A 68,467-nucleotide genomic window follows, 5' to 3' on the forward strand; every position below is an offset into this window, starting at 1 on the left:
TATTTCTTTGCATTGATCACTGAAGAAGGCTTTCCTATCTCTCCTTGCTATTCTTTGGAACTCTGCATTCAGATGCTTATATCTTTCCTTTTCTCCTTTGCTTTTCGCCTCTCTTCTCATAGCTATTTGTAAGGCCTCCCCAGACAGCGATTTTGCTTTTTTGCATTTCTTTTCCAAGGGGATGGTCTTGATCCCTGTCTCCTGTACAAAGTCACGAATCTCAGTCCATAGTTCATCAGGCACTCTATCTATCAGATCCAGGCCCTTAAATCTATTTCTCACTTCCACTGTATAATCATAAGGGATTTGATTTAGGTCATACCTGAATGGTCTAGCGGTTTTCCCTACTTTCTTCAACAGCTGGGTATTGTTTTTGCTTTGGCTCCATCCCTTCATTCTTTGTGGAGTTATTTCTCCACTGATCTCCAGTAGCATATTGGGCACCTAATGACCTGGGGAGTTCCTCTTTTGGTATCCTATCATTTTGTCTTTGCATATTTCTCCACTGATCTCCAGAAGCATATCGGGCACCTACTGACCTGGGGAGTTCCTCTCTTGGTATCCTATCATTTTGTCTTTGCATATTTCTCCACTGATCTCCAGTAGCATATCGGGCACCTACTGACCTGGGGAGTTCCTCTCTTGGTATCCTATCATTTTGTCTGTTTATTGTTATGTGTAGTGTAGTCGCTCAGTCGTGTCCGACTCTTTGTGACCCCACAGACTGTAGCCTACCAGGCTTCTCTGTCCATGGATTTTCCAGGCAATAGTACCAGAGTGGATTGCCATTTCCTGAACAATCATGTGCGTAGTGTGGCAGGAGTGTGGATAATCCTGTCACACAAGCTAGTCTGCCAGCAAAGAGGTTTGACCTGAGACACCCTTGTCACACCCAGGAATTTTTATTGACTGGAGCTGCAAGTTTACTCCTTCTCCGAGAGAACCGGTGGGGAACAGCCCCCCATAAAGTCAGAGGTGTAGGTGAGAGCATGAAACAGTAAAGAAGGTAGACTCTGGTTTTGAGGGTAGATGCTTGGGAACAGGGGGTTTCCTGAGGCTCGATCCCGCCTTTGCATATGCTGAAGCCTCCTTCCGCATGACCTTTGCCATGGGCAGAGTTCCTCACGCTGGCTCCCGGCAGAATACAATTTCATAGTCCCAAGTTCTGCTCTAAAACTCAGCTGGTTAGGCTAACTGGGTACACATCCAAACCCACATCCCATTCTTCCAATCCCAAATAACAAGTGGTTCTTGCAACACACAAAGGATTGGGCTATGCACTTCAACAAAGCTGACTTAAGATTTAGAAGTAACAGCAACCTCTAGATGTTTAGGGATCCTGTTTAAATTAAAAGATTTCTGACAATGCAAACATCTTAGGAGACCAGATGGCTTGAAGACCAGACCCACTAGTAGATGAAGAGAATTGTGCTTTAGACAACAAGTACACCTTGATTCTTCAAAGAGAGGCTGGAGAGATAAAGATTATTTTGGAGGTTATTACATGGAAAAAGTTGAGGAATGAGTAATAAAGTTAATTCAGGGTACACTCGGCAGAAGTGAGGTATAAACACCCAGAAGTCACTTATATTCTCTGGAGGCAGGTTTCCAGTAGGCTCTTTATTAAAGAGAGCAGTGTGATGGAAAGAGAGGATTTTCTATGTTCAAATCCCAGTCCTCCAACTTTTTAGTCTCATACCCCTGGTTGATTCATATGACATTTCAAGACTACAGTTTCCTATTCTGCTAAGTCAATATAATAAATCTACCTGCTAAGGCTCTTATGAAGGAGAACTAAATGGCATAATATATATTAAGCACTTGGTAAATGGTACCCATTCAATGTTTCTTTCTAGATACAAATGAAGTTGGCATATGCCCTTCTCCTGCATGGGGCAGAGGAGAAGAAGAAGAAACATTTTTCTCCATATGTTACAATGGTAAACTTTATAGTGGTGTTCTGAGAACACTGCAAAATCTGAAAGTGCTTTTCAACTGTCAGAAAAAGATTACATTTTCACTGCGCTGAATAACAAGGAACAACTTTTGCCAGGACAGTCTTCCTCTCAAGAGAGCTGGGCATCCGTGAACAAGTCCGTTCTCTCTCTGGTTTCAGCCCCTCGTCTATGAAGTAGCGGTGGTCCTCTTTGCTCACTTTGCAGAAGTGCATGTGGGATTCAGGGTTGTGAAAATTCTTACAAAGCAGGGTACCTGGGAGAGGTTGCTAAGCTCACCGTTAGCCGTTTGCGGAACACTTCCTTGTTTCCGGCTCTGACTTCTCCCACCCGAAGTGAGCCTCTCAGAGCATACTCAGTCTGATTCTGTGTCCGGGACTTAGCACAGAGAATTTGCTGGCTCAGTGATTGCCTCTCGGACTCAAATGTTGATCACTCTCGTGTAATGATGTTGAGTTACAGTGTTAGTCGCTCAGTCGTGTCTGACTCTTCGCGACCCTATGGACTGGAACCCGCCAGACTCATCTGTCCATGGGGTTTTCCAAGCAAGAATATTGGAGTAGGTTGCCATTTCCCTCTCCAGGGGATCTTCCCGATCCAGGGATCGAACCCGGGTCTCCTACATAGCAGGCATATTCTTTAACGTCTGAGCCGCAGGAAAGTCCTTGAATTACAGAATTCGTTTCTTTGTAAATTAGTGATCAACGCCAGGGTTACGTAGAGAACGAACGGAATTTATCGCCTTTAAAAGCTATTACTACACGGTTCGTGTTGCTAGCCCCACATTTTAACGTATTATCGTTTCCTACTTAACACTGTGTATTTGTAGGAAGTTCTTTTTTTTTTTTTTTTTTCTTACTTTCATTGATTTAAACATTTTCTTCCTCTCCTTTTCCCCGGCGTCTTCACTTTTCTTTGTGATTGGCTGCAAATCATCTTAAGGTGATTGGCTAGGGCATCTGCCCGTTATCTTTTCTTTGATCCGATGGGAGAAATAAGGGGAAAAAGATGTCTTAAACTCAGCTATTTTATTGGCTCCGGTAAGGACGTACGGCGAGGGGAATTGGGCAGCTCAAATTTGTGATTGGTTCTTATACCCATCAGTCACACTGCCGGAAACCAAGTCTATTGCGGCTGGAAGGGTTTTCATTGGTCCGGAACGGCCCCGCTCTCTCGCCCGCCCCTCCCCGAGCCCGCCCCCCCCACCCGGTTGCCGTGGTTGCAGGCCCGGCCCGCCAGCTCGTCCGCTGACAGCGAGCCTTTAGGGTGGAGGGAAGCGGGTCCGTTGGTCCGCCGGGCACGAGGCTCCTCCGGCGGCCAAGCCCGCGCGGAGCCGTTGCCATGGCAGCCGCCGCCGGGGGCCCGGACGAAGAGTCGCGCTCGGGCCGCTCGAGCTCCGACGGCGAGTGCGCGGTGGCGCCCGAGCCCCTGACGGGTCCCGAGGGCCTCTTCTCCTTCGCCGACTTTGGGTCTGCGCTGGGCGGCGGCGCGGGCCTCCCGGGCCGGGCGTCCGGCGGGGCCCAGTCCCCGCTGCGCTACCTGCACGTCCTGTGGCAGCAGGACACGGAGCCCCGCGATGAGCTGCGCTGTAAGATCCCCGCGAGCAGGCTGAGGCGCGCCGCCAGGCCCCACCGCCGGCTCGGGCCCACTGGCAAGGAGGTGCACGGTGAGGAGCGCGGCGGGAGGCGGGGCTGGCCCTCGGCTGATCTCCCCAGCCCGCTCAGGATGGAGTCCTCCTCCGACATCTGTGCTACGGACCTGGAGTGACCCCTGAGTCCCCTTCCAGTAGGAATAGTAGTCGTATGACTGCTAAGGATCATGAGTGTAAAAAAAAGAAACAAATAGTCTTCCTGCTCAGAAACAGTCCCGGAGGCTTTTCACATTGGTTAGTTCCTGAGTAGAAACGGATTCCTAGCCCCAGGTGTAGATAATACATGGGGTAGTGGAGAATATTTTGGTATCAGAGCCAAGTCGTACCAGCTTCTTTAAATGCACAGACCTGGGTTGGACTTTTCTAGCTCATGGTGGCCTTAGGCAAACTAAAGACCCTTTCAGTTGTAGTTTTCTTATCTGTAAAATGGGAATGGTATGCTTTAAGGAATGTTGACAAGAGTTAGGTAAAGTAGGGAATGTATAGTCAATATTTGGCCTTCAACGTATGCCAGACACTTTTGGGTGACAATGTGGTCATTTCCTTTTCAAGATTTATTTATTTATTTTTGGCTCTGCTGGGCCGTCTTTGCTGAGCGCAGGCTTTCTCTAGTTATGGTGAGTGGGGGCTGTTGCGCTGCCGGTGCGCAGGCTTCTCGTCGCGGTGGCCTCTCTTGTTGCAGAGCACGGGCTCTAGGTACACAGGCTTCAGTAGCTGCAGCTTCTGGGCTCTAGAACTCAGGTTCAATAGTTGTGGCGCATGAGCTTAGTTGCTCAGAGGCATGTGGGATCTTCCTGGACCAGGGATCAAACCCGTGTCCCTTGTATCGGCAGGCAGATTCTTAACCATTAGACCACCAGGGAAGCCTTGTGACGGTTTTTGATCCTCATAATAACTCATCAAGATCAGATACCCGTTCCCACTTTACTGAAGATAAAACTGAGGCTTGGAGAAATTGTCTTGCTCTAAGTCACATCAGTAGAAATTGGTTGTGCTGGTATTAGAACTCCTGCTCTGATACTTCTTCCATATTGTCTTTTACATTTTATGGATGCCATGGAAACCAACACCCTGAAAGACTTAAGAATGGGGACTTTTAGATTCCCTCTAGGACCTACTCATATCTTAGTGGTGTTATGAGAATTGAGAATTTGAAAGTGCTATATGAATGTAAGGAATCATTATATATCTGAATTGTAGTTTTTGTCCATTTCTCTAATGATAAAAGTATTGCTTTCTATTAGCCTCTAATATAGAGGTAGTGTCATTGTGGAGAAAAAAGTTTCTGTGTGGGAATTATCAAATTTAAATATGCCATTTAGGAGTGGCCTGTTTTGAAGAAGAATATAAGATTATATGTGTAATCAGCTCACAAAGAGCTTTGTGTAAATAATCTCATTTGATTTTTGCAGCAACTCAGGACTATCAGGACAGAGCTCAACCTTGTTTGTACTTAATAGATCTGAAGCCCAGGGCCTTAACTAACTTGTTCAAGGTCACCAAGTGGCAGAGCCAAGATCTGGCTGCAAAGGCCTTGGAGGATTTGCTACAAAATGTGACTTTTGCATGAGCTGTGTCACATTTCAGGTTTCTCCTACTTGTATTCTGGCACCTCTCTTTCCTTTTAGATGCTTTTTTTTTTTTTTTTTTTTCCATTTGGCAGTGCTGTGCAACACGCGGGATCTTAGTTCCCCAATCAGGGATCAAACTCGTGACCCCAGCAGTGGAAGTGCCTGGGTCCTTAACCACTGGACTGCCAAGAAGTTCCCAGGAAGCCATTACTTTCTGCTTCACCATGGCCATTGCTGGGGGGTTTTTTGTTTGTTTTTTTAACTGGCACTCTTATTCTCTTCACAGTTCTGAAAAGGCTGAGGGACTCAGCCAATGCCAACGATGTGGAAACAGGTGAGTGTGCAGAGTGAGTCCGCTCCATGGTTTGGTTAGGGAAGGAAAAGTCCACGTAACCAGTACCTGGGAAGACAGGTAGCCAGCTCAGCCCTGGGACCACTGTATCTATTGTATAACTGCTGTCGTCTTACAGATGACAAGTCTGGTTCAGATGCTTACTCTTCCCACGCTTGCCTGCCACCCTGTCCTTCCTGATGTCAGAGTGTTTATTCCCCCGTGAGCCCCCTCATGGCGGGAGCTTTTGTATCCCTGACACCCAGCTGCAGAGTAGGAGTTTTTGGGAACTTCTGGCTAAAAGGAATGAATCGTCAACTTGAACCGCCAGGAGAGCCGCCATCTGCATAGAGCCCTTCAGCTGCTCCCCTGAGGCTTGGTGGTAGTGGGGTTCGTGGTTCTCAAACTTAAGTTGACAGAACATCTGAAAGGCAGGGGTGGGGCTCCTAGCAGGACACAGCTCTGTTTTTTTGTTGTTGTTGTTGCTCTTCATCCTTTACTAGCTGACAGGGCAGTAGCAGCATCAAAGGTACAAGACAAGTTATAGGAAAAAAAAAGATTTAATTTTATCCACTGACTTAATTCATTCTGTGAATCAGGGAAAAGTGGTATATTGGTTTTCTGTAACTGCTGTAACAAATTACCACAGATATACTTGTGTGAAACAGCACCAGTTTGTCATCATACAACTGTAAAGGTCAGAAGTCCAGCTTAGGTCTCATCAGGCTGAAATCAGAGTGTCAGTGGGACTGTATTTCTTGCCGGAAGCTCCAGGAAGAATCTGTTTCCCTGCCTTTCCCAGCTCCTGAGGCTGCCCACGTTCCTTGGCTCATAGTCCTCTCCCTTCATCTTCAGAGTCAGCGATAGTAGACTGAGTCTGCACACTGGTTCTACCAATGGGAAAAGGTTCTCTGATGTTAAAGACTCATGTGTTAGATTGGGCCTGCAAACTCCAGGATAATCTAGCTGCTGCTGAGTCGCTTCAGTCGTGTCCGACTCTGTGCGACCCCATAGACGGCAGCCCACCAGGCTCCTCCATCCATGGGATTTTCCAGGCAAGAGTACTAGAGTAGGGTGCCGTTGACTTCTCCAATAATTTAGCTAGAGGTCGCTAACCTTAATCCTGTCTGCGAGGTCCCTTTTGCCATGTAAGGTAGCCTATCCATAAATTCTGGCTATTTAGCCATAGGCATCTCTGGGTGTTGTGATTCTGCCTATCTCACATGGCCATTATTCTATTTGGAGAGTGCGATGCTGTGGTCAACAGATAAAATGTAAGTGTGGATAAAGGGCCATGGAGAGGAGGTTGTTCCCCTCAGGGAGCTGGGCCTTGAGTGGGTCCCTTATCCCTGGCAGATGATAGTGAGCAGGCCTAGAAACTGGAGGGCTTTTCAGCTTTCTCCAATTTCATCTCTTCCATGAACTTTAATATTGTGGAATATTTGGGTAGTAACCTATATGGCTTTTCAAGGAAAAATGGTATATTCTCTTTTTAATACCTCTAGTGTGTGGCCTTGGCACCCCACTCCAGTACTCCTGCCTGGAAAATCCCATGGATGGAGGAGCCTGGTGGGCTTCGGTCCATGGGGTCGCTAAGAGTCGGATACGACTGAGCGTCTTCACTTTCCCTTTTCACTTTCCTGCATTAGAGAACGAAATGGCGACCCACTCCAGTGTTCTTGCCTGGAGAATCCCAGGGACGGGGGAGCCTGATGGGCTGCCGTCTATGGGGTCGCACAGAGTCGGACACGACTGAAGCGACTTAGCAGCAGCAGCAGCAGTGTGTGGCCAGAGAATATTTTAATTATATTTCCCTTCCACAGAAAGTCTAGTTTACCTTTTTTTAATAGGTTTACTTTCTCTCTCTTTTAAATCGAAGTATGGTTGATGTACAATATAAGTTACAAGTTTACAGTATAGTGATTCACAAGTTTTATAGGTTATACTTCATTTATAGTTGTTACAAAATATTGGCTATATTCCCCCTGTTGTATAATATATCCTTGTAGCTTGTTTTATACCTAATAGTTTGCCCCTAATACTTACTTCCCCACCACTATGTTGCCTCCCCTCTTCCCAGTGGTAACCACTGGTTGGTTCTCTATGCCTGTGAGTTTATGTCTAGCTTATCTTTTCTTTTTCACAACACTAAAAGATGTTTATCAGCTTTCACAATCATTAGCCAGTGTCTAGCTTATGTTGAATCAACTGTCCACATGGTGGTTTCATTATTTTGGTGGAAATGCTGTAATTTTCCATTCAGAGTCTGTGACACACCCATCTTCAAATCTAAGTAGCTCGTGGCTGTTAGATTTACCAGGCTCTTGCAGGACTCTGATAGCGAAACTGGCTGTAGTTTAGCTTTTTCACTCCTTTTTACTGTATGGTTAGCATTCTGTTTTCTTGCCTCATGTTTGTTAGGTCTTTTGGTGTAGGTTAGCAATTATAGTGGATGTAACATTTCTACCCTCCTATGGTTAAATTGTAAGTACCTTTCTATGAATTCACAATCATTTGAAAGATTATTATTATTTTTTTGGCTGCACCAGGTCTTAGTTGCAGGATGGGGATCTTTAGCTGCAGGATCTCTTAGTTGTGGCGTGTTAACTCTTGGTTGCAGCATGTGAAATCTAGTTCCCTGACCAGGGAGCGAACCTGGGCACCCTCTGTCGGGAGCTCAGAGTCTTAGCCACTGAACTGCCAGGGAAGTCCCACTGAAAAGATTTTAAATGTGAAAATGATATATGCATTTAAAATGTTTTAAAAATTAGAAAAATATACAAGAAAAACATTTTTAATGTCAGCAAAGGAGCTAATCTTTGTTAATATTTTAGTGAATATCCTTCCTGTCCTTTTTCCTGTGCAGAGGAATTTTCTTGAGTTTGTAGACTGTGCTGTATACACAGTTTTATAGCCTGCTTAATGCTTTATGTATCATAAACATTTCCCATAGTCTTCATAACCATTTGTTTTTTTTTCAAAACAGAAGTGTCATTTTTCCTATTTATAGAATAAATACATAGCTGTACAATTTTTGTAAAGGTTGTAAAAAGCAGAAATTACCTTGTAATTCCATTCCCCAGCTAAAACCACAGTTTGTAATGGATGCACACGATGCCTTCAAAGGGACAAAGCAAGAGTTATTCAGTTAGTTACATATTTGCACACTGGTTTTTCACTATTAAGATAATTTCCTAGGAATGAGGTTTCTACATCAAAGGATACGTGTATCTTGATGGCTTCTGATAGTTATTGCTAAAGTGCTTTCCAAAAAGACTGTTAGCTGTACAGATCACAAAAATAGAACCATTTACTTTATCTCGGGGATGCTGGCTCTCTTTTGGTGACTGCGCTGATGAACACCGAGGTGACCTGAAGCTCTTCCTTCTTCTCCACTCTTATAAACCTTTCCCATTCATTCATTCCCAAACCATTCATTCATTTATGCAGTCAGTTGGCAACATTTGTGGAACAGGTCAAGTCATATCTCCGTCCAGTATATTAAAAAACAAAATAAAAACCTACAGTATAGCTGGAGAAGAAGAGTATAAAGTGACACCATTTCTAAAAACAAACAAAAAACCCAAAGAAAGGGAAGTCATGTGTTTAGTGGGAGAGAGAAAAGTCCTTGAGCAGGAGAAACCTGGGTTCCTATCCCAGCCCTCCTGTCGGCTTGAGTTGGAGTCTGTCTCCTAGTCTGTAGCATGGACATGGTACCATGCTGAGTGTTTGATGGCAGTCAGGCACCTGGTGCCTGGCTGGCGCTTGGTGTACAGGCAGTTGCTCTGAAAGAGCTCAGCATGTTATTGTGAGAGTAGCAGGATGACAAAAGCACTACAGAGATGTGGGGGTCAGAGGGGCTCATTCACCTTAAGGAGACGGGAGAGATTCATGGAGCAGGAGATTATCTGGGCTTCGCCTGGAAGGACTCAGGTTCTTGAGAGGTTCGCTGGGGGATTGCTAGGGTATTTTACTGCTTGCTCTAAAATGATGTTTGGCAGCAATTTCTACATTTCAGTTTGGACATGGGCACGCAATACATAATGCCTCACATTTTTTAATGGCTCCAGACTTTTCAGAAAAGGACTGTCATATCCATTATTCTCATCATGGCAGCTCTAGAAGTTGACTGGGCAGAAATTACTCCCATTTGCTGGTGAATGGGGGCCCAAATCTCAGCCTTCCTGCTCCCAGCCCAGCTTTCCCCACTGCTGCACGCTGTTGGCAATGAACTCCTTTCCTTTTTGCTCAGCTCAGTCTGGGACTTGGACTGCATGGCAGAGCCCAGGCTCTGTCCACTCTAAAGGGCTGCCTCCTGGGAGCTAAGTCAGCGTCAGCCCACAGATGTGTCCCAGTTGGATGGATGTGTAGCCAGACTCAGGTAGAGGGGCAGGACCAAAATCAGTACTGGGGATTTCCATGACTCCAGAATTCCTGACCCTGAGGGCCGAGATCCTTCTGTGATGCACTGTCCCAACACACGTACTTGAGCACCCAGCACCCGTGGTGCTCAGTTGTGCCCTCAGGAGAACAAGTCCTCGAGGGGGCTGCATCCTGGAGGGACTAGCTCTCCCACACAATATGGATGCCTTGCTGGAAGGGGCCCTACGCACCCTTGCCCACCCCGAGGGCTGCAGCTTGGCTAAGCCGCCACTCTCCCTGCTTGCTCCCTCTGTCTTGGCGGTGCCAGTGCAGCAGCTCCTGGAGGATGGTGCGGACCCCTGTGCAGCTGACGACAAGGGCCGCACCGCCCTGCACTTTGCCTCCTGCAATGGCAACGACCAGATTGGTGAGTCCTGGGGAGGTAGGGGAGGGGGGCTGGGCGAGTATTCTCCCCCCAGAGGCACTGGGGAACAGCACACGGAGGGTCGGGGGCTGCTGGAGCTGAGGAAGGCTGGACCCTCCCATGCCTCTGGCCTGTGGAACTGGCACTGCCAGGCTAAGGTGGGGCTCACCTGGGGAAAGAACGAGATTGACCCCAAGGTTGGACCGGACCTTCCAGACATTCAGGCAACATTTACTCAGTGCTAAGGGCAGCAGTGGGACAGCCCGCCCCCAAACCCAATTTTTTTTTTTCCCCAGAAAGTCTTTTTAGGATGTGGTATAACTGGCAAACAGTGAAGTCTCTATGTACATACACTGCTGTGTCCACCTCCTGGATCAAAATATAGAATCTTTTCAGTGCCTGGCATTCTATCTCATGCCCCTTAAGAACCTTCACTAGCAGCCACAGCTGTTGGAAGAACTTTCTTTAACCCTAAAATCTCAGTCCCATAATACCTGCACGGGCTCAGGGACCCTTCCAGAAGCCTTAGTTCACAGTGCCCAGCGTCCTGCACACAGGCCTCTCGAGTGGGCAAGGGAGTGAAGCTGCACAGGGCAGTGTACTGGCTTTCAGTGTTCCGTAGAGGGGTGGAGGCCAGGATGCTGTCAGTAGACGCCCCCAGCGGCTCCTCTGGGGCTTTCCTGTTTCCAGTGCAGCTGCTTCTGGACCACGGAGCCGACCCCAACCAGCGAGATGGGCTGGGGAACACGCCACTGCACCTGGGTGAGTGCCTGGCAAGCTGCCAAGACAGGCTCCTTTGATGGAGAGCCCAGGGTCCTGCAGGCCCCCAGCAGGCTCTCCTGTCCCCTGGGGAGAGCCTGAGTCCCCAGGGCCACACTCCCCCCTTGGGCTGTGTCCATGGCTGACCCCATCCACTATTGGTCAGCTGTGCCCCAAGCAGGGCTGATTTCACAACCTGAACTGGCTCAGCAGCTCTGCCAGGGGAGGTTCCCGCCCTGTGGCCAGCTCTCACCATGGCTTGTGGCGAGGCAGGTCCCACCTCCCAGCCTCAGTTTCCCCAGCTGTGTAGGGAGGGAGTTGGGTTTGATCGCTGAATCTCCCCAGTTGCTGCCTCAGTGAGGCCTCTTGGGCATGATCTGGCACCGGAACCCTGAGAGACACAGTCCTGCTCCCTCCCGTGGGCACCCAGGGCCAAGCCCCCTGCGGTCCTGAGCTCTCAGTCCCTGTTCTCCTTCCTCAGCGGCCTGCACCAACCACGCCCCTGTCATCACCACGCTGCTGCGAGGAGGTAAGTGCTCCCCTCCCCATCCTTCCTCCTCCTCCCCCTGCTCAGCATGCTCACCGCTGCCTGTCCCCCCAGGGGCCCGGGTAGACGCCCTGGACCGAGCAGGCCGCACACCCCTGCACCTGGCTAAGTCCAAGCTCAACATCCTGCAGGAAGGCCACTCCCAGTGCCTGGATGCTGTGCGGCTGGAGGTGAAGCAGGTGAGTGCCCCACTCAGCTAAGCCTGCAGCACTGAGCAGATGAATTCATTCATGGTTTATGTGGACCCCAGCTGACACCTGGTCCAGCGCACCCCTGGGCAGCAGCCTCAGGCTGCTCTGTGCCTGCGGGCACAGCCTCAGCCTGCCCTCTGGTTTCAGATCATCCAGATGCTGAGGGAGTACCTGGAGCGCCTAGGGCGGCACGAGCAGCGGGAGCGGCTAGATGACCTCTGCACCCGCCTCCAGATGACGAGCACCCGCGAGCAGGTGAGCGCGGCTGCGGTCCAAACCCCAGCCTGGCAGGAGCCTCAGGGCGAGCCGGTCCCCGCTCTGAGGCTGGAGAGAGAGGCATGGCTGCTGGTTGCCGTCCTCTGTGGGCCTCAAAGCCTCTGTCCACCTCCTTGGAAGCAACCTGAGTCCTCTCTGGGGCAGCGAGGATTCACCCTTGGACAGCTGCTCCATAGTCCAGGGTGAAGCCCTCACAGGCCCTGGGAGAAGAGACAGTGCCTGTCTCTGCACCTGTGGTGCTGTGGGGGGAGACCTGGGGCACCCCATCACAGAGGCTTGGTTTCCTCCCACAGGTGGACGAAGTGACCGACCTGCTGGCCAGCTTCACCTCCCTCAGCTTGCAGATGCAGAACATGGAGAAGAGGTAGCGAGAGCCGCTCCCCGCCGTCCCGCCTGCTGCCCGCCCCGCCCTGCCCGCTGCCCTCTCGCTACAAAGAAAAGGCCTGGCACCTGGGACCCCGTCTGCAGAGGCCTCATCCCAGCTGCTGGGAGGCAGAGGCGTTCTCTCACTGACCTCAGCGCCACTCCCAGCCGCAGTCTCTGTCGTGTCCATGGGCCGAGACCACAGCCCCCAGCTTCTTCTTTTGGCTCCCGCAGCAGCACAGCCGCACCTCTGCCCTGGCTGACTTGACACGCGCTCTCCTCACAGGCCTCGCTCATCCCACAGCCTCCATGGTGCCCTCAGCAGGCCCCAGACCCTCCTCTGAGTCCCCTCCTGGCCGTGGGCTTGTTGCAGGCACCCTCTGGCCTAGGGGGCTTCTTGGCTGGCCCTGCACCTCTCACCAGCACTTAGATCAGGCTTGTCACCAGATTTGCAGGGGGACATGGCAGCTACTTTCTTTGGTTTGGAAGGGGCCAGGGGGTTGGTGAAGCCTAGACCTTAGAAATACAAGGTTAGGGAGGACCTAGCTGAACCCAAAGCAGAAAATCCCTGGCCCTTTTTTCCCCAATCACTGAAACACCAGGAGGGTGTAACCTTTCTGCAGCCTAGTTGTAGTAGGTGAGGAGAGGCCCTCAAGATGGCCACGTTCTAGTCCCAGGAACCAGTGAACACCATCTTATATGATGAAAGGGACTTTCAGATGTCATTAAGCTAAGGTCTTTAGACAGGGCAATTATCCTGGATTATCCAGGCAAGCCTGATATAATCACATGGATCCTTATTAGAAGGAAGCAGGAGCTCAGAGAGGAAGTAGGGGACAGGGTGACCAAATCAAGAAATGAGTAACGCGAGGCAGGGGTCACAAGGCAAGGAATGAAGCGGCCTCCAGTAGCTGGAAAAGACAAGGAGGGCTTCCCTGGTCTGCCAGTGGTTAAGAATCCACCTGCCAAAGCAAGGGACACAGGTTTGATCCCTGGTCTGGGAAAATCCCACATGCCTCCAGGCAACTAAGCCTCTGTGCCGCCACTACTGAAGCCCGAGCACAGCAGTGAAGACCCAGTGCAGCCAAAAAATAAATTAAAAAATAATAATAATAATAAGGCAAGGAAATGGATTCTTCCTTCATAACTTCCAGAAAGAACCAACCTGCTGACACCTTGATTTTAGCTCAGAGACAGGTTTCAAATTCTGACTGCCAGAACTGTAAGAGAATAAATTTGTGTTTTAAGCTACTAGATTTGTGGTAATTTGTTGCAGTAGTGAAGGGAAACTAATACTCTAGTGAAGGCTCAAAAACACACAACCTGGCAACTTCTACCCTGGCAGAAGCCTACATTCCCCTTGGGGCTCAGAGATGCAAAAGGCAGCGCCCCCTCCTGGCAGGGATCTGCCACAGCGAGGAAGCCTGAAGGGAAGGCTTGCGAGACCCAGCTGTCTCCCAGAAACATGTGACTACGGAGTTAAGATAGGCTTTTCCCAAATTATCAGTCCTGGTTCTGCTCTGGCTCTGCCCCACTTCCCCTCTCGCCAGACTTGAGTCCTGGCTGCTTTTCAGGAGGAGGGGAGTTTGTCTCCCAAATCCCAGCTTGATCAGATCTGAATTGAACTCATGGGACCTAGCTGTTCCCAGACCCTAAAGAAGAAAGGACGTCTGGGGAGGCAGGGGGTGAGATTCAGGCCGGGGGCTGCCTCCTGGGCCCTGGGAGAAGGGAAGCTGCAAGCCCCATCGGGTTGCCAGGGTTGGGGAGAGAGGAGGGCAGAGGATGCAGTGTTATCCTGCATGCCACAGCCGAATGAATAAACATTTAAAAAAAGAGCAAACACGCACGTGGGCCCTGAGTGGGCTGGGCTGGGCAGGGCGAGATGGAGAACCCGACAGGTTGCCCACACAGGAGTCAGCTCTCTCACTAGCTGCTCCAGGAATTAACCACGTTTGTGGGGGAAGCAGTGGGGAGCGCGGTGGTGGCAGGAAGGAAAAAATCCACGTCTGTTGATTTCACCTTCTGGGTAGGGTCCTTTTCTCTACACCTCCCATTTCATTCACGTTGGAAATACCTGTCGGGCACTTGCTTTACAACTCACCAGGGTTCCAGGTGGGAGCACAGCAAGGGAAGAAAACACAAAATCCCTGCCACGCAGATGGTGGTGATGCTTGGAAAAGGGTATTCACGGGTTCTCACAGCCATCCTGTGAGATAGCTGGCCTTCCTGCTGCTTTGGATGGGTAAGAAAAGGCAGGTTTGCCAGAGTGACCCAATGGGGCAGCTGGGCTGGAACCTGGACTCATCCCCAAAGCTCATGCTTCCACCACGCCTGAAGTCCGAGTCTTCTCAGAAGCAGTTTACAACATTTGTTGAGCTCCTGCTACATGCCAGCAGGCCCGTTATACAAGCCCTTTGATTTAGTGTTTGCAGTCAAAGGGTAGCCAGCGCCCTTGCTCACCATATTATAGATGCACAAGATTGAGGCTCAGAGAGAGAGTAACTTGCTTGAGGTCAGATAGCAGCACATGATCCAGCCCAGCCCAGGAATCTCTGCCAAGATTCCCAAAGTGCCAATCCCCCCAGTGTTCGTAAGACACAGTAGACACCCATGGACCTTATTGAGTAAGTCTCTCTCCCCATGTGGGGAGGGGCGGGCCCTTTCCTCGCTGAGCACGTGGTGCAGTGTGCCTGGTGTGTGAGGCCTGCACCTAGCCACCAAGGGAAAGAGAGGACAGGGTGGACTCATGGGACTGAGCTGGGTCTGGAGTGGTCTTTGCCCATCTTTGGTGGCTGCCCATACTATTATAGGCCTTCTGAAGTGGTCAGAGAGCTGGGAGCAGCATGAGCCAGGCCTGGCAGACGGACAGACACAAGCTGACTGTGGGACCAGGAGATGGCATGGGAAATGTGGGGCCCAGGAGTGCGAGGGGCTGGCCAGAGAGGGAGGTGAGACCAGGCCGCAGAGATCCTGCACAGAGGTCAGAAGATTTGCCCTGGCAACAGAAAGCAGGTGAGGCAGACTCACCGCCACCCTCAAGGTCATATGCGTCCTTACCCAGAGCAATCACCATGAGCTCCGGGAAAAAGACCCCCTCCCACCAGATCCCCAAACTGCTTCAGAGGCTGAGCCCAAGCCAGGGTCAGGAGGACAGGACGCTGGACTGATACATACCTGGGTAATCCAACAAAGTCCCCATCTCCCCCCAGCTATGGGGAATGAGAGCCCAAAGCCCCTGATGCTGACTCTCCAGCGAACACTGAGGCCTCAGTACCTGCAGGGAGATATGATCAGTTCACTTGACAGTTGAGGAAACAAACTCAGGGAAGCAAAGGAGTCTTGCCCAAAGCCCCAGACCAGGGCCCAGAGTGGTCCCTTGTCTCTGTGACTGGCCCATGCCAGCCTGGTGACATTCTCCCACTTTGGAAGCTGGGGAGGATGGCACGTTTATTAAATGCCCTAGGCCATCAGAATGCCCAGAGGGGGCATAGGCAGGTGAACTGAACCTCCTCCACAATTGAGTTGGATTGTGAGGGTTCTTGGGGTTTTGTTTTCTTTTTTTTTGGCCACACCACGCAGCTTGTGGGATCATAGTTCCCCAACCAGGGATTGAACCTTGGCCCCTGCAGTGGAAAATCGGAATCCTAACCTCTGGACAGCCAGGGAAGTCTCAGATTGTGAGGGTTTTTAGGGTTCTGATGGAGGCAAGGATCTTTCTGGGAGAGCCCTGGAAACCTCTCATATAGGTAGTAGCAGCCAGGAAGCAGCCTGTGGCAGTGTGCCTACCTTGCAGCCTGGCTCAGACAGCTCAGTTCCACAGTCCTAAGAGGTCAGCTGCAAAGTGCAGGAACCAGGATTCAAACCCGGTGATGTGGCTCGCAGTCCGTGCCTTGACCCCTGCACTGTGCCACCTCTCTGAGTTGACCTGGCAGGCCCACCAGATGCCCAGTCCAGCACCCTCCCCAGAACCACAGCCATCCAGAGCACCCCCAGGAACTCCCAGCTGGCACCCCTTTGCCCCTCAACCCCTCCTCACAACCCTTCCCCCTGCTTGAGTCTCACCCCTATGCAGAGCCCAAGCTGCTAAAGCAAAGTGGCACCAAGCAGATTCCTCAATAAATCAGTCTTGTCCTCTTAAGCCAGAAACAATTCCACCCCCACACCCAGTCCTTCTGGCCTCATGCCATCTTGGATCCAGCCAGCAACTTGCAAATGAGCCCTGCATCCAGGCTGAGGACTAATGTTCATTCATAGGGAAACTCAGGTTAATTGGTATTTATGTCCCCAGGTACACACCTTGAAGTTGATAGATGGTGCTGTTCCTGTCAGCCAGAGGCAGGGAGAGAGACTGGTTAACACAGTGTGCCAAGGTCCTCACCTCACCCACCCTCCCCGAGGCTGAGTTTCACCTTGGCTACATTTGCTACCCGGGGTGGGCTGGCAGTGGGGGTCACCATTGCACATTCGAATTCCTCCCTCCCCTTAAAAAAAAAAAAAAAACTATCTGCCTCTTCTCTTCCCTTAAAACCATGAAACTGAAATCAGACCAACTTGAATTAGACCCCAGCTCTGTCTGGGACTACCTCTGTGATCTTGGGCCAGTGACTTAATCTCTCTGAGCCTCAGTTTCTCCAAATTCAAACTCTAAAGCAGATGAGACACACCTTCCAGGGCCAAGTACAAGGTCTGAAATACAGCAGGTGCCCATTTCACCACTGCCCCACGGACACCCTCACCATGTCCCCCAGGCCCCTCGTCTCAATGGGTTCCCACCGAGCTCAACATCCCCCCACTGCCACCCCCAGTAGCCTAAGCCAGAAGACTGGGCATTATCTGGGACATCGCTCTCCCCCACCCCATAACATTTAATCACTATTTAGCCCCAACAATTGTACCTCGTATGTGGTTGTCCCATCTGTCCATGTCTCTCTACCCACTGCCATGTCTTGGACACCTTCATCTCTCTGGGTTCTCACACCAGCCTCTTAACTAGTCTGCCTACCCTCAGCCTCATTCTGCTCTCCCTCCCCAGGTATAGTCTGCCTTGCAGCCAGAAAGAGTTCCCTCAAGAGTATATCTGATCCGGTCACTCTTTTGTTCAAAATCTTTCCATGGCTCCCCGTGCCCTCGGGACAGAGTATATAGTCTTGGTTACAGATAGGATTTAGAGAATCCTTTGCAGCTGCCTCCCCCAACCTCTCTCACCTCACCTCCTGCTGGGGCTCCGTTGTTCCCCGTCCCAGGCCCTGGGCTCGTCGTGCTGGGCCTGAGTCCAGGTGGAGGACTCCAGGGGATCTGTGCACATGTTCTCCTGTCTCTCCCTTCCACATCTGCCCTGACTTGCTCTTCAGGGCTTGGCTTGGGCATCAGCTCCTCCCGGAAATCTTCTCTGCCTCTCCAAGCTGAGTAGGACCCTCCTCTGGGCTCCCACAGTCCCCCATGCTTCTGTCTTGCTTTCTTGCAGGAGAACTCTGTACTGAGTAGGTGTTCAGACTTGAATGCTGCAGGATCATCCCTAACAGGTTGGTACAAACGGGAGGGTGAGAAGGTTACATAATTCAAATCTCCTTCCAAATAAGAGGAGCTCCCTCCTGACCCCCAGGCTGGCCCGAGACCTCGTAGGAGGCTCAGGTCAGGTGGATTCTCCTGGGCCCTAGGGGCAGTGGCTGGGGCTCATTCAGCCTCTGGACAGCCCGATTGCCTGCCTGTGGTCCTCCAGGACTCAACTCTCTCCACCAAAGTATTACAATCATCTGCTCTTCCACACATTTCATTAGCCTCCTGAAGCAGACCTAGGAGCCTCAGGGGCTGAGCCTAAGCCCAGCATCAGGCCATCAGTCTTCCTGCCAAATCCATGGCAAAAATAATCTCCCAGCTCCAGGCCAGGCCCTTGGTGGTAGCTTTCCTGGCCCAGGGCTCACAGAGCAGCCTCTGGGTTGGATCCTGGCTGCCAGCTTGGCACCTCCAACCCAGCCTCTACACAGCAACCGTGGGCCCCTCCCTTCCTGAAAACCTTCAGGGGCATCACTGCCTGCCTGAGAGGATGGAGTTCCTGCCCCCCCCCAGCTGACCTAGGAGGCACACATGACCTCCCTGCCTCCCCAGACCCTACCCCACCCTATCCAACCCTGCTTCAGCTACACAAATCCACATACTGCTCCCACCTGTACCTGCCCTGGCCTTTGCTTTGCCTGGCAAGCCCATCCCACCTTTTCCCAGGAAAAATGCCTATTAAATGTCATCACCTCTGAGTATCCTGCTTGGACTGGCCGAGGAAGGGAGGCATTTCCTCCTCTGGGCCCTGTGTACTCTTGTTATGGCCCTATGACACAGTGCTATCCTTTCTTCTTTTTGTTTTTGGCTCTCCAGCTAGACTAAGCACTCCCGCAAGGCACGGGCCAGGCCAGATTCACGTCATGTCTGACTTCCTCTCGAGGGCTAGATTAAGGCAGGCACTCAAATGTTTGAGGTATAAAGAAGGAAGAAAGGGTCATGCCTTGCCTTCCCTGGCACCTCTGTCCTCAGGTATCATATGTCAGCTGTGTGCCTACTCTGGGCCAGGCTGTATGGCCCTCCATTAGTCGGGGTGTCTTGGCTTCTTTATCTTGCTCCAGTGGGCCAGGGAGACCCATTCAGAACCAGGAGTCAGAAGCAGGCAGCCTCGGGGTCCAGCCAGGGCCCCTCTGCCAGGCCATTCTGCAGGGCTTTTGCTGACGGACCCCTCCCCCAGGCCTGGCTCTGTCACTCCCTGGCTGGGTGCTTGTCTCCTGCCCATTCTCTTTGCAGTCGGTCACCTGTCCGTGCCCACACAGGTGACTGTGGAGGAGCACCAGCCCACCTGGGTGGCTGGACCAACCATGGCAGAGGCCACCCTGCAAGATTTTATTCTGCGCTTTGACTTTGCAGGCTCTCACCATTGTCGTGAGTAGCAACCTTGTCAGATGCTCTTAGATGTTTTTCCAACACTTCCCCGGCTGCCCCGAGAGCCACTCCTCTCGCCCAGCTAGGATCCTGGCTCTTCCTCAATTTTGCCACTTGGCTATGATCAAGTACCTCATCTCGAGCCTCAGTTTTCACTTCTGCAGATGGAGGTCATATCCCTTGCCTGTTGGTGCGAGGCACGGATGAGGCAGGGGAGGTGTGAGTGATGGCCGTGGGAGACAGAGGCCACTCTGGGGGCTGCAGAAGTGGCAGCATCACAGCCCCTGCCCTCCAGGAAACTTTCCCACTGCTGCAGCCTGAGTCAGTTGGGGACATCTTGGCAGAGACTGGGGAGAAAGAGCCTGGGATCAAGTGTCAGCCCTGGTGCTGGGCCCTGGCAGCACTGGCTCCCCAGCTGGCTCTCAGCCTCCCCCTGAGAAGGCTGACTGCCACTCTGATCTCTGGGTCTGTGGCAGTTGGCAGGCAGTGAGGAGGTCTCAGCAGCTGCCCAGTGTCAAGGAGGGCCTTTCCAGGGTGCCCCAGCAGCTGGGGTATGCGTGCCGGGGAAACAGAGAATTGGAAGGTCTCAGCCAGAAGCTAATAAACAATATTGGCTACGGCGAAGGAGGAAGTGGGCAGCTCCACAACCATCGAGACTGATCTATCGGTTAATTAGGAGGTTTCCACAGCCACAGACTATGCCTGCTGTGTGTAGGGCCAGGTAGGGAGGGGCCCACAGGGTAATCAGGGCTGCTGGAAGGCCAGCTGGGGTCTGAGTGCAGCTCAATGTCTCCCCTGAGCCAGGAGCCTTAAATGGCTGAGGAATAATGTGAGAGGTTGGGATCAAGCAATGGACCTAGGACTTGACGCCTGGGGCCCGCCCATTAGGACCCGCTGTCCTGAGTACCTAAACAGAATTCTGCTATAGCAGGGGCTGGGGGCCCTCTGTGGTTTCCAGGGCAACCAGTTGAGTATGGGGAGCTATAGGTTTGGGGAAGAGAGCTGATGCAGAATCAGGAAGAACCAAGAAAAACACTGGAAACCATGGGATCTGAGGACAGAGGTCCCAGAGGTGGAGAAGTCGGTTCTTCTAAGTAGAAAAAGGTAAACAGCAGTAGGTTTGAATCCAGACTCTCCCAAACACTAGTTGTGTGGCAAATCGCTAAACCCCTCTGATTCCTGATGTCTACATTTTTAAAGAGGAACGAATGATATCTACCTTGCAAAACTGTAATTAGATTGAAGAATGTAATACCACAGTAGCTGTTCCCTTCTCCAGGGAATCTTCCCAACCAAGGAAATGAACCCAGGTCTCCCACATTGCAGGATTCTTTACCAGCTGAGCCATCAGGGAAGCCCCATGGGATACATATGAAGTGCTTAATAAATATTTGCTATATTTATTTTGTATCTGTTAGTATTAAGTTACTCTGACTTCCCTGAGGCTCAGATGGTAACGAAATTGCCTGCAATGTAGGAGACCCAGCTTCCATCCCTGGGTTGGGAAGATCCCCTGGAGAAGGGAAAGGCAATCCACTTCAGTATTCTTGTCTGGGAAATCCCAAAGGCAGAGAGGCCTGACGGACTACAGTCCTTGGGGTCGCAAAGAACGGACAGGACTGAGCGACCAAGACTACCACTACACTATTAAGTTACTCAGGACAGCGCTTCGAAGGGAGAAGGAGCTTGGTAGAGGAAGCAGGGCTTCCAAGATGCTAACAGAGTTGGCAGAATGGGCAGAGGGACTACCCTCCTTCCTGCCAGATTTGCTATGGACACAGTCTAGGGGATTCCTGGCCTGGGGGCCTGCGCTTGGCTGCCTGGAATCATTTTCGCCGTCCAGGGGTGTCCACTCCGTGGATTGAGTATCCACTGCTCCTCAGAGGGCTCCTGGCTTTGGCCCCATCCCCTAGTACTGTCCGGCCCTGGAGGAAGAGGAAGGACAGACAGACGGACAGCCGGCAGAGCGGAGGCAGACAAAGTTTATTCTGGTCCTTTGAGAGGTAGGGCCCTGCACGCCTCTCCACCACCTGCGGGCTCCGGACCTTGCTCCCCGCCCCAGTCGCCGCCCGCCGGCAGCCTCCCACGAGGGGACCCCGGGCGGACGCGACGGAGGGCACGGCGGGCACCACCCGCGGGGCAGCGGGGGCGGGGGCGGCGGCGGCCGCAGGGCCACAGGCGGCGGAGGCGCGCGCGGAAGTGGCGGGAGGCGAGGGCATAGACGAGAGGGTTGAGGCAGGAGTTGGCGTAGGCGAGGCAGTGCGAGGCCAGGCGGCAGGCGTAGGTGGCCGGGCTGAAGGCGAAGCGGCCGTACCAGAAGCAGAGGATGAGCGCGTGGTGCGGGCCCCAGCAGAGGGCGTAGAGCGCCGCCACCGCCAGCATGACGCGCCCCGCGCGGCCCGTGGCTCTGCGCCGGGCCTCAGCCGCCGCCGCGCCCGCGGGGCCCACGGCGGCCCACAGGAAGCGCATCGTGCGCCCATAGGCCAGGCTCACCACGGCCACGGGCAGCAGGTAGCCGGCGGCGAAGGTGGCCACGTCGAGGGCGCGGCGGCGCGCGTCCTCCCAGGCGGGCACGCAGAGCTCAAGCGCGCCGTAGCGCACCGTGCCGTAGTAGCTGAGGTAGGGCGCCGAGAAGAGCGCCGCCAGCAGCCAGACCAGGCCCACGGCGGCGCGGGCGTTGCGCGGCGTGCGCAGGGCCCGCGAGCGCAGCGGGTGCCGCACGGCCAGGTACCTGCGGGCGGGCGCGGAGTCAGAGCGGCGGCGGGCGGGCGGCCTGGATATCGCCGGGTCTGAACCGCCGCCGCGGTGACCGCGCGCCGGGCCTCGCTCGCAGAGAGGTTGTGGGGATGAAGGGAGTTAGCGCGCAAAGCGCTTGGAGTAGCGCCCGGCACCTAGCAAGGCTGGGTCGGAGCTCAGCGAGAAGTTACCAACCGGCCCAAGGTCATCAACGAGTCAACTAGAGAGTGAGCCTGGGCTTGACCCCAAGTTTCAACCCCTGACAGCCGGTCTGACCACAACTCGGGCCAGATGTGGGCGGTAATAAAATAGCTGATGAATTTCATTCGTGTGTTCCTTTTGCCGTTCATTTCATGCTTACAGAGCATGGACCAAGTGCCAGGCCCTGAGCTGACACTTGGAACACAGAGATGTTCTCTGGATTCTCCCAGTGAAGATGGGGTGCGGGTAGGATGACCCCCTCAAGTATGCCGTGCAGGTGCCGCGAGACTGGGTGGTGGGAGCCAGACAGCTGTTCTTTTTCTCCCTCCCCCTCCCTTTTTGGTCCCCCATTCCCTCCTTCCCCTCCTCCAGACCGGGCCACGTTCCCAGCCCAGCGCACCTGTCCACTGAGACAGCCGCCAGGGTGAAGCTGCTGGCGTACATGGTGAGGTAGATGAGCAGGTGCACAGCCTTACAAACCAGGGCCCCGAAGAGCCAGTCGTCCAGCGTGTAGATGGCGGCCTGGAAAGGCACGCAGCACAGGATGAAGCAGAGGTCAGCTGCCGCCAGGTTGAGGATGAATAGATCCGTCGTGCTGCCCGGCTCCTGCCAGGCACTCGGGCCAGGCTGCAGCAGCACTGCCAGCACCAGCCCGTTGCCCACCGTGCCCAGCAGGAAGATGAGGGCAAAGACCACGGGCACTGCCACAGCCCCCATACTCCCCGGGCTGTCTAGCGAAATGTTCTGGATATCAGCCATCTTCCCAACAGATGGGCACCTAAGGAAGAAAAGCTGGAGTCCTCAGCTCTGGCCACTCAATTCAGGGGTCTAGTTCCCCCACAATAGGCCTGGCCAAGTCTCCTGGGGTGGAAGCTTGTGGGGGATAGGGGTGCTGGGCAGACAGAGACAAAAGTTATCCCTGAGACCCACTGTGCAAGCTCCTGGCAATCTCACTGGTGTCTAAGGTGGGTTTCTCAGTTTCCTAGGAAACATCCCAGGGCCTGAAAGACTGATTAGGTAGTTGATAGACACCTTCAACCAATGATGCAGGTAAAAACACAAGCAAAGTGAGTGCGGGGAGGGGCAGTTCCAACCCCAGGATCTGGTGTATTTTCCTCACTTTTCAATGGGGATCTGAAATACAAGGAAGACTTTTGGATATTAGTCAAATTCAACCAAACATGGGTGACACCCCTGAGTCACTGGATAGTCCAGCTTAGTGAGAGCACCACATGGCACAGCCAGGAGCATCATATAGATCTCTGCCCCTTTCGCAGATGAGGAAACTGAGCCTCAGAGAGGGGACTTGGGAAGCTAATATCACACTCTGAGTGGCAGATCTGAGGTTGTTGCCACCCTGGTACCGACTCCCAGGCTGGAGCACTCATCTGAGAGCTGTTATAGGCGGTGCCCCTGACAACCTGCATGTGTGCGCCTGTGTGTGTGTTACATCTATGTAAGCTGTGATCACCTGACCCGTTGCACCCCGTGGCCCACATCGGCTGCTACCTGTGGGTCTCTGTGCATGCTTGGACCTCTGGGGTGGCTGGATGAATGAAGGGTAAGGGGGCCAAGCAGGGAGGAGGAAAGAAAGGTGGTATCTTTGAGACCCCCCCATCCCAGCATGCAGGAGCACCCCCCCCCCGCCGCTCCCCTCCCCACCGGCAAGCCCAGATGGGCGGCACAGACCTCACCCCTGGGCACTGGGCTCCTGCTCTCCCCGGGTGAACTGACCGGGCTGAAGCTGCCTCCTGGCTCGGTGGCTGCCTCTTGGTGCCTACCTGCAGGCACAGCTCTGCCGCCCACTGCTCCCTCTTCTCCTTTAAGGCCTCTCCTCTCCCTCCAAAGAAGTAGCCGCCGCCTCCTCAGCCCCTGATTTTCCCCGGGTGGCATGCTCTTCTGCCTGGCTCTCCTCTCCTCCGCCTCTCTGCATTGCTTCTGCCTTTCTGCAGCGAGTAACCCATTGATCTCGCTCTCTGAGATTCTCGCTTTGTGGTTAACCCCTCTGTGCCCAAGGCCCAGTCCATTCCTGGCCCTCTCACCTCCTATGGTCCTGCCTTCTCACTCCACTCCACATCCTCTCTGCTCCCTGCTCCAAGAAGGGCTCCAACCCAAGTTCAGAAAGGACTTCTAGTCTTTTTTTTTTTTTTTTTTTTTTTGCCACATGGCCTGTGGGCTCTTAGTTCCCCAACCAGGGATCGAACCAGAGCTGTCTGCATTGGAAGTGCGGAGTCTTGACCACTGAACTGTCAAGGAAGTCCCAGGACTTCTAATCTTGAATGGAGTGTCCAGCGCTAGGAAACCAGATAAAAAAGTCTCTTTTTTCTGCAGACTAGGATTCCTCCTGGCCGAGAATTTCAAGACCCATCAGGTTCCCTAAGCTGATTCCAGGGCTTCAGTCTGCCTGAAACCTGGAGGGTCTATGTGCATGTCTGGAGTCTGACTTTTAGTCTTAGGGCAGTGGGGAACTACAGAAGATTCTAGGGCAGAGACGTGACCTGCTCATTTATTTTGTAATTAGCTTATTATGGCCTGAGGTTAAAAGAATGGCTAGAGAGGGAGTGATTTAATGAGAGACCCATTAAGAGCCTCTCCTCCAGGCAAAGAGGTTACCAGTCTTGGTGAATGACGGGTGATTCGGTCATGGGGTTCTGGTCTGGACCTCCTCTTGGAAGGACCATATGGCCACATCTTCCAGAGGGTTAGAGGCCAGTGGGACAAGATGCATTGGATTTAACAACAAGGTGGTTGTTGGTACTAGACAAAGTGTAGTGGGGGCAGAAGGCAGTCTGCAGTGAATGGGGAGGAGAGATGGTAGGGGTTGTGTGGTCTTTCTAGAAGCTGGGAGGGCGGGGTGAATGTCAAGAAGTCTGTACAAGGGGAAAGAAAACAGTCTGAGAGGATGCTGATGAAGCCAGGACTTGCAACCAAGGTCTGAGGAGCTGGGAAGAGACTCTTCAGAACTGGCTTCCCGAGGCCCTGGTATGTTCACCAGTGCTCAGGTTCCTCTAAAGCCTGATGCCACCCATCCCAGATGTGGAACATCCCTGAACTTTTAGAAGCAGAAACTCTTTGAATTGAAGATATTACGGATTATCCCTAGATTCTGCAAAGCCGAATTCAGAACTATCAAAACTGCATTAAGGAGTTAGAATTGTAGAATCTTGTGATCTCTGAAGAGCAGAACTGTAGGATCTAGACTTGAGTGGTGGGATTTGAGAACTTGGGGGTCCACAACCATCTTGTAGGGAAGGAATGCACTGTGAGATGCCCAGAAGCCTGGACTCACAAATGTGGCAGGCCTGGCCCCTGAAAGCCCCTGACACACTGCCCTCCCTCCCCTTGGGAACCCCAAGCCAGCTATGCCCAGAGTCTGCGCTCTGGATGGGTTGGAGCAGTTTTAGGGCAAAGAGCTCCCAGGAGCAGCAGTGCTGAGCTGTGATATGACAGCAGAGGAGAGGAAGATGGTGGCAACCAGAGGGGGACCACCTATGAGGCAGGCAGGACGGGTGCCTCACCACGGCCTGAGCCCCAGCAGGCCCCGGGCACCCACACCTCCCCTCGTTCCAGCTGCTGCTTCTGGCGGCTGTGGCCCTGAACCAATGCAGAGGGCAGATGGTGTGCCCTGAGAGCAGTCCCTGGAGATCTGGGCCCTGCAAGACATGCAACTGCGACTTTGTAGCTGGCCCTCAGCCCTACAGCCTGTCTTGGCCTATGGCAATGACCCAGGGTATGTGCTGAGCCCAAGCATATGTGCCCAGAGGTGCCCTGTGCCTGCTGGCACATCCTCCGACCCCTCGGGACAGTTGCAGAAGACCTGCGCCAGTACAGGTCACATGCTGAGCCATGAGCTGGCTGAAAACTTGGCGCCCTACTGCGACGAGCTGGCCCACAGCGTCACAGTGCTGGGCTGTCCCCAGGCACACAATGTCAGCAGCTGGTGGTGCCGGGAAACTGCAGGAAGAAGAAGTATGCACTCTGTGCCACTGGTGGGTGGACCTTACCTACGGCTGTCTTGTCTTGGCATCACCGACTGTGACCCGTCATCCCGTGGCTGCTCATGGCCACCTGCCATGACCTGCCAGCCTGAGCAGACCACACACATCAAGCTGCTGGCCTGGCCAGGGGCGGGGCACCAGGCGGTGGGTACTTGCTGCTGAAGTACACCTGGTGCTGGATGCCCTACCCCGTGTGTGTGCCCCTGACGTGGCCACAGTAGCCCCCTTCCCTGAGGCTGTATCCTCCAGTACCCCAAACTCCTGGACCCCTAGCTTCAAGCTGCCCAGGATCACAGGCTAGGATTTTCAGAATCCCAGCATTAAGACCCTGCTGGCTGGGGCCAGAGCTCACCAGGCTGTCTCTCTCTAGACATCCAGGCTGAAGGGAGGGCTGGGGGTGCAGGGCACCAGAGCTGTGGTCCCCACCTTTCATGAAAAAGGGCTTTTTCATCCTCCCTGCCCCCTCGCCAGCAGACTATCAGCTCCCAAGGCCACACCATGCTGAGGCTGGTGACTCAGACCCATCCTTTACCCTACCAGGAGCCCATAAGGCTGAGTGGGGAGGGGTATGGAGAGAGAAGGGCTACGACTGTGGGAAGGGACAGTCATCTCCAGCAGGGGAGCAGTGAGCGGTTGTCGGGGGGCAAGGGAGAATGGGGTCTTGCTGTGGGGCTGCAAAAACATCCTGTCCAAGGCCTGAAGTCTAGAGGGGGTTGGAAAATAGCAGCCAGAACCCGAGCTCACTGTGCCCCCTGGCGGTTCCTCTGACCAGGCCAGTGAGCCCTGGGAATATGGAGATGGAAGGACCCCAGATACCAATGTAACAGCCAGTCTTGGTATAGCAGGGAAGACTGAGGCACACATGGGGGAAGGGGCTGCCTAAGGCTACAAGGCAGGGATAAAGTGGGGATAGAATATAGGGTTCCAGACTCTCGGGCCCTCTCCAATAGTGACAGACATTCTTCCCTCTGGAGCACAATCTTCTTCTCCCAATCATGGGCTTGGGTGTCCAGCCCCTTCTTATCTGGGCAGCTGTAGGCCATCCTTGGGGTGGGGAGCAGAGGACGAGGGGTTCACCAGGGCTAGACTCTGGAGGTTGTGGAATAGGGGGGCGGGTGGCATGGGAAGGGGCCTGTAGGGCTGGTGCTCAGCTTCTCTCTACATCAGGAAAGCATCCAACTGAGCCAAATGGTGGCCCCGGCCTCTGTCATCCCATCTGCCTGGGTCCCCTGTTAATTTGGGAGAGGTGGTTAACTCTGAGAGCTCAAAGCCCTCAAAGCCCCATCTTCTGCCTGATCCTTTGACCAGCTGCAGGACTGGGGCTGCTCCGAGAGAATAAAGCAGACTAACACGTCATAGCTGATTTCCACACTTGCTTTAACCTCATACCCACAAGCACAGGCCTCATCCCAGCCTGGCGCCAGGACTGACAGAGCTCAGAGCCTCTGGCCTGGGCTGATCAAAGGCCCTCCTTTTCACTGTGTTGGGAGGAGGACCTCGGCTCTGCTTGTCACCATCCAGAGCTCAAGGCAGTGCCCCGTGCAGTCGCCCCACCTCCACGAAGGCCTCCACACAGCGGTCAATATCCTCCTCACTGTGCACTGCTGAGATCTGGACTCGGATCCGGGCCTTGCCCTTGGGGACCACAGGGTAGCTGAACCCGATGACAAAGATGCCTGTGAGGGTAGAGAGGGTCAAGCTGGGGCTCACCAGAGCCAGGCAGGTTCTGGGGGCATGACAGATAGCTCCTACTTTTCTGGGGGCTACAGAGGGCAAGGGAGCTGCCAAAGGTCTCTCAAAACTGGGACTGCCTCACGGCCTAGGTTTTCAAGCTTGGACAGACATCTGATCTAAGAAGGGTAGGAGGGCTGGGGGAAGAGGGGATAGTCACAGGCTAAGGGTTCCCTCCTTTTCTTTTAGAACCCACAGCCACATCTCAAACCCCGCCTCCTTACCTCTCTTAAGCATGTCATCCGCTATGTGTAAGGCCAGCCGAGCGTCACCCAGCATCACAGGGCAGATGGGGTGATTGGCACCTGAGATGGTGAAGCCAGCAGCCTCCATCTGACTGCGGAATCTGTGGGCATGAGCTGGGTATCACTGGGAGTTGGGGGACTGTGGAGCAATCACACCCACTCCTGATGGACATGGATGTGACCCAAGACTTGTGGCCAAGTCTGCAGGAGGAACCAACAAAGACAGAGATGCTGACCCAGAGAGGCAGATGGGGAAAGAGGCAGAGGAACAGGAAGACCAATTAGGAAGGCAGAAAGACAGGACTGTACAAGAAGGCGGAATGCAGGATCATTTGCAAAGAAATGCACCGGGGAGACTTCCCTGGGAGTCCAGTGATTAATACTCCATACTTCCAATGCAGGGGGCGTGGGTTGGATCCTTGGTTGGGGAACTAAGATCCCACAGGCAGTAGGGCCAAAAAATAAAAAAAATATACATGAAATGCACCAAGAAATGGAAGGAAAAGACAGATAGAGAGAAGAGGGTGGGGACAAGCAGGTAGCCCCTGGTTAAGAGAGCCAAGTCCCAGGGCAACCCACTAGGGACATGGAGGTGGGCAGAGGCAGGATGCAAAGGCAGGGAGTTATGGGCCTGTGCAGCCACACAGGGCAGGCCCTCACCAGCTCCACCGCCCCAGCGGGCCCCACCCTGCCCAGGACCGCACCGCAGGGTCTTGGCTGCCATAGACTGGACGATGGCGTTGCTCTCCATGAGCAGGTCCAGGGCTTTGGAGGCACAGCCGACAGCAGCAGGTGGCAGGCTGTTGGAGAAGAGGTAAGGCCGGGCACGCTGCCGTAGCAGGGACACCAGGGCCCCAGGCCCGGTCGTGTAGCCCCCTGCGAACAAGGGTGAGAAAAGGAGCCAGAGCTTACCCCATGGCCCCCCTGAGAGGACTGTCCATGCTTGTCTTCTTCCCTGCAGCCCCAGGTCTCCCCTTCCCACCTCCCCCAAGACCCCTCCAGGGCTGTGCGTGCAGATAAAGGGAGCCCAGGGGCCCAAGGCTGCAGACACCTGATGCTCCGCCCAGGGCCTTCCCCAGTGTGGAGTTGATGATGGTGACTTGGTCCATCACGCCCAGCAGCTCATCCGTGCCCCTGCAAGGGAAGCTGCCACTACCACCATGGCCACCTGAGCACCCAGGCTCATGGGTTGGGCGTGGGGGCTGGCCTTGTGGTTTCCCACCCACCCTGACGAGTCCAACCCAAGGCCTCAGGGGCCGTGTGCTCCCACCGTCCTGTGGCCCCCAGGAAGCCAGTGGCGTGGCTTTCGTCCACAAACACCAAGGCACCGTATTGAGAGGCAAGGCGGCAGATCTCCGGCAGGGGTGCGATGTCCCCGTCCATGGAAAAGGCCCCATCAGTGGCCACCAGGCGCAGCCGATGCTTCTGCAGGCGAGATACGGAAGGCAGTGGCTGGTATCACGATTTGGACCAAGTCACTTCCTTTCTGTGCTGCTTGGCACTCTAAAGGCTCACTCTGCCCAGTGCCCGGGAGCACACATGTACCCTCGTGCTGAGGCTGGCACATCCTCTCCCTCCTCTGGGCCTCTCTGGGCCTTCCCCATCTCTTCCAGGGCAGTCTGGAGACATGCTTAGCCACTGGGCAGTGAGAATGCTCCCAGTCTCCTCTCCAGAGGGCAGGGTGGGGTGGGGTCAGTTCTGTCCATAAGCTTATCCCACTCTGATGCTGGGTAGGGGCCTGCCACACATAAGGTGCTTCCTCAAATTCAAAACAGCTTTGTGCCATGGGATAAAGTTTTGGGTCTGAGATTATTGATGTTGTTTAGTTGCTAAGTCATGTTGGGTCTGAGGATCTGGGTTCAGATCTTGGCTGTTTCGAACTTTCAGGCTATTTGTCTGTGAGTGAGGAGATGGCTTCTGCAAGCCTCTTTTCTTTCACCAGGGTAGGGGGCAGTTTGCGGGGGAGGCTGAGGATAAGACCAGTCCTTGGCCCTGGAAGTGTGAGGCCCTGCTGCACCTGGGCCTCCTGCAGCTTGGCCTCCAGATCAGCCATATCCAGGTGGCGGTAGCGGTATTTGTGGGCCTTGCACAGACGGATGCCATCAATGATGGAGGCATGGTTCAGCTCATCTGACAGGACTGCGTCCTCGGAGGTCAGCAGGGCCTGGTGGAAGGCAATCAGAAGTAGGGCCATCACCCAACCACCACGGGGTTCTCCCTCCTCATGACTCTCCCTGAATCAATATTTCACTGCCAACCAGAGCATTCTTCTGGGCAGGGAGGCAAGGAGCCCTCTGCCTCTATCTTGATCCCCAGGCATTCCAGGACTGGGTTGGATCAGGGGCCCTGCTCTAGCAAAAGCAGGTGAGAACATGTTTGGTGAATGCCTGGCCCCTAACACCCTCAGCCTTCCAGCTGATGTAGGTTACTTCCCAAATGCCCTGGAAGCTGGCCTCCTAGTAAGCCCCAGGATTCCTCCTGGAGACCTGCTGGCCCAACCTTGACCTCCAAAGAAATGGGCACTGAAGCCTCTCTACATGGCCCTGGCATCCTGCCAAGTTCTCTGGACTGCACACTCCCAAGCCCTCCTCAGCCTGGCAGGCCTCACCAACTCCCACCTGAGGTATCACATACCTCAAAGAAGCCGGTGTTGGCATCAAAACAGCTGGGATACAGGATGGCATCCTCCCTTTGGTGGAAGCGGGCTATCTTTGCTTCTAGATCTTTGTGGATGCTCTGAAGTAAAGGAATGAAACACATATTAATGCCTTTGGGGCCACATGGGACAAGTCCTGGGGACAGAGGCTTAGAGGGCCACAAACAGATCCTCCCCCTTCTTTTTGCACCACAAGGGTTCACCCGGAGCTAACACAGGAATCTGAAGCATTAGGGGCCCACTAGGTGCCCCTCTTCCTGGTTAGGTTTTCATTTTACAGTGGGGGTCTGATGGTAGAATTATGATGCTAATGGCAAAGGAAGATATTTTCTCTATCAAACCGAGTACCCTTTTTTTCTATCTTTTCTTTATTTTCCTTCTATTTATTTTTTTGCCACACCACACAGCATGCAGGATCTTAGTTCCCTGACCAGGGATCAAAGATCAAATCTGCGCCCCCTTGCAGTGGAAGCACAGAGTCTTAACCACTGGATCATGACAGAAGTCCCTAAGTGCCTTTTTCTGTTGTTTAATGGCAAAAAGGAGGATTACATAAGTACTCTAGGTTCATTTGGGCCTCCAATTGTTAGATTTGGAAGCTGTCCAGTCTAACCTGCCCTGGTTGGAAGTCAAAAGTTCCGTTCATTTCCCCTTCACCTTTCTGAGAGAACAAGTAATGATAATCACAAGGACTCAGAAGCACTGACTCTTGAGCGAGGCCATATGGATTCAAGTTCCACCACAACAGGCTGTGTGCTCTGGGCAAGAAAATTAATTTCTCGGGGCCTCAGTGTCCTCATCTCTAGAACAGGGGCAAGAATAGCACTTAGAAGTTGGGATTATTATCTGCATTAAGGAGTAATTTGCAATGTTCTTAAAATAGCACATGATACATAGTAAGCACTGTAAGTTTCATGTATAAAGGGTTCATTTTGTAACATTTACAAAATAAAATTATTAAGCAACATTTATTGAGCACTGCTGTGTGCCAGGCCTTGTTCTAAGCATTTTTACGTGTATTGGGTTGGCCAGAAAGTTCATTCAGGGTTTTCCGTAAGAAGTTATGGAAAAACTTGAACAAACTTTTTTGCCAACCCACTATTAACTCTTTAATTTGGGATAATCTTATTAATTATTATTTCCACTTTACCAATGAAGGCACTGATGCTCAGACAAGTTAAGACACTTGCCCATGGTAACAGAACCAATATATGGTGGTACTAGAAACCAAACTCAGGCAGAATAGCTCCAGAAACCTCTATTTCAATCCCTGCCTTCTACTCTTCCTTTCTTGAAGAGGAACAGGTAAGAAGCTCTGTTCTGTGGGTGGGGAAATGGATGCTCTGAAAGGTTAAATTTCTTGCCCAAGGCTTCACAGCAAAGAGAAGCTTGAACCCAGTTCTTCCAGTGAACAGCCCTGGGGCTAAGCATGGGCCAAATTCTGGGATGAGCTGAATTGCCTAAAACCAGCCCTGCTGACTGCAGAAGCAGACATCTGAGGTCAGTGCCCAACACTGGGGACCACCCCATCCTCCCCCGCCCCAGCCTGGGCCATACCCTCGGTGTACCTGCGTGCCACAGATGAAGCGGACAGAGCTAAGGCCAGCTCCAAACTCCTTTAGCGTCTGCAGACCTGCCTGGATGACCTCAGGGTGGCTGCTCAGGCCCAGGTAGTTGTTGGCACAGAAGTTAATAATTCCTGAGATGGAGGACAGGGGATGGACACAGGAGCTCAGGACAATCAGGGCCTGTAAAGGTGCCAGGCCCTGGGGACTCAAGAGAGGAAATGAACCTGGAATCGCCCTTGAAGAGGCAACAACCACACAGTATGATCTGTTCTGGAGCAGAGGCCAGGTTGGGGAGCGGGCAGCCCCTAGAAGGCACCGAATTCAACAGCTACAGGAGAGGGAGGGGCAGAAATGGACTCCCAGAGCAGCACTTTGGAGAATGAGAAGGTTTGGATCACATTCACCCACAGCCCTTCCTCTCTGGCTTCTCCTCTCTCTGAAGACAACCAGTAACTCCTAATCTGGCCCTTGGCTCTTTCTGGGTAAAAGAAGAGGGCATCACAGAGCCCTGTGATGGTCTCCAAACTCCACATAGTTGACTTTGCTGCCTGCTACAGAACTGTATGCCCAGCAGGGTGGCCTCTCTAAGACCTTGACCCTTGCATTTTAAAGCCCAAGGTGGACACAGCTGACCCAGGGAGGAAACTAAGGCTCCAAGAAGGCAAGGTTTACTCAGTTTGGGAGAGGCAAAACAGGATGGGAACCTGGATCTCCTAATTTCCCACTGTTTGATCTGCTCCAAGGTTCCCTGGAGAAGGACAGACACCTCTGTTTTACAAATAAGCACAACAGCACCAAATATTCCAGGCCTGTTTCCTGGGCAGAAGACAGGTTTGGAGGCCTATTGGTAACCAGCACCCACCTGGGTCCTGGCACAGACAAGATGAGCAGTGACCACAGATAAGACAGAAACCAGGGTGGCCTGGTCGGCCAGTTCACAGTATGACTTGTGGGGCAGCCCTCAAGCCCCTTGCTCAAACAGTGATTTTGGCCAGAAAGTTGATCTCTATGGACAGTTACGTGACCTTCCAGCTCCAATATACCAGAAGAACTACACTAAAAGCCTAGCTCTTCCTGCAGCTAGCTGGGCGTTTATAGGCAAGACACTTCAAATCTATGAGCATCAGCGTCTCTTCATTTGTAAATGGGACCAGTCATGCCCACGTTTTGAGATTTGCAGGAGTGCAGGTGCAGCAATTAGCAGAAATCTGAACAAAGCAGCAGCTCCTATGCGGGATTTCTTGCTGCTGCCTCCCCATCACCCTTTCTTGAATCCGTATGGTGGGAGCCAACTGGCTGTCTTTCTTCCTTACGTTCTCACAGGCTGGATCTCGGATCGAGCCCTGGCCTCTAAATAAAAAAGGTGCTCAAAGGGCAAATTACCTTCTTTCTGGAGGAACGGATCTAATCAGGTTAGAATTAATTGTGGGAAAAGGCAAGTCGGCCTGACAGATGGGAAGCGGTCCAGCAGCGGCTACGTGTGCCTGTGCTCCGGCCCGCTCACTGCCTCCAGGACCTCCACTTCAGCGAAACCCTCAGGACACCCGGAACACCCGGCCAGGTCTGGCGATTCCCAGGAGGGGGTTGTTACCTCCCGGGGCGCCGTCCACGTGGATGTGCGGCCCTTGACGGGACGTGATGACTCGCTCGCTCTTCCAGGTGCCAGCTCCGCGGATGCTTTCCAGCTCCTCCTCCAGGATGCCACGCAGCTGAGCCAGCGCTGACTGCGCCCGGCTGCCGCGGGGGGCCCAGAAGAGCGCAGCATGTAGGACGCAGCCAGCCCACATTTTGCCCACCTCGCCGTAGCTAGACTGCCCGCTCAGGTCTTTGCGCACCGAGGCCTCGGCGTGATCACGTGCGGGGGCTGGGCCCCGGCAGCCAATCGGAGAGAGAAGGGCTCTGCTCTAGGGCAGGGGAGGCGGACCTAGGAATAGCAGGGCGGGACCTGGCGGGATCAGCAGAGGACGAAAGTGGAGTGACTTGTTGAGACTGGAGCTGTCCGTGTTGGGGGAGAGGCGACGGGGATTGGAAAGCACATCAGGGCCAGACCCACCAGACCCCCACCCCATTCCCAAGCCGTGTCTACACACACATCTCCCGAAAGGTAGGGACGCCCTCTGGACGCGGGCGCCTAGAAGCAGGCTGAGGCACGTTCCATATGCTCCGGCCCTAAGGTTTCCTGGCTTCTGTCTTGCTCTTGGAACTCTTCCCAGTGCTTAGGTGCAAAAGCCCCCAGGTTTCGCCCACCATATTGCTCCGCATTCTCCTTCAGTTTTAGAAGTATGGAAAAACACACCGCTCAGATTTTTTCCGTTTTTTTTAAATTTTATTTTAAAGTTTGAAAATTACCAAGACAGCAAATTCTTCCAGGCACAAATAACACATTTAAAAATAAAAAGGGGCGAGGGGGGTGGGGAGAGCGCAAGCGCGCCTATTTAAAAAAAAAAGGAAAGACTGTACAGGGTTTTTTTCTCCCAGCTCCCAGGTATGAAACGTTAAGTACTACCCCTAGATATGTATATATACATACATACATACACACCCACATACACACACACACACCAGACCTAGCTCTGTAAAACTACTTAGCAATTCAAAGTCGACTGCAGTATGTCTTACTGTCCACTCCACTCCCCGCCCTCCCGCCCCCCCCACGCCCCGCCCCGCCCCGCCCTACTACTACATATTAAAAAAAGTAAAGCGGTCTGGAGGTTTTTAAGTGATGGGTGGTAGGGCTGAAGCCCCACTGGACTGCCAAGCAAAGCCACCTCTTATACAAGAACCAAAAATCAGGGGGGAAAGGAAAAAAGTCCTCCTAGGAAACAATACAATTGTGTGGAAAAACCCAAGTTTCAACAGGGGCACACTGAGGCATTTGGCTGACTGACTCCTCACCCTTCCCCTAAAGTTTCCAGTCCCATTTAACAGGAGACTTTCTAAATCCACAGAAACCCCCACAGTGGCTAGTTCCTAGCTGACTGAAAGAAACTACAGTTTCTAGGACCAGCTGTCACTTTAACCCTCCCTCCCATTCCTTAGGACAATAGAGAGGCTACAGGGACAGACTAACAGAAGTGAGAAGGAAACTGGGTTTGGACGTCCCACTCTCACCACGGGAAGGTGGCATACAGCCAAGACAGGGCTTCCCCCCACCCCCACCTACCTCCTTTGCCGTCCAGCTGCTGCCATCCCTCTCTCCTCCCCACCAAGGTTCTGAAACTCTCACAAGAAGTGCTCAACTTAAAGCTTGATGGTCTCTGATAAACTCCTACAAATCTTACAGTTCCTGGGCTCCCTGTCACCTAGCCCCAACAAACTACCTTGCCCATTCCTCCCCCCAACCTCCGACTTTTACCTTCAGAGTGAACCAACCACCCAACTAAAGAAAACACACAAACCCACCCAAATTCCCAAACCCATAAGCAGATTAGTAACAAATAAAACAAAATATAAGTACATTCTCATCATTACAGAGATATTTGTTGTTGCTGTCCTTACATGGTTGGTCAAGGAAAAATGAATTATTTCCTAATTTCTGAGGAATACAAATTCTCTTTACAAAGTCAGAAGGGAAAGGGGCAAAGGATGGCAGATGAGACCAAGAGAGAAGGAGAGAAAGTATTTACAGAAAATAGACAGGCAGGAGTGTCCACAAGAAAAGCCTCATTGTCACTTCTTCTTGCCGGTCCTCTTGGCACTGGACTTGGCTTTGGGCTTCACTGGTTTGGTCTTCTTAGGCTTGGATGCCTTGACTGGCTTGGCTTTGACAGTCTTAGGTTTTTTGGTTTTCTTGGGCGTGGCAGCCGGCTTCTTCTTGGCCTTCTTGACTGGGGTGGCTTTGGGCTTCTTGCTTGGGGTTTTGGAGGCAGCCTTCTTGGGCTTGGCTGCCTTCTTTGGCGTGGCCACCTTCTTGACTTCCTTCTTCGTCTTCTTGAAGGCCACGGACCTTTTGGGCTCGTCGCTCTTGGCCAGGCGGAAAGACCCCGAGGCACCCACGCCTTTGGTCTGCTTGAGGACTCCAGTGGTGACCAAGCGCTTGATGGACAACTTGATCTGGGAGTCCGCGTTCTCACCCACCTTGTAGTGGCTCTTGATGTACTTCTGGATGGACTGGCGCGAGGAACCAGCGCGGTTCTTCTCTGCTTGGATGGCAGCCACGATCATGTCTGAATACTTGGGGTGGTCTGTGGACTTCTTGGAGGCCTTGGCCCGCTTGGGCTTGGCCGCAGGGGTGGACGTGGAGTTCTCGGTCATGGTGGCCTGCCTGGTCCTGCTGTTGAAGAAGGCACCTTCCAAAGGGCCAGCCCTCGTCGGAAGCCAAGGAAAGCCTGATTCGGGATCTGCTCTAGAGCCTCTAGCTCCCAGGCCAGTCCAGAGGCCAGCTCTCGGGGGCCCGGCGCGGGCCGCGGGGAGGGCTCACTGGGCCGTGTCTGCGTGGCCCAGCCCCGCCGGTCTGTCGGTCGGTCGGTCTCGGCGCCCGGCGCTGCCTCCGCCTCCTCCTCTTCTGCCTCCCTTTTCCCAGCTCCGCGTCTGGCGCTCGGGCGGCGCATCCGGGTATTTAGCGGCGGCGGGCGGACCGCGGTGAGGACAGGGCTGCTGGCTGCCTGCTCCCGGCCCAGAATGGCGCCGCGCCGCCGCCATCTGTGTTTCTTCCGCCGAGCAAATCCGACCTTTCCCCCCAGCCCGGGCCTTCCTGCTCCCCGCCGCCGCGCCGGGCCGCTGCCTGGCTCTCTGAGCTCCTCCGCCAGGCGTCCAGCTGCCTCGGCCGCCGCCCCCCGCGCCCGCCACGCGCCCCAAACAGCGCTGAGGACCGCTGGCGCGCCGGCACATTTCCCCTTTGCGGGGGGCTGGCTCTGCGGGGCCTGGGAGTCCCGCTGCTTGAAAACCCCCGTAGGAAAGCTCCCCCCTGGGGCTACCGGAGACCCCACTCCCGGCCCGCGGCGGGACCCCCCAGCCCAGCAGAGGGGCCCGAAAGCGGCCCCAACTAACACACGCGGCCCCGAGACGGGCGACTCCCAGCCGGGCCGAGCTGGGACAGGGGGGAGGGGTCGCTCCCCCGGGGTCCGGTCACCTCTCGGGGGTCATCCCGCCACTGGGCCCCCCGCACCTCTACCATCTCTCAGTCCATGGGACCCCTAAGTAAACTTTCCCTGCAAGAGTTGGAAGGGCACTTTCAAACTTTGTCCCTTCCCCCTCCTCTGTGATCGCTCCCCCAGCGCGCCCCCGACATCTGCATCAAGGATCTCTCCTGAGGTCGAACCCCGAATGCTGCATGGGTCCCTGAGGGAATGAAGAGGGGTCTCTCAGGTCTCCTCCTCTCCTCAAAGCCCCCCCCCCCCCCATCCTCCATGTATCCTAACTGGTAATTCATATATAGTCCTTCCTCAGCCTAGGAGTTTTAGGATGTCAGAGACAGAGCTTGCTGCCCCCACTCCTAGGAGCCAGCCTGGGGGTCTAGTCCCCCTCCCAGAGCTCCCTGAAGACAATGAGCGGGGAGGTCCACAATGAAGGCGCTGCTCAGAAGGCTCTAAATCAAAGACTGTCTTGGGGACCCCTGGGATGAGGAGAAGCCCTGAGAGCTTTGGGAGTTTGGGAAAACGGGGCTCTGGCGGAGAGGTTGAGGAGAGGGTCATATTATTTGAGTCCTGAGTGATCTTCAGAAAGTGTGAGTTGTTCAGGGAGCCCCGGCCGGGACCACCTCCATTTTGCTGGGAAGATGCTATGTCTTTGTTAAAATGTATGTATCTTTTCCCTTGCTGCTTGGCAGGTACAGATAAGGAAAACAAGGGGCACCACCGTCTGTGGGGAGCCTCGGAGGCTCAGAGGGCCTTTAGTGGTCAGAGGCTCAGCTCAGCGTTCCTGGGACCCCTCGTCTGCCATAGACGTCCTATATTCACATGCAGGGTCCCTCTTGGCAGGGGTCCTAGGTTGAGATTCTGTAATGCTCCCTCTCTGAGCTGCCTGCCGCAACAACCCGCTTTTATTCTCCAAGCAAATAAGCCGACACTCTTAGCTTAAACAATACCCTGGTGGTGGGGGTTTATAGCTAGTCAAAGTGATGAAGGCATCTGGGTAGTAAGGTCCAGGAGCTGTTTGCAGACACCAGCTGTAGACGGGGAAGGGTTGGAGGGTTTAGATGGGGGAAGAGGGGGGAAACTGGTCGCAGTTGGGAGGTGTGTATGTGTGGTGAAAGGCCCCTACTGGACTTGGGAGTCTCTGAGGACAGGGAAATTAATGGGTTCCCCCCACCTCATACACACACCAAGGGTTGGATTAATCCAGATGATTGGGAACGGGGAGGGGGAGTCTTGAGACTCTATCAGTATGGGATACCTTTTCCGGGGGCTTATCTTAGTGGCACAGATGAGGAAGAGAAACCAGGAAGGGCCAGGTTAGTTCAAAAGCTCAACCTTCTTATTTGAATATTGTCAATTACTCCGAAGTCTCCTGGCTTGAAAACACAACATGCTGTTGGGTTTGCTTTGGTTATTGTCAAAGACAGTTCTTCCGGGTCCCACTAAGATCTGGATGGGAAAATAGGCATCCACGTGACAGCCACAGGTCCGAGATGTTGTTTCACTCAGCGATCCTGTAGACATGTCATCCCCTCATCCCAGGTCCCCGCGTGTCTAAAAATAAGGCCTGAATGAATTCAATGGCACCATGATGAAATAATTTTATTTGCACAGCTCTCTCCAGCTGTTTCTTGATCCTTCGCGCCTCCTGCCTAGGGAAGCAGGTAACCCGATCACCCCCGCATCACTCGCATTTTACGGTGAAGGTCACGGGACTAGGAAGGATGGACGTGGAGGCGCTTTGTGAGGCTCAGCTCCCCACGCCCCCATGCCTTCACTTCATTTTGTAGTTCTCACATCTCGAATCCCCGCCCATCCCAGCAACCGGTAAATTCTCTCCCGGTCCTGAAGCCAGAAATGGAGGGAGGTGTCACCTCGGGGTCCCTGGGGCTTTACCGCCGGCGGACATCCTTTCTCCCTGCAGGCGCCGAGATTCTCTGCCCCTCCCCTTGTAAGGGAGAACTGGATAAGAAGGTGGGGCGCGGGGGTGTGGGTTGGCAGGGGTTTCCCCGGAGTTAGGCATAGAGTCCCAGACCGAGGTGGGCACAAAGAGAACAGGGTGCCTCCAGATTGGCTTGTGCTCACCTCGTCTCGCAGACCCTGCAGAGTCTGGAGGGGTCTTCTAGACCACGACCCGGCCCCACCCGCCTACCCTGGCAGGGTACCAAGCTTCCAGTCGTTTAGTGGCCGGCAGAAGGCGGAACTCCCTCCGCCTCATTTAACGCGAGCCCTTTAAAAACCAGGGAGCTGCAGAGACGCGGGCAATTCCTCCTGGGAAATGTAGTCCCCGTGTGGCAGCCCCGCACTGCGACCCGCCGGGGACCTCCCGAGCCTCGGAACTGCGGAGCCGCCCCAAGCATGGGGAGGGGGTCAGACCTCGCCTGTCCATTCATTTAGGGAGGGGCCCAGACCTCCTTGCAGTTTTTCGGTTGTCAAAAAAGGCCCTTGGTGTTTTCATTTATCAAAAAGGGGCTCTACCTACCTCTGGAGTTGGTGTGAAGGTGAAATGAAATCCTGTATGGAAAAGGGTAAATCGAGCTAGAATGCGGGGCTCTTCTAACATGCCTGGGTGAATGTGCCCGTAAATTTGCTGAGTACATTCAAGTCATACTTAACATCTGCATTTTTCAGAGAGGAGGTCTGTGATGGCTAAATGATTTGTCCAAGGTGGGTGAACCAGGAGGGTGACGGGTGACAGACTCTCAAGCCAATGACTTTCCCGCTCCAGATGTGAACTCATTCTGGTCTTTGGAAAACTAAGGTATTCATTTGATATGTGCCAGGCCCTGGGACAGAGCTGTGAACAAGAGACCTCTGCTCTTGTGGAACTACTTTCTAGTGGAGAAGCTAGGTAAGCAAAGAAGTCCCTTGTATGGTATGTCGGAAAGCCTTGATTGCAAAGACAAAAATTAGAGCAGGGGGACTCCCCAGATGGTCCAGTGGTTAACAATTCACCTTCCAATCAGGGGGAAACAAGTTCAGTCTCTCCCTGGTTGGGGTACTAAGGTCTCACATTGCTGTAGGGCAGCAGAGCCCAGGTGCAGCAACTACTGAGCCCAGGGCCAATGGAGCAGTTGCTTCACAACAAGAGAAGCCCTCGCACCACGTGAGAAGACCATGTGCCACCACAAAGACCCAGTGCGGTAATTTAAAAAAAAAAAAAAGAGCAGGGTAAGGGGAGCTAAGAGTGCTGAGAGAAGAATGTTTGCAATTATAAATAGGGTGGTCAGAGAAGGACTCATTAAGAAGCGGACATGTGAGCAGATTCAAAGGAGATGAGAAAGGGAGCCATTTTTATTCTTGGAGGAAGAATCTTGCAAGCAGAGGGAATACCCAGTGCAAAGGCTCTGTGGCAGGAATGTACAGGGTGGTTGAGTTAAGAAGGACGCTAAGGGGAGATGAGGGTTTAAAAAAAAAAAAAAAAGATCTGGGAAACAAAGGAGGCACAGGTCACATAGTTTGGGATACCATTGTAGGGACTTTGGCTTTTACTCTGAGGGAGATGGGAGCCACTGGACAGTTTTGAGCAGAGGAGGGACATGATGGGACCCAGGCAGTAGCCAACCAGTTGCCTGTTGCAGCTGTGTGGAGAAGCCGCAGATGGCAAGGACAGAAGCAGGGTAGGGAGTCTGTTGCAGTAATCTAGGTGAGGGATTATGGCAATTTGGTCCATAGGGCAGTAGTGGAGGGGACGGAAAGTGGTCAGGTCCCAGTAGGGCACTGCGGATTTGGGCTTGAACAAGCAAAGATGGAGTTGTCATTAAGTGAGGCAGGCAAGACTGAGGGGTTTCAGAGTTCTGGCTGGGTTAGGTTTGAAATGCCTCCCAGATGTGTGAGTAGAAATGCTGAGAAGAGATAAATAGAAGAACCTGAGTCTGGAGTTCAGGGAGAGAGATCTACCTTCCTTTTCTCCCATTTAAAGACCCTCTACTTTGGCCAGGTGGGAACAAAACAAACTCGGTTTGGTCATTTTGGGCTCAGAGGCCACTGGGGAGACGCCACTGATATTGTTGCAAACTGTGATTGTGTGAAGTGCAGATAAGGCTGAGAACCAGGACCTGAGAAGGAGGTCACAGGTGGGCTTTTGCAGATCAAGCGCCAGGGGAGGCCACATGGTTAGAGGCGGGCAGGATGGGGAGTGTGATGGGAGATGTCCTCAGGTTGAAGTGCCAGCTGGAGCACGTGGGGCTTTAAGCCACGGCAACAGGTGTAGATTTTGCTTTGAGTGCAGTCAGAAGCTGCTATAGAATTTTAAGCTTAAAATTTTGATTCTTAAAATAATTAACCCAGTTATTTTAAAATAAAAAATTTAAATCATGACATACATCACCCATGCAAGAGAGTATGCAACGTATATTCAGTTCTAAAACCAATGTGGAGACAACTGTTTCTTTTGCTCAAGTTAACATAAGAAACATCATCAGACCATTGGAAACCCTGTTTATTGCTCTCCCTGATCACGTCTCCGTGACCTTTATCCTGAAATTCTGTAAGCAAATCTCTTGTGTTTCTTTCCTTATGGTTTCCCCATATGTGTACTTAACCCCATACACTACTGTATAACTTAGTTTTGCCTGTTTTTGGACCGTAGACAAATGGAATCATATCATCATGAGTATTTTTTTCTGTGACTTGTTTCTTTTATTCAGTGTATTTTTGAGAGTCATCCCATTGGTGCAGGCAGCTGTAGCTCAGTGGTCAGAGCACATACTGGTTGTGTAGGACCTGACATTTATACAGTTTTTAGAGTCCTTTAAAAAAATGCAAAATTGTAATAGAATATTAGGTAACAAGTGAATTGATATTTAGAGTGAGAAAAGAACTCACAACAAATCCTAGATTAAAAAAAAAAAACCTGGTAAATATCACAAAGTTCGTAAAATCCAGAAATACATTTTTTCTGATGCACTGTTTGACCCACATTGCTAGGATCCCTCTCACGGCCGTACAAGAGGCTTGCGCAAGGGAGAGAACTTTCACTGAGGCAGCTTCACAGTGAATCCATCCCAGAAAGTGGTATGTTCCCCTGTAGGAAGAAGCTGCAGTTTCACTTCATGCTACTTGTGATAAATGGCTCCCAGACCTGTCTGCATCCTCTTTCCTGGAACCCGGGCATATGTTCTGTCACATGGCAAGTTTGCAGATGGAGTAAAGTTTGCCAACCTTGAGATGGAAGATTACCCTCGATTATCCAGGGGGACTCCAGTGTAATCACAAAGGTCCTTAAGTGGAGGAAGAGGGAGGCTGAAGAGTAACCAGAGAGATGACATCATGAAAGAACTGACCATTGTGGGCTTTTAAGATGGAAAGAGCCCACAAGCCAAGAGGCGGGCTGCCTCTTGAAGGTGGAAAAGGCAGAATCCAGATCTTCCCCTACAGCCTCCAGAAAGAACACACACCTGCTGACAGCTTGATTTTAGCTTAGTGAGACCCTATTTGGATTTCTGACCTCTAAAACTGTAAAGTAATAAATTTGTGTTGTTTCAAGCCACCAAATTTGAGCCCATTTGTTTCAGCAGCCTTAGGAAATTAATATACTACTGTTTGGGTTGATATTTAGGTTGTTGCAGTTTCTTACTTTCCAGATAAAGTTGCTGTTTGTGCAGCCTCAGCTTTACCAGGTCGAGGCAACTGCTTCTCATAGGCTACAGTTTGGCTGATTTGGGGAACGGCAGGATGAAGGTGGTGGGACCATTAGGGGCCATCTCAGTGAGGTAGAGGTAAGAAGTGACAGTGGAGGCGGGAAGAAGGGTCAAATGTGAGAAATATTAAGGAGGACTAGTCCACAGGACTCCCTAAAGGGTTCCCTGTGGAGGTGAGGGAGCAACCAGAAAGAGTCCCAAGTTCTGGAGCAGAAGCAAGGATGGTAGTGGAACCAGAGATGCTGATGGCTGGAAGTCTGATACCAGGACCTGTCCTCAAGGGCATCCCCATTCCCATCCTCGCTGGTGGCTCTCCTGGTCCCTTCTCATCCTTTACAACCTCATGCCTTGGAAGCTGACCTCTCACCCACTTCTCCCAAGTTAGGAAAATGATCGAAATCCCATGTGAATTGAGAGCCAAATGATGGACAGAAAGATAAACACACACTCCCAGGACAAAGGAATGAAAATGCAGGTGATAGCTTCACCATTAAACTTTAACTAATCTAGCTGAACTAAACTTTAACTAGTTTCCTAAGATTTAAAGCAGCAAAGACATCAGCAAGGCAAAGACTGAGGGTTTTGATTCTTAGAAACAGTTTAATCTCCTGCACTGGCACCATCCTTTGGGAACACATGTGACTCTTCCACAGGAGAGGAGGCTGTATGTGCGGATTTGGGAGGTGTCTGTAGTACACCAATTCAGAAAAGCAGACTGAGAACAATTTATGTGGGGATCTAATTTTTATAAAATAGGGCACTTCATCCAGGTATATAGTAATAGTTCACATAGAGCTATTACTATGTGCCCAGCATTGTGCTGAGGGCTATCTGCTCTGTTGATAGGTAGTAATGTGACAGAGGGTGAGATGGTTGGATGGCATCACTGACTCAATGGACATGAGTTTGAGGAAACTCTGGGAGAGAGTGAAGGACAGGGAAGCCTGGGAGTACTACAGTCCATGGGGTCACAAAGGGTCAGACACGACTTAGCAACTGAACAATGACAACAATGCACTTGGACCTTTTTCTGTTATTGTCACTTCTTCTGACAGATGGGGAAGGAACCTGTCCAAAGGGGTCTGACTCCATGCTCTAACCAACTCTCAAAGCTTCCCCTCCCTTGGACTTCCCTGGTGGTCCAGTGGCTAAGATTCTGTGCTCCCAGTGCAGGGGGCCCCAGGTTTGACCCCTGGTTGAGGAACTAGATCCCGAACTACACCCGTTCGGGTGTCACAAGTAGAAGATCCTGCATGCTGCAACTAAAAAGATCCTGCATACCACTGCTAGGACCTGACACAGCCAAAGAAATGAATAAGGAAAAACAAATGTGTATTAAACAAACAAACAAACTTCCCCTCTCTCAATCTGGGGACTAGGAGGGCAAATTTGTGGCTGTCCCTGGGAGTCCCAGGAGGAAAGAGCTCTGAGCACCAAGCCCTCTCTTATACAGGTCATTGAGATTAGCTGCCATCTGACCCATTGAAACAGTCCTGACCAAGGTCATCTGGCAAAGAAGACACCTATGCCCCTGAAGAGGGAAGTCACTCTGTGGGAAGGCAGACGTCACATGTGGTCGGGAAGCCACGCTCTCCCCCAACTGTGCCCCCACCTTCTGGCATCATTCCCATTTGAGGGATCAAGAACTGAGCTCCTGGTATGAACCCTGGGGCGAGCAACAGCCAGGCTGGGAGCTATGGAAGTGGGATTGGCCTTAGAATCCAGTGAGCTCTGGGAATCTCAGGCTATTCTGGAAGAGACCTCAAGAGGGAGACGCTGGGCCTCTTTACCAATAAATGCATGCGGGTGCATGACAGATGGTTTTTAAAAAAGCAACCACAGGACTTCCCTGGCAATCCAGTGGTTAAGACTTCACCTTCCAATGCAAGGAGTGTGGGTTCGATCCCTGGTCGGGGGGCTAAGATCCTAAATGCCTTGTGGCCAAAATGAACATAAAATAGAAGCAGTATTGTAACAAATGTAATAAAAGTTTAAAAAAATAAAACATGCTGAGCTGTGACCAGTAGGTCATTCTCCAGGCTGGACAAGTGGGCTATGGATATGTGTGTGTACATCCATGTTATTATTGCCAGTCTTCTCTGAGGAGTAGAGTTAGGTAATGGCAGGCTTTATTTTTTACTTTTATACTTCCATTTTGTTTTAATTTTTGAAACAATAAGCATGCATTACTTTTGTAATAAAGAACCTTCAGAATGTCAGAAACATACATATGAAGAAAAGGCAAAAAATAATATTAAAAAAACTGCTTCAGAGTAAATATGATGAACATTAAATGTCCAAAGCATATAGAATAATGTTACAAGCCCTTGGAAGAACAATAGTCACACCACAGTGGGAAATAGTACATAAACAGATAAATTATAGACAAGTAAAAACAAATAGCTCATTTGATCTCATATATAAGCTAAGATGTGCAGCATTAAACAGTAGCAATGTCAGATGTTCCACCTTTCAGGATTTTTTTTGGTCGCACAGCTTGCAGGATCTTAGGTCCCCTTAGTTCCCTGACCAGGGATTGAACCCAGGACCTTGGAAGCGAAAACATAGTGTTAACCATGAAGGAATTCCCTAAGATTTTTACAAATGGTAACAGGACTGGGAGTGAGTCAGGCTCACCCTTCCCCTGCTCGTGGGAGAGGACATTAGATCAACATGTTTGGATAACAATTTGCTGCTAGTACTCAAGGACCTTGAATTGTTCAAGGATCTAATCATGAGAAGAGAACCAGACAAACGCAAACCAAGGGACATTTACAAATGTCCCTGAAACATTTACAAATGTCTTGGAACCTCCAAAAACATTGAAGTCATGAAAAACTACAAAGTCAGAGACATGTCCCAGATTACAGAAGACAAGAGAGACCCAACTAAATGCCGTACGTGCTTCTGGATGGACCTTCGATCTAAAAGAGAGTAACTTCTAACAGACATTATTGAAACAGTTGAGGAAGTTTGAATATGGGCTCTATAATAGATAACATTGCACCTGTGTTCCATTTCCTAAATACGATCATTGGATTGTGCTCTTGTGAGTGAATGTCTTTTTACTTAAGAGATGGATGCTGAAGGGCTGAGAGAGTGTTGTGATATCTGCAACTCAGAGCACTGAGCAAAATATATATATTTAGATAGAGATATAGAATATATATAGACAGAGATGTCAACAGAGAACATGAGAGAGAAAGCAAGGATGGCAGAATCTCGACGGTGAGTCTGGGCAAAGGATACATGGGAATTTAATTGGACTATTTTGGGGGGTAAAATTTTATTTATTTATTTTTGGCTGCACAGCATGGCATACGAGGATCTTAGTTTTTGTTTGTTTGTTTACTTTTTGGCCATGCCTCCGGCATGAGGGATCTTAGTGTCCTGACCAGGGATCAAATTCATGCTCTCTGCATTGGAAGCACAGAGGCTTAACCACTGGACCACTAGGGAAGTCCCAGCAAGGATTTTAGTTTTCATATGGGGATCTTAGTTCCCTGACCGGGGATCAAACCCACATCCCCTGCACTGGAAAGCGAAGTCTTAACCATTGGATACCCCAGGCAAGTCTCCCTATTGAACTTTTCTTGCAGCTCATCTGTAGGTTTGAAAATGCACAGAATAAGTTGGAGGAGAAGTGTTTAAGGTCAAGTGAGTCCAATGGCACAGCCCATTCTCAACTCAGGCTTCTGAGCGACAGGCAGGATGTGCAACCTGGTGGGGCTGACCCTGGCACTGGTTCCAGCACCCCCCAGCTTGCTCCTGTTCTCCTCTGTCCTTCAGGTCCCAGCCCTCAGCACTTCCGGGCTGGGGACCCTTTGCAGACCTGTCTCGGGGGTTCATGCCACGTGCTGCTACTGCGCCCTGGTTTCACTCCAGACCCCAAGCCAGTCCTTTCTCCTCAACCCCTCATCCCACAGCCAGGATGAGGCCAAACTGGGACCTTAATCTCAGCTCTCCCTCTGCCTGTGATCTTTTGCCCTCGCCTACCCCTGCGTGCTGCCCCGGGACCACTTCCTCACTGGACTTGCCTGTCCGTCCTCCCTAACACTGGAGGCTTGTGTCTTTTCCGGCAAGTGTGGCATGGGCAGCCACAGCCTGGAAGATCATGGAAGTCCCCAGAGGTGGGGGTCTCCTGGGAGAAGCTGGGAGCACCCCATCCCAAATCTGAGGCCCTGCTTCTGCCACCCCAGTGCAGGCCCTGTGGAAGCCCAGGGCATGTGGAGGATCTGTTTGATTTTATTTTTTCAAAAACCAGCAATACCCAACGTCAGCTGCAGTTGTTCTCCTTAACCTCGGGCCACGTGCTCTGCTATTGAAGTGGTCAGCTGAGCTTGACCTTGGGGCCCTTCCGGTGAGTAAGAGCCTGCCTGGATGAGGAAATAAAGTGAGGTCCCTGGGTAGGGGCAGGAGGACCAGGGCGTCTTGCAAACCACACACAACACAAACAAAACCAGAGTTTCTGGGAAAAGATGGCAGAGTACACAGGTCGTGGCCCTTTCCCTCTGAGAGACCGAAACCAGCTGCCTGTCAGCTCTGATGTTTTCCAGGCAGCCACTCCCTGACTGCCCAAAGGAGGGACCGTTGGCCTTCCTTGGCCCTAGCTTTTGGGAGTGAAGGTCAAAGATTCTAGAATCAAAGAATTCAGAGAAATCATGGAAGCCAAGAATTCGGTCCTCATATTAGAATCCTCACTTTCGTTAGAATTCTTAAATATTAGATTCAGAATCTCTTATAGCTGGACTTCCCTGGCGGTTCAGTGGTTAAGACTCTACACTTCCGTTACAGGGGTTCGATCCCTGGTCAGAGAACTAAGATCCCAAGTGCCATATGGAAAACCAAAGCCAAAACCAACAACATAAATCACCAACCTCTTATGGCTGGAAAGTGATTAGACAGACGGGCAAATACAATTTTTCTACTCCATGCACCACACTCTCAGATACCCTAACTGGTATTCTGACCAGCGCCAGCGGCTAAAGGAATCTGGAAGCAAGGCTGGGATGCCCAGGATGGCGCGGAGGCCTACATACTGGGTCTGGCTGCTCTCTGGTGAGAGCCATGCCCAACTGGAGCCCGCACATATCTGGCTCACTCCCTGCAAGTGTCCAAAACATGCTTTGGTGCTAGCTGGGGTGGAGAGCAAAATGCTGCTCCCAGGAAGGGGTGGGCAAAAACTGCAGGTTTCTGCAGCTCTCTGCAAAGGTTTAGGGCCTTTCCCCATGGACACTGAAGGTGTTTAAACACACCTGAGGAGGCAACGTGGGTGGGAGAAACACCCGAATCTGCTATGTGACCTAAAATAACTTGCTAACCCTCTCTGGGCTCGTGTGGTCTCTCCTATAAAATCAGCATTAGGAAGGCCTCACTGACCCACTAGAAGTCTACAAAGTCTAGCCTGGTGATGAGGTCCAAGCACCATAGATTTATGTTATCTGAGTTCAGATCCCAGCTTTACCACTTATGAGTATGAGGTCTGGGCAAGCTGACGCTTCTGTGTCTCAATTTCCTCCCCCTGTAAACTGGGGACAATAGTGGCACATCCCTGATAGAGTTTTCCCAAAGACTAAATGTGTGTATATGTGTATAGATAAATATGTGTGTGGGCTTCCCAGGTGGCTCAGTGGGAAAGAATTTATCTGTCAATGTGGAAGATTCCAGTTCCATCCCTGGGTCGGGAAGATCCCCTGGAGAAAGAAATGGCAACCCACTCCAGTGTTCTTGCCTGGAGAATCCCACGGACAGAGAAGCCTGGTGGGCTATATATAGTCCATGGTGTTGCCCAGAGTCAGACAAGACAGCAACTGAGCACGCACGCATATGTGCATATGTAATATGTTTATAGTAAATTATATGTCATTTACCTAACATCTATAATATTATTATAATATGATATGATTATATCTATATCACTTAGAAGAGTGCCTCACACATACTCAGCACACTTTAAGCATTAGCTGTTATCATCATTGTTGGTATTTCATCACCTGGATGGAAATGATGTGTTCACCCACAGTTAGATGGGAGAGACTCACAGATGTGTTAAGTGTCTTTCCTTTTGGCTGAGATGTGTGTCAGTTCAGTGTGGAAACAGTGGATTTGCTCCTGCTGATCCAAACCTCTGACTGGCAGTTCCATATGGCTTTCCTTAATTTTTTTTTTTTTAATGTAGAGATCTATTTCTGAATGTAGGTTGTTTGAGAGACCAGAATTTTTAAAACGTGAAAGAGGGCCACTTAGAGGAATCCAGCCTAATGAAATGACCCTTAAATTCACACAAATATTTCTGCATGAGGATGTTCACTGTAGCATTATTTTTAACCCTAGAAAAATGGAAAGCATTTTATTCTGAAACAGAATAATAGTGGAGTAAATCTTGGTCTTATCTCATGCCAGTAAGAATAATGGTGGAGCTCTCCAGTTTGTTGTCATGAAAAGATACTGATGTGTCAAGAGGTTAAAAGATTTCAACAGAGCATTTTTAGCATTTTGCGGTTTTCGAGTAGCCTATGTGTAGCGTGATTCCATGAAAAGCATATACATTTTACATTAAAAGAAGTATACAAATGTGCATGGTCGTGTATATACATAGGGTTACAAAACAGTCTGACGGGATATTCAACAACTTCATAAAGTTTTGCTTCTAAGTGGTAGGTTTACTGCTGATTCTTCTTTTAGCTCATCTGCTTTTGCTCACTTTCAAAAATTAACATGCTTCACTTGTATAGTAAATGTTTTTAACTTATAGGGGACAAAATAAAAGTGACCAAAAAGCTGGTTCCTGCTGTACCTGAAGAACTCCAGGTCCCTTGGTGGCTGAACCCCAGTCCCATCCCAGTTCCCCTAGATCTTTGCCGGTCAGGCGATCTCATTCCTCTCCTCTCAGGGTTGGTTTTCTGAGGATCTCCTCAGGGCACGGTGCTGAGCGTCTTGTGTTCATGATACCATCGTATCTTTAAGATCTTCCTTTGAGGCAGGAGTGACTTTTCCCATTTTATAGATGAGGAAGCTGAGAGTCACAGAAGTTAAGCTACGTGCCCATGGTCACACAGCTGAAAAGCACTGGAGCCAAAACCAAACGTACTGGACTCTAAAGCGCTTGCCTGTAATGATTGAGTGGTCCTCTCTCCTTCCTCTGAACTCTGGCTGGAAGTCACTGCCAGCCCTTCTCTGCACAGGCAGTACAGGCTGGGGTACATAGAGTCCTTTTTTTTTTTAGACTCTTTTTTTTTTTTTTACTACAGTTTTTGTGCTTCCACCCTGGCAAAGAATTCCCAACATACTGTCTGAATTTTAGGGAGTTGAGTTGGTAAATACTGATGATGGTGGAGTCAATATCCACATCCCCCTTGGAGCACAGTGACATATAGTCTCCAATGTTTGGCTTGGGCATGTGACCACCCAGAGTGGAGGCTGCCTTTTCCACCCTCTTTTACAATTAAAAATGTCCATGTGACTAAGTTCTGGCCAAAGGAATATAAATAGAAGTGTTGTGCTAGGGCTTCCTTAAGAGAAAGCTGACATAGGCCCTTTGCCCCTTCCTCTTCACTTCACTTCTCCTACCTCCTGGCTGAGATGCAGATGTGTTGACTGGAGCTAGAGCAGCCATACTGGACAATGAGGTGCATTTGTGAATGGACCCCCTGTTTAAGATGGGGTGTATGTCCTAGATATAAGTACATAAGGAAGCAGGATCCCAGACACTGTGACTCAGCTCAGCTTGGGATCCTTCCTTCAGACTTTTCCAGATAAGGCAAATAAATATCTTTCTTGTTTAAGCTACTGTTTGGTCACACACAGCTGAATATGTCCTAACTAATTCACTCACTGATGACTCTCTTTACCAGAATTTGGACTGGGTTTTGGGAACAAAGACAAATCAGACATGAGCTTTATCTTCTCGACACTCACAGTTTGAGGGGAAGATGAAGATGAAATAGATAATCCCAGGACAACTCTAGTCTCAGTTTCATACAATAGGCAGCCAATTGTTCATATAGTCAACTCTTGCCAAGAGATGGGCCTTCTGTTCAACACCAGGCACTGTACTGGGTGCAAGAACACAGATGCCGCCAACCCTCAAGGGGGCCCAGGCTGAGAACACACATCATGATCCTGGAGCCTTCTTTGCATTCAGAGTAGTAGCCTCTGACTCAGTGCCTCTGGAATGTGGTTTCTGGCCTCCTATCAGTCTGGGTCTGCTATTAGTGACTCTAAGAAGGCGGCTGGGGCCTGGGGAACTGGCTTGGTTCAGGCTGGGGCAGCCTTTCAGACGAACTGCCTCACTGCCCTGTGTGCATATTTTGCTTGGGAAGAGAGGGCAGAGGTGAAGTGAGCACCTTTAAAGGATGCTTGTGTACAGACACGTGTGTGTTTGAGGGTGTGCGTATACATACATATGCACATGTTTATAGGCATACATGAGATATGTGGTGTGTGCTAACAAGCTTTTGCGTATGTATACATAAAATACTTATTTAACTTATACGCAGAATACATCATGAGAAATGATGGACTGGAAGAAGCACAAGCTGGAATCAAGATTGCCGGGAGAAATATCAATAACCTCAGATATGCAGATGACACCACCCTTATGGCAGAAAGTGAAAAACTAAAGAGCCTCTTGATGAAAGTGAAAGAGGAGAGTGAAAAAGTTGGCTTAAAGCTCAACATTCAGAAAACTAAGATCATGGCATCTGGTCCCATCACTTCATGGCAAATAGATGGGGAAACAGTGGAAACAGTGTCAGACTATTTTGGGGGGCTCCAAAATCACTGCAGATGGTGATTGCAGCCATGAAATTAAAAGATACTTACTCTTCGGAAGGAAAGTTATGACCAACCTAGATAGCATATTAAAAAGCAGAGATATTACCTTGCCAACAAAGGTCCGTCTAGTCAAGGCTATGATTTTTCCAGTGGTCATGTATGGGTGTGAGAGTTGGACTGTGAAGAAAGCTGAGCACCAAAGAATTGATGCTTTTGAACTATGGTGTTGGAGAAGACTCCTGAGAGTCCCTTGGACTGCAAGGAGATCCAACCAGTCCATCCTAAAGGAGATCAGTCCTGGGTGTTCATTGGAAAGACTGATGCTAAAGCTGAAACTCCAGTACTTTGGCCACCTCATGTGAAGAGTTGACTCATTGGAAAAGACCCTGATGCTGGAGAGATTGAGGACAGGAGGATAAGGGGACGACAGAGGATGAGATGGCTGGATGGCATCACCGACATGAGTTTGGGTGAACTCCGGGAGTTGGTGATGGACAGGGGAGGCCTGGCATGCTGTGATTCACGGGGTCACAGAGTCAGACACGACTGAGTGACTGAACTGAACTGAACATAAAATACATGTTAATATAAATCCTCTAGGCATGTATTTAGTAAAACATTAATAGAGTCTATGAAATATGAACACATCATATAATGATATTAATGCATCACTGAGTGTGTTAGAATTCATATTAACATGCCTATTAGAAATCATAACAGTGAATATCAATACAGTGTTCTCAGTACTACAGGAACTACCTCATTTAATCCTTACCATATTCCTACAAGGTCAGTACTGTAATTATCTCCAGGTAAGAGGTGAGGAAACAGGCCCAGAGAGGTTAAGTGATTTGCCTGTGGTCACACCAGTATTCAGCAGTCTGTCCCCAGCCTGCACCCCCCACCTGCAAGGCCCACCTGCAAGGTCCTGTGCGGGCTGGATGTCTGAGAGAGGCAGCATGTGAGTGCAGAGGATGGGGTGGCCGTGGGCACAGGTGTTCTCGACAGTATGCATCTACAGCTCTGTTTACATGGTATGGCTCCAGGTGTCCCTGCCCACTCCCTCAGCCTGGAGTGCCCTTCTCCGTCCCAGTCCAAGTGCCCAAGTCCGTCCCCAGAGACTCAGTGTGGGCATCACCTCTCCCTACAGGCGGCCCTGACTCCTCTTGCTGGGGCAGTTGCAACATCCACCCTCCCTGGTATTGTCTTCATTGGGGGTGAGGGTGTGTCCTTCACATCTGTGTCACCGAGGTCCTGGGACAGGCCTGACCAGGACATTAACAGCAATGATGACAGCTGCCACTTGGTGGGCATGGGCCCTGTGGCCAAGTGTGCTCGGGGACGATGCCTCCATGACCTCACTGAATCCTGTTTATCAATCCATTCCAGATGATAAGGAAGTACTTGGCTGGACCAGAAATTGAACCCCAGGCTTGGCTTTAGCTCTGTGGTTCCCGTAGTTTGCTCCTTTGGGACTCTTTTATTTATTTATTTTTTAATATACACCAGGTCTTAGTTGCAACACATAGGATCTTTAGTTGTGGCATGTGGGATCTAGTTCCCTGATCAGGGATCGAACCCAGGCCCCCTGCTTTGGGAGTGCAGAGTCTTAGCCACTGGACCACCATGGAAGTCCCTTATTTTACTACTTAAGCTTTTATTTATTTGAGAATAGCTATCACTGCACCTGGGAAAACTCAGAAAAGCCTACAACTTCAAAATAAGAGTCCCGTCCCCTGTCACCCACCCTTCCAGACCCCTCCCAAGGCAACCATTCCTCCAGGCTTTTGCACGGCCAGGGCCATATTCCCCCTGGGTTTTCCCTCTCCAAGTGCATGCACATGAGTGTGTCTCCTTCCAGAGAGGTTCTAAGCATCTCTAAGTACACATGCCAATCATACCTGTTGTATTTTCTTTCTTTTACGTAAACAATGGCACACCCCACACCTGGATTTGCCTGTTGATTTCCTTACTTCACATCTTGGAGATCTCTCCACGTCAGCATATAAGAACTTCCTCACTGCTTTTAAAAAATTAATTAATTAATCTGGGGACTTGCCTGATGGTCCAGGGGTTAAGACTTCGTGCTCTAAATGCCAGAGGCCCGAGTTCAATCCCTGGTGGGGGAACTAAGATCCCACATGCTGCACAGTGCCATGAAATTAATTTAAAAATTAATTAATTAATTAATTAATTTGGCTGCATTGGCTTTTCGTTGCTGCGCGGGCTTTCTCTAGTTGCAGCAAGTGGGGGCGACTCTGTAGTTGCGGTGCTCGGGCTTCTCACTGAGGCGGCAACTCTTTTTGCAGAGCACAGGTTCCGGGGCACCTGGGCTTCAGTACTTTTGGCTCGAGGGTTCCAGAGCACGGGCTCAGCAGTTGTGGCTCATGGGCTTAGGTGACCCCCAGCGTGTGGAATCTTCCCAGACCAGGGATTGAACCTGTGTCCCCTGCATTTGCAGGCTGATTCTTTACCACTGGACCACCAAGGAAGTCCCCTCACTGCTTTTTATAACTGCTTGACGCATGTGGTGGGGAATTTATTAACCACTTCCTATTCCCAGGGTGGCAATGAACGTCCTTGTACAGGCACAGACTTTGACTTAATAAATGGATCAGTGAAGGGGTGAGAGGATGCCTGAGGTTGGGGCCTGGGTTATGGGGAGACCCTGAGTGTGGAGTCAGAGGTACCTCCAAACCTGTCTTCCTAAGGAAATGGGAGAATATAAGAATCTCCTGGAGGTGAAGGTCTCCCAGCAGGATCCCCTCGGCTCCTCCTCAACAATGCAGCAACGTCTCACTGCCGGTGAGGTATGTCCACCATGAGTCACCTTTCACGCCCGCTTGGCCAGCTGCCCCCATCTCTTGAAGCTACAGATGCCTCGCTGAGGTGGCCGGACCCATGGGTGGCCACACCACATGAGCATCTTTGGGACTCAGGCTCCACGCCTTGCCCTGATGGCGGAGATGGAGACGCGGAGATGGAGACATAGAGACGGCCACTGATCTCGGTGAACCATGATCTCAAGGAAATGCAAGGGCGCTTGGAGAGAGCGGCCAGCTGGGTCCAGCGTGCCCAGAGCCGGGAAGGGTCTGGTGTGGGGGTTCAGAATGGGGTTGGAGGTCCAGGCAGGGAGCCATACTGCAAGAGCTCAGGAGCTTTGAGAAGAAAGTGTGTTTGGCAGCCACCCCGACCCAGATCTCTTCCCTGGTGGCTCAGACGGTAAAGAATCTGCCTGCAAGGCAGGAGACTCAGGTTCAGTCTCTGGGTTGAGAAGATCCCCTGGAGAAGGGAATGGCTACCCACTCCAGTATTCTTGCCTGGAGAACCCCATGGACAGAGGAGCCTGGCGGGCTACAGTCCATGGGGTTGCAAAGAGTCAGACACAACTGAGCAGCTAACCCGTTCACTTTCACTGACATGGGCTGATGCTGGAGCTGCGGGATGGTGAAGGGACAACAATGCAGGCCCCTTCCTGCCCTTCCCAGGGGCCCTAGCCTTCCTAGCCCACTTGGGAGGAAGTTCTCTTGATCTGCATAGCTGGGGAAACTGAGGCAGGAGTGTGGAGGTGGCTCATCAAGTTAGCCCAACAGAGGTGAACCCCTACCTCCCTGCAAACCTAAGTCCCAAGCAAGAGACCCAAAGCATGTGGTCTGTGGGTGGTTTCCAGTAAGAAGACCTGGGTCAGCCTGGGAAGCCCCCTGTACTATGAGACCCACTGACCTGGACTCGAGCTCTCTGATTCCTGCGCTGCTGGGTCCCTGCCCCTCACCTATAAAGTGGAGGTAACAACAACAACAAAACAAAAACAGAAAAAAAATTTTTAAAGAAAGAAACAAAAAAACCCCAAACAATCAAAAAATAAAATGGAGGTGACTATGCTCCTCCCTCACTGGCTGTTCTGGGGATTAAAAGACGATGAATGCAAATGCTTATTCTAGAACCTGGCACACAGTTAGCGCTCCACAAAAGGTAGATATTTTTCTCTTCGGCAGGTAGCCTGAGTAAGAAGATTTGGGCTCTAGAACCAGACACGCTGTGATGTGACACACTAAGTTATTGACCTTGGTGAGTCCTGTCCCCTCTCTGAGCCTCAGCTTCCTGCTCTGCAAATGGGGACAACACATCAAAGAGGTGTTGTCTGAAAATCCACTCACAGCCGATGCTCCCTCAATGTGAGCTCCTCCTTCCCTGGGCCTCAGAGCCCAAGAAGCCCTCATAAAAGCCAGAAGGGGATGCTGGGATGACAGGCTGACTCACAGTTACAACCTGGGCCCTTTCATGTAAAGGAAACTGCCATTAGCTCCCAGCGCCTCCGGCTGGTTGCTGAGCTTCCCAGCTGGTTTATGGGGAGACCTCACCCTTTGCCGTTCGGCATGGGAGTGAGGCTGAGGCTATGTCTGTGCCCTGTCTGGAGGGTACCTGACTGGGTAGTCATTCATTTCCAGTCAGTCAGTCAGGGAGTCAATCAACAAACAAGAATCCAGCTGAGACTCCAGGTGTTCTGTGCTGGGTGCTGGGGAAACAGGAGTGAGAGCTGGCCCCTGGCTTCAGGGGGCTCCCAGACTGAGTAAGCCATGCAGAGAGAACATGTCAGGTGGAAAGGCTGTGGAAGCCAGAGCAGGCATCTAGCTCCATTTGAGGGAATCTGGGCGGGCTTCTTGGAGGTTGCAAGTGATGACTAATCTGCGTCCTGACTCTACCAGGGGCCTACCAAGGGAAGGGCAGGAAGTGGCAGGTACAAATGGAGGAGAAGGGTGAGGACAGACGAGTGCGTGGGTGGGCACACTTGAGAACTGCTGGTGCCTTTGTGGAGTGGAAACCCAGAGCCCAGGGGTCCTGAAGGGGCAGGGAGAGGAAGCCATGGTAAGGGCGCATGTGCCAAGACTCGATCCTAAGGACAGCAGGAGCTCAGGGCAGGGTTTCACGAAGGGAGATCTCTGTTTTAGAAAACCCATGCTGGTGGTGTGTGGATTGGATGGGAAGGGAAAAACCAGAGGCTGGGGGCCAGGGAAGAGGGTGACTCAGGTCCCAGTCGTTGGGACGGGGGAGGACGCAGAATGAATCATGGGCTTGGAGACAAAGATAAGCAGAAGGAGCAGGCAGTTCCCCACGGCCAAGTGGGCTCCTCCCAGAGTGCCAGGTCCCCCTACTTGGGATCAAGAGGGCGCAGGGATGAGATGGTGAGAGCTTGCTAACAGGACTCTTTTCCAGAGGATTTATCAGAGCCCCTGAAGGGCGTGGCTGACATGGCAACAGATCCCTGCCACACCCCCCTAAAGAGAAGTCTCAGGATGCCCTGACAAGTGATAAGTGGGAGCCTGCCAGATGGGATAAAGAGGCCTGGATTCTCGCAGGCCATGGAATTGGGGTTTGGACCAAGTTCAACCAGGTCTCCTGGAAATGGCAAGGGGCAGGGGCAGTCGGCTACCCTCTGACTAAAAATAAAAAATAATAGTTCCTGTTTTTGAAATACTGTATTGTGGGCCCCATGCCATGCATTTTACTTCCATCATTTCATTTAATCCTTATAACCACCCCATTACAATAACAATCACGGCAATAATAACATTTTTATTGGATTTTACTAGATCCCAGGCACTTTTCTCACCATGATACATCTTTTGGCTCATTTTTGAGCTTCACAACATTCCTGAGAGGGATGTACTACTATTCCCATTTTACATATCAGGAAACTGAGGCACAGAAAATTTATATAACTTGCCCAAGTTTGCCTAGGAGCTAGGATACGGTTGAAGGACTCTCTGGGCCCCTTACTTCCCGCCGCCGACCTGAGCTCTTCCTCTCTCCTCATCCTGCCTCCCACAGGCATCAGAGGAGGCGGAAGGGAAGGGCTGCATTCCCAGTGCCTTCTGAGGCAACATTGCCGTGCTCTTCCCAGAGGCGCTGCGGGTCCCTGGAGCTGAGGGGCAGAATAAAGTCTGACAAGGTGTAAAAAGTGAAGGTGGTAAGGAAGTGACAAAACTTTGTCCTCTCCCCATAACCCCTGTCCCCCACACAGCTCCCCACCCTCCATGGCCTGAGGAAATCCAACAAGCCCTTGGTGGGCCTTTTCTCCCAGCCCGTCAGCCAGTCCCTTCTCAAAGCATTCACTCCCTGGGGCTGTTGGGAACCTACCTACTGCTCCTCCTTGGGTCCTGTCCTCCCCTCCAACCCCCACTACATGCCACCCCTAAGGCCAACTCAAAGCCTTCACCAACCCTGTCTGCTGAAGAGGTTGTGCGCACTCCCATCTTTGCCCAGATCCTCATCCTGAAGGAGGGCAGTGCCCACTTAAAACCCCCCAATGGCTCCCCACTGGGTTAAGAATGCAGCTAGAGCTTGGACCCATGGTACCCACCCTCCTTGCAGTTTGAATTCCAGGTCTGGCTTGTTCCTCCAGTCTCATTTTGGATCCCTCTATATATGCCAACCTCAATCCACATTCAGCTGCTCTGTCCCTGAATGGACTTTTCTTTCCATCCAGTATCTTTTATTTTTTTCACAATGCCATGCAGCACACGGGATCTTAGTTTCCCAACCAAGGATTGAACCCATGTTCCCTGCACTGGAAGGCAGACTCTCAACTACTGGACCACCAGGGAAGACAAGTGCCTTTAAAATTTTTATTTATTTATTTTTATTGAAGTATAATTGATTTACAATGTTGTGCCAATCTCTGTTGTATAGCAAAGTGACCCATATATATAGATAGACCTTCTTCTCCCATCTAGTGCCTTTGAACATGGTGTTCATTTGACCTGGAATACGTTCTCCTAGCTAGTTCTGGCTTAGCTCCAGGGCTGCCTCCTCCAGGAAGCCTCCCTTGACCTCCCAGGCTGGATTTGCTGCACCCTCTGTGCTGACTGCACGTTCTTATAATTAACTGAAGAGGAGTGGGTTGGAGGGAAGACAGGACTTTGATAGCAGCCCTGAGATTGAGGCTGCCCAGGTCTGGAGTTTCTGAGAAAGGTCTGGACTGGAGACAGACAAAAGCCAAGGACTATGGCACCCCACTCCAGTACTCTTGCCTGAAAAATCCCATGGATGGAGGAGCCTGGTAGGCTGCAGTCCATGGGGTCGCTAAGAGTCGGACACGACTGAGCGACTTCACATTCACTTTTCACTTTCATGCATTGGAGAAGGAAATGGCAACCCACTCCAGTGTTCTTGCCTGGAGAATCCCAGGGACAGGGGAGCCTGGTGGGCTGCCATCTATGGGGTCGCAGAGTTGGACACGACTGAAGTGACTTAGCAGCAGCAGCAGAGATCAAAGACAGAGAGCAAGCTTGTCACAGGAGAACGTGTAGAAGATGGGAGAGCTGAGGTCAGACACTGGGGAACCCCAGCATTAGAGGGCTGATAGCAGAAGAGAATTCCACAAAGGAAATGAGAAAGAGGAGCTGGAGAGTTAGGTAGAGAAGCAGGGACACAGAGGAAAAAGCCGGCTCCCCGTGGACCAACCCCCAGAACTCATGCCCTGCTGTTGTCCCCCTCCCTTGAATCTGGGCTGGCCCTGTGACTTGTTTTTGACAAATGTGATGGAAGCAGTGTCACAGCACTTCCAAGCCTAAGTCCTAAGAGGCATGTAGATGCTTCCAGCATCATTTGAAACTCTCTAGGGAAGTAAACCACCATGTAAGAAGTCAGACTACAGACTGCCCGGAGACTGCTGTGTCATGAGGAAGCCCAAGCTAGCCATATGAAGTGACCACATGGAGAAAGAAAGAGAGATATCCAACGGCCTCTGCTATCACCACCATCCCAGCTGAAGCCCAGATATGAGCGAAGAAGCCATCTACAATGGCCAACCCAGGTGACCGTTCAGGGAACTCCAGCCCTGCCACTACTGACAGCAACTGCAAAACGGACAGCAAGAGGACTGCCCAGCTGAGCCCAGTCTATCCACAGGACCAAGTGTGGTAATAATAAAGCTTTCTCAACCATTAAGTTTATAGTAGTTGGTTACATAGCAATAGATCATTGAAACAGTTGGAAATTCAGTACCTGAATAACTCTCTGTGGCAGGCATGATCATCCCCACTTAGGAGGATGGGGAAATAGGGACTCCCTGGTGGTGCAGTGGTTAGGACTCGTCGCTTCCACTGCTGGGGACTCAGGTTCGATCCCTGTTCAAGGAACTAAGATCCCACAAGCTGAGAGACTCTGCCTAAGTAAATAAATAAAAACACTGGGCTTGCATGCCTAGGGCAGGGGTCCTCAAGTTTTTTGACAACAGGAACCAGTTTTGTAGGAAGACAATTTTTCCAAGGACATGGGAGTTGGTTCAAGTGCATTCCACTGACTGAATTTGTTGAGCAGGAGGAGGAGCTCAGGTGGTAACGCAATGATGGTGAGTGGCTGTAAACACAGATGGAAGCTTCGCTGGCTTTCCTGCCGCTCACTTCCTGGTGTGCAGCCATGTTCCTAAAAGGTCCATGGCCTAGGAGGTGGGGACCCCTGTTCTAAGGGGAAACAAAGAGGTGGGGAAATAAACCCAGAGAGGGATGTGACTTCGTGAGGTTCATGTAGCCTGCTGGAGGCAGCAGTTGGGGTTTGAACCCAGACAGCTGTGTCTGATACCCTGCCCTGTGCGCTTTCCACAGCACATGCTTGGCTGCCTGAGGAGACCAGACCTAGCAGCCAAACCATGTGGCTTTGGCCAAATTCCTGGTGTGACAGGTTATTGCGGGTTTCCTAGGAGCTTCACCTGGGCACCTGCTAGAAACTTGGATTTCTTAAAAAATTAGACACGATTCGTGTAGTCAAATGCACAAATCATTGTGTGCAACATGGTAGGTTTTTACATGTGACCTCCTTGGTCAAGATACGGAACATTTTTGGCACCCCAGAAGTTTCCCTTGTGCCTACCACTAGTCCCTGTACTCAACCATACCAGGAACCCAGAGGTACCCACTGTTCTGATGACTATCTCCATAGTGACAGTTTTGCCTGCTCTTGAACTTCTGTAAATGGACTTGTACAACATGGACCTTCTTTGAAAATAAGTATTTGTGTCAAGTCTTAGTGCAGTGTGCAGGATCTTCTACCTTCATTGCAGCATGTGGGATCTTTTTTTTTTTAAGTTGCAATATGTGGGATCTAGTTCCCTCTTCAGGGGTCAAACCTGGGCCCCCTGCTTGGGAGCTTGAAGTCTTAGCCCCTGGACCACCAAGGAAGTTCCAGCGTGGGCCTTTTTGTGGCTGGCTTCTTTCACTTAACATTATGTCTGGAAGACTCATCATGCAGTTGCATGTAGCAGTGATTCTTTCCTATTTCCCTATTGTATTCTAATGTATGAATATGCCACAATTTATTCAATCTACTGTTGACAGACATGAGTACTGTCTTCAGATTCGGCTACTATGAGTAACGTTGACATGCATATTATTATACTAGTTATTTTGTAGACCTCAGCATTCATTTCTCTTGGATGTACATGCAGGAGTGGAAATGGAGGTCACAGGTAGGGGTGTGTTTAACTTTATAAGAAACTGCCACCAGTTCCTCATAGTGCTGGTACCTAGAATACTCCCACCAGCCCTGCGTGAGAATTCGTTTTTCGGATCCTCAAGACACTTAGTATTGTTAGTTCTGTTGATTTGAGCTATTCTAGTGGGGTGGGGTGGGGAGGGATATCTCATTGTTTTTCCACAGCTGAGGTGGGGCACCTGTTCATAGGTTGGCCTGATTTTTTCGTTTGCCTGGGAAGCCTTGCCTGTGGAGAGGGTGGGGTGGGAGGGAGCTGGTGGGGAGGGTGTTGCCACAGCCCAGGTGCTACATGGGCAGCCCGAGTTGGACTGAGAGAGTCACAGAGGCAGGGGATGGCCTAGAATGATGTCCAGGAGGGGCTGGTCTGGGGCAACAGGGTCTGCTGAGGATGGGCAGGGCCCTGGACTCAACTATCTGGTTACTGGGGCTGCCCATGGCATGCTCCTTACCCCATGAGACGGGAAGTCCTGAATCAAGGCAGCACCAAGCCTGGGTGATTTAATGGCTCGGGGATTCTGGTTCTTCTTTCTTTCTGCTCCACCATCTTTAGCATATTAATGAGGCAAAATGGTGGCAACATGGAGACTTCACCCAGCACTGTCCGAAGGTTAGGAGAGAGAGGCCTCCCTTCCTTGTGCGCCTTTCTAAGAGTAAGGAAGACCTCTGAGGATGGTCTGCTCCATCCCTCCACCCCAGTCAAGACTTTTCTGGGCCATCTCATTGGCTGGAACTGTATCCCATGCCCATTCCTAAACCCATCACTACAAGGGAATGGGGCACATTTTCCCCACACCCCACAAGCTTGCTCCCCCACGGGTTCCCTGAACACACTAGGGAGGTTCATAGGGCATTTGCTCATGCTTTCCCCTTGGAATTGGAAAGCCTTCCTGATTTTTTCATCTTGTTTTTCAGTTGCTCAGTTGAGTCTGACTCTTGTGACTCCATGGACCCATTTTTCCATCTAGAAAAGTCATATTCCAAAGCCACCCCAAAAACCCTCTTCCACCGGTGGGCTGTGGGGTCTCCCCTGGGTTCCCACAGCCTTCTAGAACCCAACCCTATGGGACCTGTTTTTGTGGCCTCAGCTGGGGGCAGGGCCAGTTCTTGTTCAACTCTACACACCCAGTGCTCAGCACAGAGGTGCCCCAAGGGCTGATGGGAATAGCTACAGGGGGTGAGGCTGGCTTGTCTCATCACCTTCGCCACAGCTCTGCAAATTGGACAGCCCAGGCTGGACCGACGGCATCACAGAAAGGTGGCCTCTTCCCAGCCCCAAGTGGGACCATCCACGATCAACACAACAGCCAACAAGGATGAGGCCCCCAGCGTGGTGGCCGGGGGTGACTGCTTCTGTTTCCCTGCCCCTAAGCCCGCCAGGCTGGACAAAACCTCTGGGCACAGCGTCAACATGGGACTGGGGTTGAAAGATACCCATATGATGGAGAATCAAATTAAGGCTCTTAGAGAGGGGCATGGCTTGACCAAGGTCAGTCACGGGCCAAGCCCCAGGTCCTGGTCCTTCCTCCAAGGCTGGCCCAGCACCCACTCAGGGCTTCTCAGAGTGAGATGCCCCTGATCCCTGGGCAGGGCGTGGAGGGCATGTTAAAGTGCAGATTTTGACTCAGGAGGTCAGGGCGGAGCCTGGATTTGGGGTTTCTCACAAGCTCCCAGGTATCACAGCTGCTCCTGCCGGCCTGCAAACCCCACATGGAGCTGCAAAGCCTGGTGGAGAAACCAGATCCTCAACCCCACCCTCAGAAGCCCACATGCTGCTCCTCCAGGAAGGGTGGAGTGCTGGAGGGTATGGGTGGTGAAGCCACTCTAAGAAACCCCGGCCTTAGAGACAGTGTTCTGTATGATGCAGGGAACCTAAGGTGGTGCTCTGGGACAACCTAGAGGGACGGGACAGGGAAGGAGGTGGGAGCGGGGTTCAAGAGGGAGGGGACATATGGGATGCCTTTCTCTCTCTATATATGTGCGTTTCCCAGGTAGTGCTAGTAGTAAAGAACCTGCCTGCCAATGCAGATGTAAGAGACAAAGCGTTCAACACCTGGATCAAGAAGATCCCCCGGAGGAGGGCATGGCAACCCACTCCAGTATTCTCGCCTACAGAATCCCATGGATGGAGGAGTCTGGCGGACTACATATAGGATAGATATACCTATATATCCCCATGTACCTATGGCTGATTCATGATGATATATGGCAGAAATCATCACGATATTGTAAAGTAATTATCCTCTAATTAAAAAAAAAAGAACACCAACCTCTGCCACCCCCTCTGTGTAGGCCATCCAGGACACCAGAGCTGCCAGAACATTTTATTAAGTTAAGAAGGCTCACGGAGCAGGAGAGAAATGCCTGCACAGGGCAGCTCCCACAGATCCATGCCCAGCACCCACTCAGAGGAGGGGGCAGGGCTGTGGGGACAGCTGCCGGCTCCCTCTGTCCATCTGTCCCTCTGTCCAGAGTCCCAGGGAGTGGGTCCCCCCCAGGGCAGGAAGTAGTTAGTGGGAGGTAGGGTAGGAAGAGGGTGGCCGGCTCCCTGCCTCTCCTACTGAGTCCACCCTGCCACAGCTACTGCCAGGCCTCCGCTAGACCTCAGACGGGGAGACAGGCCCAGAAGCCCAAGCAGGTGGCTGGGGACAGAGTAGGGGCTGGTGCTGGAGGCATGTGCCACCAGGCATTGCTCTTTAAAAAGTATAAAGTGTTTTTGGGGGAAAAAAAAAGGAAAAAAAAAATCTATATAAAAATCTCTTCACATATAAAATCCTGAAGAAGGTGCAAGGTAAGACCCAGTGCTAGGGGCGCGCTCAGATACGCAGAAAGTGTACGTGTGTGTGTGTGTGTGTGTATGTGTGTGTGTGCATGTGTGTGGTGGGTGTGAGTGCACGTGGGTGTGAGCCCACAGAGGGTGGGAAGAAAGCTTGGCTTCTGACGTCCGTCCAGCAGGGAAGGAAGACAATTGGTCCCCTTGGACTGGAGGGTCTGCAGCAGGCTGGACCACGAGGACCTAGAAGACAAGAGTGGAGGAATCTGCTAATTAGAAAAAAAACATGCACCCCAAAGTTCTCAGCAGCACTATTTACAATAGCCAAGACATGGAGGCAACCTAAGTGTCCATCGACAGGCAAATGGATAAAGTATACATATAGCAATACAATGGAATATTACTCAGCCATGAAAAAGAATGAAATAATGCCATTTGCAGCAACATGGATGTGCTACAGATTATCGTACCAAGTGGAATAAGTCAGATAGAGAAAGACAAATATCATATGATATCACTGGTATGTGGAATCTAAGAGATACAAAGGAATTTATTTACAAAACAGAAACAGACTCACAGACACAGAAAACAAACTTATGGTTACCAAAGTGGAAAGTGGGGGTGGGGGAGGAATAAATTAGGAGTTTGAGATTAGCAGATATAAACTACTATATATAAAATAGATAAATAATAAAGTCTTACTGTATAGCACAGGAAACTATATTCAATATCTTATAATAAAATATAATGAAAAAAATTCTGAAAAAGAACATATCTGTATTTCTATTGGGTTGGCCAAAAAGTTTGTTCCATAACACTTTATAGAAAAATGCAAACTTTTTGGCCAACCCAGTATATATAACTGCATCACTCTGCTATACACCAGAAACTAAAACAACATTGTAAATTGTAACACTGTAAACACTGTAAATCAACTACATTTCAATTTAATAAACAGAGCAAGAGAATCTGGCTAAGGCCAGGGAAGTGTGACCAGCAGGTCCTTCTAAAGCCTCTCGACCCCAAAGGCTGGGCCAGACCTGCTCCTCTGGGCTTCTCCCCATGCCTGGCCTGCAGGGTGGCCTCTCCTGAGTGCCTTAGGAAGTCCCCAAGGTCATGTTAGAAAGAGGAAGCTCCAGGTAGATAGGGCAGGAGGAAAAGCATCATAAAAATAGCTCAGAGGGATTGCCCAGGTGGTCCAGTGGCTAAAAGTCTGTGCTCCCAATGGAGGGAGCCTGGGTTCAATCCCTGGTCAGGGAGCTAGATCTGACATGCTATAACTAAGACCCAATGCAACCAAAAAAAGAAAAGTCTCAGACCCTGCTAAGTCAGGGATGACTGGGAGACTGAGTGGGACAGAACAAGGCCTCCAGTGATGTCTGGGGTGTGAAGCTCAGAGGAAGGAACCTGTGGGCGATTAGCACACACACCAGCGAGCTGTGCTGCTGGGTCTGATGAGGAGGTAGGCACACCCACACGGATCTGCCACCCAAGCCCAGGCCGATCAGTTAGGGCACTGCCAGAGGAGGGGCGTGGACGGTGCAGGGCTGCAGCTGTGGCTCTGTGTTAAGAAGCTTCCACTGTCACATGGCGGGGACAGGGCCGATAATCACAGACTTGAACTGGCTGGCCCACCTCTGAAGGAAACGCGCTCCAGCTCACAGAGCAGCCTCTGGGCGAGTCTGATGTATCCCTGGGACGGCCCCGAGTTGCCAGCGTCACTGTCCCCAATCCAGACAGGGAAATGGAGGCTGGGAGGAGGAAGTGCCCTGGCTCAGGGGGTGGCGCAGGCTTTCAGGTGCAGGTGAGCCTTGAGGTCACACCTCCAGGTCCGGCGCCCGTGACGGCCTCCCCCTGCCCGCCCTGCGGTGCCCACCCCGTGGGGCCCACCTCTACTCGGCCAGGCTATTGCGCACAGTCTCCTTCTCCTGCAGGGCAGCCATGGCGAGGCGCAGGTGCTCTTTCAGCTGCTCAATCTCCCGCTCCGAACGCGTCTTGATGTGGTTCAGCTCCACGTACACATCCTGGTACTTTCCCGAGGTGAAGCGCTTGTCCTGGGGGCCGGGGAGGCACTGTAAGGGCAGGGAGCCCTCCCTCCTGGCCCTGACCACCTGCCGGCACAAACAGCCAGGCCCTTCCAAGCCCCCAGGTTGGTTTTCTCCCTCTAGGTGGCCTCCCCAGAAGGCTCCGACACTCCATCCAGTGACACAGGTTTCAGCATCATTTTCATCCCATTTAAGATGAAAGCCGAGAGTCAGGGTGGTGAAACTTCTGTCCGAGGCCACACATGCAAGTGAGTGGCTGGGAGGGCAGGTCAGCCTGGCCCAGGGCTTGGGCCCCTTTCAGGAGTCTCCCAGAACCACCAACACACAAAGGGTTGTCAAAGACACATGGACACGGCACCAAGGGTGAGTCAGATTGGGCCCCAAATCTCAGTCCCCCAGCTCCCAGAAACACAGGTTTCTGGGAACGCATACTCCACACTGGAAGGACAGGGATTTTGGTCTGGCCCACAGCGAGTCACCCAGCACCCAGTAAAGTGCCGAGCACATAGTAGGTATTCAACAAATATTTTCTGATTAAATGCTAGGTTGGCCAAAAAGTTCATTCGGGTCCCTTCCACAAGATGTTATGGGAAAACCCAAAAGAACTTTAGGGCCAACCTAATAAAAACAAGGGTGGCCTGGAACAAATCACTTACCCTTTCTTAGCCTCAGTTTCTTTGTCTGTAAATGGGAATACTGACCCCTACAAGGAGGAGGCACAGGGAGGGCCTGATGAGGCCAGGAGTGGCCGGCACAGAACCGGCACAGGATGAGGGCAGAGCTGGATCCAGGGGCTCCCCACCCCTCTGGCACCCCACCTCCGCTGGCCAGGACTCACCTTCTGCATCATCTGGAGCTCATCCCGGAGGCACTGCACCTCCTTCTTCAGATACTGCAGCTCGTTCTCCTTCACTCGCAGCAGCACCTGAGGTCACAGGTTACAGGCTGACCTGGAGCCAGAGTCCAGAGCTACCCTGGCCCACCACACCCCAAAGCCTGACTTCTCCCTGCTTTGGGCCCCTAGAAGGCAGCTCCTAACCTGCACCAGGGTCCCTGGGGGAAGACTCCTCCAGGAAGGCCTCTCTGACTTCTCCTCGCTCTCTCAGCCCATCTGTACCATGTGAGTGGATATCTTATGGTCATCCCTGCTGTGGTCACGAACAGCACCAGGCCCTCAACTTGAGGGCAAAGATCATGAAAAGAAGCCACAGCATGGTCCTACTGTGAGCCAGAGAGGGCTGGGCTTCCTAATTAACCCCTCCCCCAACCCTGATGAGCAGGTACTGCTATTTTGACCTGACCAAGAAAGAGACAGTTTCAGCCAGGGTGAGGGAGACTTAAAAGCTTAAGGCTCTGGAGCCAGGCTGCCTGGTTCAAATCCCAGCTCCCAGACTGACAAGCCATGTGACCCTGGGCAAGGTAATTGACCTTCCTGTGTCTCAGTTTCCTCAACTGTAAAATGGGGACAGCAACAGCTGCTAGAAGCTTCAGTGATTTAGCAGATATAAGGGCTTATAGAAATGCCAGGCAGAGAGTAAAGCTGTGTACAGATTTTTGTTAAACACAACCAAAGACGAGAGTGATCCTGGGATCCCATATACTTTTTCTCATTCCGGCTTCTCTCAGTAAGGGAGGGGCTAGCTCCATTTTACAGATGAGCAACTAGGACTCAGAAAGGTGAGGTGACTTGCCATGGTCACACAGCAGGTAGGTGGTAGACTCAGGTGGAGAGCTTTCACCCAGGTGGCCCAGGAGTGCTGGGTGCACAGCAAGCCTCCTTCCAAGCTGCCCTGTCTCCTCCCCACTGCAGGGCAGACCCAGCCTGTCCAGGCACCCTCCCCAGGCCCCGGCCCCATGCCCCAGCTAGGAGGGCTGGCACAGGGTGGGGAGGTGTGGGCGCACCTCCAGCTCACAGGAGCTCCGCTCGCTGCTGCGACCACAGCCGTTGCCTGTCCCCTGAGAGGCAATGAAACTGCGCAGCCGGTCAATCTCCTCGGACAGGCGAGCATGCAGCTCCTGGGAAGGGTGGGGGGTGGTCAGTGGGCGGGGGGCGGGGTGCCCATGCCCCCCACCCCCCACCCCGGGGGGCCAAGGCCCACCTGGTTGCGGCGCAGCAGCTCCTGGCCCTCCTGTTGGCAGCGCCGCAGTGTGTGTTCGCGCTCCTCGGCCTGCCGCGTCAGGG

At 51.7% G+C, this 68,467-nt stretch overlaps 5 protein-coding genes across 7 annotated transcripts in view; 1 reads left to right on the plus strand and 4 right to left on the minus strand.

Annotated features, from left to right (window-relative positions):
• The first annotated feature begins 3,187 nt into the window (after nt 1-3,187).
• Nucleotides 3,188-13,684, plus strand: ANKRD54 (ankyrin repeat domain 54). 2 transcript variants are annotated; one of them, XM_040233344.1, is made up of 8 exons: nt 3,188-3,621; nt 5,464-5,511; nt 10,199-10,297; nt 10,985-11,056; nt 11,535-11,582; nt 11,655-11,779; nt 11,939-12,046; nt 12,361-13,684. In XM_040233344.1, exons 1-8 carry the CDS (start codon nt 3,297-3,299, stop codon nt 12,433-12,435), a joined length of 900 nt encoding a protein of 299 aa, XP_040089278.1. In that variant the 5' UTR covers nt 3,188-3,296; the 3' UTR covers nt 12,436-13,684. The 2 variants fall into 2 exon arrangements, with proteins under 2 accessions (XP_040089278.1, XP_040089279.1); XM_040233345.1 differs by having other exon boundaries at nt 3,360-3,621; nt 10,204-10,297.
• Nucleotides 13,685-21,334: 7,650 nt separating this feature from the next.
• Nucleotides 21,335-27,186, minus strand: GALR3 (galanin receptor 3). Its single transcript, XM_040233508.1, has 2 exons — nt 22,689-27,186; nt 21,335-22,082 (listed from the first exon to the last, which is right to left on the minus strand). Exons 1-2 carry the CDS (start codon nt 23,045-23,047, stop codon nt 21,335-21,337), a joined length of 1,107 nt encoding a protein of 368 aa, XP_040089442.1. The 5' UTR covers nt 23,048-27,186.
• Nucleotides 27,187-27,644: 458 nt separating this feature from the next.
• On the minus strand, nt 27,645-34,406 carry GCAT (glycine C-acetyltransferase). Of its 2 annotated transcripts, XM_040233343.1 has the most exons (9): nt 34,078-34,406; nt 32,487-32,617; nt 30,897-30,998; nt 30,280-30,426; nt 29,533-29,687; nt 29,314-29,396; nt 28,967-29,138; nt 28,242-28,363; nt 27,645-27,962 (listed from the first exon to the last, which is right to left on the minus strand). In XM_040233343.1, exons 1-9 carry the CDS (start codon nt 34,271-34,273, stop codon nt 27,811-27,813), a joined length of 1,260 nt encoding a protein of 419 aa, XP_040089277.1. In that variant the 5' UTR covers nt 34,274-34,406; the 3' UTR covers nt 27,645-27,810. The 2 variants fall into 2 exon arrangements, 1 of the variants encoding a protein (XP_040089277.1); XR_005719713.1 differs by having other exon boundaries at nt 28,242-29,138.
• Nucleotides 34,407-34,807: 401 nt separating this feature from the next.
• On the minus strand, nt 34,808-37,488 carry LOC120857665 (histone H1.0). Its single transcript, XM_040233346.1, has one exon. It carries the CDS (start codon nt 36,738-36,740, stop codon nt 36,156-36,158), a length of 585 nt encoding a protein of 194 aa, XP_040089280.1. The 5' UTR covers nt 36,741-37,488; the 3' UTR covers nt 34,808-36,155.
• Nucleotides 37,489-63,777: 26,289 nt separating this feature from the next.
• LOC120857666 (TRIO and F-actin binding protein) overlaps nt 63,778-68,467 on the minus strand; it is a 24,713-nt gene continuing 20,023 nt past the window's right edge. Inside the window, exons 10-14 of the mRNA XM_040233347.1 lie at nt 68,385-68,467; nt 68,188-68,301; nt 67,124-67,210; nt 66,131-66,294; nt 63,778-64,483 (exon numbers count right to left, since the gene is read on the minus strand). The exon at nt 68,385-68,467 is cut by the window's right edge and continues 77 nt beyond it. Of these exons, the coding sequence (XP_040089281.1) occupies nt 66,133-66,294; nt 67,124-67,210; nt 68,188-68,301; nt 68,385-68,467 (446 nt within the window). The 3' untranslated portion in view covers nt 63,778-64,483; nt 66,131-66,132. The remainder of the gene's footprint in view (nt 64,484-66,130; nt 66,295-67,123; nt 67,211-68,187; nt 68,302-68,384) is intronic.

The sequence above is a fragment of the Oryx dammah genome, unplaced genomic scaffold (assembly GCF_014754425.2).
Source record: "Oryx dammah isolate SB20612 unplaced genomic scaffold, SCBI_Odam_1.1 HiC_scaffold_29, whole genome shotgun sequence".
In the NCBI taxonomy this organism is placed as follows: domain Eukaryota; kingdom Metazoa; phylum Chordata; class Mammalia; order Artiodactyla; family Bovidae; genus Oryx; species Oryx dammah.

Bases quoted from the DNA above. Each gene is read 5' to 3' on its own strand.
- ANKRD54 (XM_040233344.1), top strand. From the start codon at position 3,297: ATGGCAGCCGCCGCCGGGGGCCCGGACGAAGAGTCGCGCTCGGGCCGC. The intron at 11,057-11,534 runs GTGAGTGCCTGG...CTCCTTCCTCAG, and splicing joins GAACACGCCACTGCACCTGG to CGGCCTGCACCAACCACGCC. The intron at 12,047-12,360 runs GTGAGCGCGGCT...TTCCTCCCACAG, and splicing joins TGACGAGCACCCGCGAGCAG to GTGGACGAAGTGACCGACCT.
- GALR3 (XM_040233508.1), bottom strand. From the start codon at position 23,047: ATGGCTGATATCCAGAACATTTCGCTAGACAGCCCGGGGAGTATGGGG. The intron at 22,083-22,688 runs GTGCGCTGGGCT...GCCCGCCCGCAG, and splicing joins GCGGCTGTCTCAGTGGACAG to GTACCTGGCCGTGCGGCACC.
- GCAT (XM_040233343.1), bottom strand. From the start codon at position 34,273: ATGTGGGCTGGCTGCGTCCTACATGCTGCGCTCTTCTGGGCCCCCCGC. The intron at 29,397-29,532 runs GTGGGAGCACAC...CTTCCCTTGCAG, and splicing joins TTCCTGGGGGCCACAGGACG to GGGCACGGATGAGCTGCTGG. The intron at 28,364-28,966 runs GTGCGGTCCTGG...TCATGCCCACAG, and splicing joins ATGGCAGCCAAGACCCTGCG to ATTCCGCAGTCAGATGGAGG.
- LOC120857665 (XM_040233346.1), bottom strand. From the start codon at position 36,740: ATGACCGAGAACTCCACGTCCACCCCTGCGGCCAAGCCCAAGCGGGCC.